Source organism: Momordica charantia (genome assembly GCF_013281855.1).
Source record: "Momordica charantia cultivar OHB3-1 chromosome 9 unlocalized genomic scaffold, Mcharantia_2.0 BLBB01000009.1, whole genome shotgun sequence".
NCBI lineage: Eukaryota > Viridiplantae > Streptophyta > Magnoliopsida > Cucurbitales > Cucurbitaceae > Momordica > Momordica charantia.
The window spans coordinates 7,231,438-7,302,132 of record NW_028275167.1 but is presented as its reverse complement, the minus strand read 5'-3'; the positions used below and the strand labels follow the sequence as shown (position 1 = coordinate 7,302,132).

The window sequence follows — 70,695 nt, the reverse complement described above, 5'->3', positions numbered from 1 at the left end:
CACTTGATTTTTTCATTCCACCAAAGTTTGTAATGGATCATGTTCATTCTCTCAGCAAAAAAGTTGTCTAGAGTGGTTACTACCTATAATGCGACTAATATTATTGGTGGAATAAGAGCTTACCACGTGGACAAACTGAAGACGAGACGTGACACGCAAAGTCATCTAACTGATCTAATAGAAGTCTTAGCTTGTTTGGCATCGTATCGATCTGAAAACATGCAATTTGCTGTTGACGTAAAATCTGCTAAACATCAAATACCTTGGAGTTTCTTGAAAATGCGTAATTTCTATGCCGCCTAACTAAGTTTAGTTGTACACTAGTTCGGATTAAGACTAACTTAAGCTTCGGAGTGTACGTGGTACCAAACCAGTACAAGATTCTATTTACAGGTCTACTTCGAATCAAAAGTCGACATGTCACCTCGTTCAAATAATCCTCCCTCAACAACTAACATTTTTAAATATATTAGTTATATTTGTTACACTTCTAAAATTGTCTATTGCCCATAAAAGGTGAAGATTCAATGCATGAATACATAAAGAGTAGTTTTCTTGTACGATGGGCCAACAGATTTCTTATTCTACTAAAGTACATAATGGGTCACGTTTGTAATCTCAATTAACATTAAAAAAATTTAAAAAAAAAATAAAAAGTTGTACAGAGTAATTACTACAAATGTGGCCAACACTTTTAGTTTTGCTAGTGATATGCTAGGTCAATAAAAAGGGCAAATTCAATGCATAAATACATGACAAATAGTTCTAGAAGTAGGATATTGACATACCAAAATATGTAATGGGTCGTGTTGGTCACTTCGATAACAAAAATTTCTAGGGACCGTTTGTTTTTCGGAAATGTAGATGCCCGACATCTATATTAATTTAACTATTATTATATATTTTCAATCTAAACATAGTTTAACTAGTCAAAGATATATATCTTTAAGCAAAAGTTGAGAAGTTTGAATTTGAATTCTCGTATTATCTTTTGAGAAAAATTATATATTTTTATTATGTAATTTTACCCTTCTTAAATAGCTTATAGTCAAGCACAAGAGAACTAATTATGTTTTTTTAGGCCATTCATCTAACCCATATCATGGAAGAAGATCAATCACCTGGCTTCTAGTCCTAATAATTATTTGTAAATTATGTATACTAAAATGGTCTAAATTTTATTTTAGTCCTTTAACTTTCATGTGTACTTACTTTATCTTTGTCCTAAATCTTCAAATATTCTAGTTTAGTCTCTCAAATTTGCATAAAAAATTGTTTTAGTTCTGGATTTTAGTTTTTCAAAATCATTTAACGATTTAAATCCACCTCAAATATTTGATTACCAAGGTCCCGTTTGATAACGATTCTTTTGTTTTTTGTTTTCTGTTTTTGAAAATTAAGCTTAAAACCTCACTACTTCCACTTCTGTATTCCTTTGTTTTGTTATTAACTTTTTAAAAACTATTTTAAAATGTAAGTCAAATTTTTAAAATAAAAAAATATATATAGTTCTCAAAAACTTGTTTTTGTTTTTAAAATTTGACAAAGAATTCAAATGTGTTAGGAAGAAATGTAAATAACATACTAAAGAAATGGTTAGAAAAACAAAGCATATACATCAATTCTCCAAATATGTCAAATCAAAAGAAATATACATGCTTACCAAAATCTAGCATTTAAGCTTTTAGGCTCACTGATAGTTTAACGTAAAAGATCTTACGTTCAAACTCTCCTATAATAATATAATGTCATCTCTGAGCTAAAGCTTTTAGGTTTAGTTGCGATAAGTACCGAAGCTCCTCGAGAATAAACATTTCAAAAGCTATATATGTATTATATCATATTTTACACAAATACACATCTTGTAGGGTGATGGAGAGATTTGGGAAAGAGTAGAGAGTCAACAATGGGATATAAAGCCAGTGGACCAAACTTTGTCTAAAGGATGAGTTGGAATTTGAGGGCAATGGCTTTGTTAAGCAATTATGATGGAAGATAGAGGGGTTTTGAGAGTGACATTTCTTGCATATCTCCAAAGTTTTCTTCTCTCTCTCAAATTCTTATCCTCTCTTTTCTCTTGAGGAGCTGTCTTTGTTTGGTGCATATCCTTTGCTCGTGGACTTGTTTCTTTCACATCCAAAATCACAAACCTAATCTCATATTTGTGTCCCACATCTCTTGGTATGATGTGTTGTGTCTTGTGTAGGGCGTTGTTAGCTCGATCGGTTTCAGTATTTCAAAAGTGCTTTTGATTTAACGGTGAAGTACGACTTTTGGAAATGACTGTTGATGTTTACTTGATTGACAAATAGTTTATAGTTGAAGAAGATAATTAGTAAAAGAAGGAGAGATTTAACGGTGAAGTAAGAAAATAATGTGTCTCGTAGGGTTGTGAATAGAGATTTATATTAATCTAATGAAGATTCGATATAGTGGGTATAAATAAAAGTATTTCTACGTGATATCTACTAATAAGCCAGAATTTATGTGATGGATATGTCACGTCAGTTTTTTCATTAACAATAGGGGTGTATGCGATTTAGGTTGGGTATACGGATATTAGTTTGAGAAAAACTATACATTCACATCGAATCCAAATTTTTCTTGAAAATTGACCACCAAAACAATCGACAACAGTTGAACTGACCTAACTGATTGGTTTTTCGATTTTATAATTCCAAAAATCGAATCAATCAACGAGTATGCTTCAAACTTAACTCAGTATGACAGGTTCCATCATCAATTTTTTTCGATTTGTTAAGATATTAATTAGGTAAAATACAACCACCATGTTGTATTATGTTATACACCTAATTAGAATACATAGGCCAAATCTATAATTAGGGTTTTTTTAGGGTTTGAAGTGTGTTTGGTTAATATTGCAAAGGAACATAAACAACATTATTGTAATTAATCATTGATCATCTGGAAGGCACAAAACTAAGGTAAGATATTGATGCAAAATCACAATCAAAGTTCTTAATAATTTCCATTTGATTTAAACATAGTACAACTCATATATTTTTCACTCCACAAGATTTGATGTGCAATGGAGTTTCATGTAATGCAGACAAAACAAGGAAGAGACTGCTTTTGGTGGCACTAAATTCTATGAGCCAACCATCAAAACTTTGGATTATATTGAGATGTGATACAATTACAAACCCTAAAATGTGATCATATTATTGTACATTAATGGAGGTGACTTCAAAAGTCACTATATGGTCTATATTAGTACAATCATTTGCAAAAATATATTTACTTACAATAATCTCATATCCACGATATAGAGCGATTATTTCATTTGTTAACGAATTCTACTCCATGAGTGCTACATAACGACTCTACTCTCTCTATGCGAGGGGAGTTCTATTTGCTCGCTTTAAATCTCGTCCTTTGTTTCCTTTATTTCATCTGTACTGAAAAAATGATTCTCACGATAGTTCTTTCTGAGATTCTTAACATGTCTTTTCAAAGATGGTGGCTCTTTTGAGTTCGCCAAGACCTGAGTCTCATTTTTGGATCGAATGCTCATTTGAGCTTATTGGACTCTAATATCATATCAATATTCATGGGGTTTCATGTCAAAACTAATTGGTGATGAGAATCGAATGCTCATTTGAGCTTATTGGACTCTATTCATGGGGTTTCATGTCAAAACTAATTGGTGATGAGAGGAGTAGCTCATGTTTATTATAAACTTTGGTCTCTTTTATCTTTTTTATATAAAATCCCTGGCCGTCTTTATGTGTCTTGCAATTCTATTCTCGTGCACCTTTAACCCGGTATTGTAACATATGTAGTACCCCCCATGTTGCATTACTCATATATGTCAATAATCTTTATTATATTTTGGCAAAGCTTCAAAGTGCCACTACACAAATAAATGTTTGTTCAATTCCGTCAATAATTCAAAGTATATTATATATCCTAAATCTAACCTATACGTTTAAATTAAAATTCATGACATATAAATGAAAGACTAAGGGGAATATAAGAAAACAAATATCAAGATTTGGATATTCTTGAAAAATAACGATTTCTCTGTTTTCCTATTTTTGAAACAGTTTTAAATTAAATTTTCACTCTCAAAATTGTCTAGATATAGTTTGAGCCCATAATATTAAAGCCCTAGCTTTTTAAGCCCAAGCTAATTTGATTGAGCAGCCTGGTATAAAACCCAATTTTTACCTTTCTTTGCTACAACTGATTCTTTTGCCACTTGATTTAATTAGTTGGTTTTTTGTTAGGGTCGGTGACATATGTCATAATCAATTAAGACATATATATTTATATTTGACTACTTTGATTTTGATTAAGTGGGTAATTAGTTAAGAATCATTGAAACTAAATTAAAATAATACCTTTTGTAATAATTAAGTCTTTCAATTTTATCTTATATATAATTAATTAATTAATCAATAAGTTTCATGGAAAAAATATTTTTATCATATTTTTTAAATTTTGAAACCTAAGCCTTATGTCAGTGGATTAAGATTTAATAACATGCTTGAAGTTTGAACCATCTCCCCCTTCAATAATATATATATATATATATGTATATATTTGTATTTCAATTTTTTTTTTAAAATAAGAAGAAGATGCTATTTACTTTAGAAGAAAAAAGGAAAAAAAAAAAACTTGAAAGCAAGTTGGCCATACTTAGGTCCTAACTAGTAAAGATCTATCTTGTGCTTACCACCCTTGAATGTTTGACAAGAGAGAAATACAAAAATATAGACATTTTTTTTGGTATAGAAATAAATCCTTACTACCTAAGTATTTTCCTTGATCTAATATCATAAGTGCCTAAAAAAATTGCAAGATCAAGCATAATAAGAGCATAGATCAAAGGGTAAGTTAAAATGATATTCTATTTTAGTCCGACTTTAAATCATTCAGTTAATATATCTGCCATATTATGGTGAGATTGTTTCTTTTTTTTCTTTTATGCTTTCTCTGAAAATCTATTTCAAAGAGCAGGAAATTAGATTTAATTGAGATGAAAAGTTTGGTATATCAAATATCATTTTGATGTGTATTACAATTGTATGGATCAGTAACCTCCCTATACAGTTTTGGATCTAAGGAAGGAAAAAAAAAACATTCAAGATCAAAAACAAATCTCTCTGTTCTTTACAATCTTATTTTCTGATCTCTCTTTCTCCTGTGTGTTAGCCATAAGCTGTCAGAAACTCAAGAAAGTTGCTTCAATGGAAGTTCATCAATGGCGGCTCTCTCTCTCTCTCTCTATATATATAGAGTTTCAAGGTTTTTATGAACAACCCAATCCTCTTGCTTCTGATCCCTTCATGATCCTCAGCCTCTTGCAAGAGGAGATGAACATTCTGCATATATTTTGAAATTCTTGGATCAGAAAAACGTTCTTTCGATTAATCTTAAGAGCGAGAAGGAAGAAAAGAGAGCGAAAAAAGAACTTACTCCCATGGAACATCGCCCACGAGCATCCAATCGCCATCTTTGTCTTCGTAAGTAGGAGCGTAATCCGATCCATTGAAACCTTCCTTCTCTGAGTAATCACCTGATGAATTTAATCGAGTACTTGTTAAATTACTATTCCACTGGCTATAAAAGCTTGAATCTAAGTTGATGAGCTATGATAAATTTAACTGGACTGAATTTTCTCTTACCGAGGTTGAATTTGAACATGTTTTCCAAGGCCTTCACGAGCTCTACGTAGCTTTTGTAAATGGTAAGATCCATCTTCCTTAGATAAGGAGCTCCATCCATGCTAACTTTCACATACGCTCTGGAGCAACTTTCTCCCTCGGTTTTCTTTCCGGCCAAAATATTTTTTCGATATGATCGAATCGGTGGCCATCCTACAACTTGTGCCCTGCAATGCTTAACAATATTAGTTCAAGGAAATTTTAGGTCTTAAATAATATCTTAGACCATCGTCTCACTTGCCTATTTATCTTAGATCTAACCAATATATCTCCTTTACTTACTTGGAGGGAGGAGGGTGGGAGTCATTTCTGGCATCGGAAATGCTGCTGTGACTTTCTTTATCAATCTCCGAAAAGGGTCTCTTGTTGGACTGCGACCCGTGGCGGTGGTCGGGCTCGTCGTCGGAGCCGGGGAGGCCGAGGCGGAGCTCGGTGGCTCTGAGGTTGAGATCTCGGTGGTCGGAAACTGCCAATCTCGCCATTGTCTTGCAGAGTAGAGATTGAAGATTTTGGGAGAGAAACTGGAAATTTTGAGACTTGAAGTAGTAAAAATTTGGGAAGATTTGGGGTTTGGCAGAAAGTTAGCAATGGAGGGAGAATATATAATGGGAGAAGAACATGCTATGGGTGTGCATGAACTCTGCCAGCAATTATGTGGCACGTGTCACCTGTTTGCATCAATTATTTTTATACATATACATGCTGTTAGATTTTTTATTTTCAATAGGAAAAGAAAAAAGAAAAAAGAGTCTGGTTGTAAATACGCCACGCAATATGTAAAATTAGAAATAAACATGAATTTAACTTAACAGAAACTAACAATTGTTTATTGGTCAGCACCTAAGTATTATTTTGACGTAAACGTCTATATCTGTATCCTCTCTTTTATGAATATGTGCCACGTCGTAGGAATTCTTGTTGTGATACGAGTAATACGATACATGGCTGAATAGGTATTTGACGTGTAATTTAGATTAATTTTTTAAATATTATATTTTAGCCACTAAAAATACACAAAAATTTTGTAACTATATTTTTTTTAATATCGCATGGTAAAGGTAGGGTAGAGTTTAATATTATGAAAAGTTTTATTTATTATTATTATTATTTTAAGAATGAAAAGTTTTATTTAATCCACCTTAAGTCGCTAGGTTTAGGGGACAAAACAAAAATAAAAAAATAGGTATAATAAATTAGAAAATATATTAAATATGAAATAGAAGAGGATGACACGTGGTATGGAGCATCCCGTGTGTGGCAAGCGACAGATATGAATGTTGGCAAAAGGGGGGACACGGTGGAGGCTGCGGTCCGACGTGGAAGGGACAACAACAGCAAATTGTATTGAAAAGACCTTGGACCAGGACTGACGGCCAAGATGGAGTTTAGGGAGAACCGGATGGTGGACCGTCCGATGAAGACAGGGCATGTGAGTAGTGGGGCCCACGCGGGATTGATTGTGGGACCCACAGGTTGATTTGATTGACATTTATTTAGGAATTGCATGTGGGGTTGTCAAAAAGTGGCCTTTGGAACTGTTCCGCTTTGAGTTTGATTGTCTCGAGAATTTTAGGAACTTGTTTCGAAATTGCCTATTTAAAAACATTAAAAAGAAAAATAAAAGATTTCTATTTAACCGACCGACTTCTAATGTGAATAAATTCAAATGAAATTCAATCCATAATCAGAATGGAAATGTTATTCCTGTGTAATACAAATTTTTTGAAATCTAATCAGAATCAGTTGATATTGTTTATTCAAACTCTCTTAAATCGAAATCGGAATCAAAATTAGATATATAGCAATTACTAGTATTTTTTCTCCTTGTTAATTAATTACAAATATATTATTTCGCTGATTTTTTTTTAATTACAAATCTCTCACAGTAATTCATTACAAATTTTAAAAATCTAACTTTTAAACTTGAAAAATCAATTACGAAATCTAACTTTTAAACTTGAAAAATCAATTACGAATAGAAAATAATCTAAGTCAAATAGTTAATTAAAATTTTAATATGAAAAAAATCGATTAAAAAAAAGTTGAGGAATATTAGATATTTAATTGTTTAATATGGAATATGGAAGATACATAATTACATAAGATTTGTCCGAATTTAATTACATCATCCCAAATTTTTTTTCTTTTTTGTCTTTCCCACTCTTGCCATATTTGTTGTCCATCAAATCTCAGTCCAATATTGATCCGAAATTTATGAAATCTTGATTTTTTTTTGGTAACGGACAAATCTTATGCTATTATTAGATCATGCAAATCTTTTTTCACCCTAATTTATTTATGGGAGGATTTTTTTTTTATTCAGTTGTTAATTCTCAATTGGTAAGTCATTCCTAAATTAAAATGTTAGATTTTTTTACATATTAGATTCAAATTAAAAAGGGAGTGTAAGGATTAAAGGGAGAGATTGGTGGATAATTTTACTTTAAAAAACAGAGATATTTTAGTAAATTTACAAAGATAAAAAGTGGAAAATTGTCACAAATTAGAATGAAGGGATCCCAAACTAATTTTTTTTCAGAATGGGTCATCCATCCAAAATAAATTATTGGAGGGATCATAAATCTCAATTTTCCAATGAGAAACAAAAAAAACTTAGAAATGATAAACACGAACGATTATTAAGGTACAGTAACCATCTCGTTTTTAAAAAATATGTCTGCGTTTTTCAATAATAACCTTAGTAAGATTAAGGGTTAGTACATTGATGTTATTTAAAGATCCTAATTACATAAAATGATGGAATGTATAGAATTTACACATTTGTCATGAAACAACCTTATTTAAGAGGGTACCCATCACATAAATTACTTAAAATCCTCTTGTATCTACAAATTCATTTTAAAATGCAAAATTGATTAATTGGAAGGTTATAATTTGGATCCCATAATTTTAGCTAAACGATACTTTCCAAAAATAATTAAAACCCCAAAACATTAAAAAAAAACCTCCCAAAATATCCCCAAATCCAAAAATAACAATTGTCCAGACCATGAGACGTTTAGAACTTCAATTTTGGAGGACCCTTTCTACAGAACTATTTGAGACCAGCCAAAGGTTAGTATCATATCTTATGTATATATAACTATAAGATATATACACATTTAAGATATATTAACATATACAATATATCCTCATATATACAAATATAAACGGGAAGACTAAGACTATGAGACGTTTCGAACTTCAATTTTCTATACTCTTTCTACAAAATTACTTGACAATGCGAGCCAAAGATTATTATCATATCTTATGTATATATAACTATAAGATATATACACATAAATAAAATATATCCCCATAAATATATCAATCTTAATGGGAAGACTATTAACTTATGATTGATATAAACAGAACGGGACAGGAGACAAGGAACGCACTGCTCGACGTTGGAAACGTGGAAAAGACGTCGATGGAAACTTTACTCGACGACGGAAACTGAAGGTCTGGAATGACGGCGAAGAAGGAATCAATACCTCGTTGACGGAAGCCCTGAAGGTCTGAAATGACGACGATAGGGAACAAACACGGTGGTTGGAGATGGCAGCCGACGACTGGAAACAAAGCACGGAGATGGTAGCAGACGAATTAAGCGGAAATAGAACATTAGGAAAAATTCAAAACTTGTTTTAACAAAATTGGAAGTTATTAAATGGCTTAAAGGAGAAAAAATCTTTTTTTGAAAGAGAGATTTGAGGAATTAGTGTTGAAAAATTGAATGGGCCACAATAATTAAATGAATATAATTACAAATTAAGGATTAAAATCTTTTAAATTTAAAAACTATAATAAAATAAAATACAATAAATAAGGGTAGAATCGGTATTAACAGAAAATCCTACCTACAAATATTTAAAAGTGTAAAATTTGAAAACTAAAACATTTATGAAATTAAGATTCATACATAGCTCTCGCAATATATTATCTCCAAGATTAATGGGGGTATTGTGCTTCTGCATTTTCCTTCTAATTATTTTCTCGTGTCCTCGTATTTTCGAAAAGACTTTATTTCTCTTCTTCAGTTTTTAAATTAAAAAATAGGATGGAAAGGGTGCCAAATAAAGGGAACTGGTGGGCTACTGTATAATATACCATTTTAATCAACCATGTCAACAAATTTAGTTCAAACCATATTAGAGCTCATTTTAATCTAAAGGACTTCTTCAGTTGACTGCAAATTCATATCGCAGCGTGTTCGATGATTTAATAAACTCTAACTAAAACTTGAGTAATGGCCAAATTTACTACACTCTAATGAAAAATATACCTAAGTTTTATATTTATAACTTATATTTGTCAACAAGGGTCGATACTTGTTTTTCAGAAATTATGCAAGGGTCAATTTTGGTATTTACTCCCTACCCACATCCGCCCATCGTTGTATGGAGACCGTCAAAATATCAATTGTCTATTTTACCCCTCCTACATTATACCACTCACATGTTTTGTTTCCAGCTCAAGACTAAATCACTAAAATCAAGAAGTTGAACTAATTTAGATTAAGTTTCAAACTAAAATTAAGGATTTTTTTCTTAATAATGTGAATTTTTAAAATATTTACCAAAATATGCCTCCTCTCAAACTAATTACAAGAATAATGTTTTGAAATTCATAGGTCGTCTCTTCAGAGACGACCTATGAGCCGGCATTAACGTGGCGCTTACTTAGCACCACGTTAATTTTTTCTTTTTAAATTAACCATGGCTGTCTCTTGAAGAGACGGCCATGTCTTTTTTTCCTTTTTTTTTAAAATAACATAACATAGAGACGACATGTTAGGTTTTTTTTTTCCTTTGGTCGTCTCTTCAAGAGACGACCATGGCTTCTTTTTTTTTTTTTTATAACCTAACATGTCGTCTCTTGAAGATCGGCGGTGGAAAAATCGGCGTCGGCGGAGACGGCGGCGGCGGCTGAATGTATTTTGGGAGATATGGGGATAGGGGTGAGGGGTTAGGGTTTTTAAAACGAATGGTGTTTTAAAAACCCACCCTAAAGAGACGACCAAGGCGCCAGCTGGCACCCATGCACAATTGGTCGTCTCTTAAAGAGACGACCAAGCGGGATTTGAAAAAATCCCGCCTAACATGTCGTCAAAAGAAAAAAAAAGACATGGTCGTCAAGAGACGACCATGGTTAATTAAAAAAAAAAATTAACGTGGCGCTGAGTAAGCGCCACATTTGTTGGTCGTCTCTTTCAAAAGACGACCAACTAATGCCAGCTCATAGGTCGTCTCTTGAAGCGACGACCTATTAATTTCGAAGTATTATTCTTGTAATTAGTTTGAGATGAGGCATATTTTGGTAAATATTTTAAAAATTCACATTATTAAAAAAAATCCTAAAATTAATCTCTCTCCATCTTACTAAATTACAAAATAAAACTAAAACACTTCCTATTCTTCCATTCTTTCTTCCTCACGTTTCTAACTTTCTAAGATTGTAATTTGGTACCAGTGAGGTTGGATTGTGCTTATCTCTAGAATATCGATATTCTTCCACATTTGGTACAAAACATTCTTGAACTTCGCTCTTCCCTTCTATTCCATCAAGAAATCACCAACTAAGGCCGTTGAGAAATATATTGTCGGATCAAGACAATTGTTGATAAACTTGTTGTCATCGCGATTTGCCTTGGAGATCTTCATGTTATGCTCGAGACTGAGGAAAAATCTATTGCGTCACTTACCAGAACTAATGATCTTCCTTCCTATTGCTATGATCGTGGCAATGTATATTTTAGAGGACATTTTGGCAATCAGACTAATGTGATGTGGGCCCTATCACTCTTTTCGAATGGCATGGCCGGCCAGCGACTTTGTAGATACAGACCCTGTAGATAGTTCCACATATAGAGGAAAAGGAATTTAAAGTGCGAATGTCACTCAAGTCATGCAGATGCATAATGACAAAGTCGACAAAGACTCTATAATAGGGAGCACGTACACATTCTAGACACACCAACAGTGCGTTCTTCAGAAAATGAAAGAAGGAAAAGATGATATAGAGAAAGACTCTGCTTTTTGGAATAAGAAAATACTTTGTAATTTGAGGGAAGAAAAATACCTAACATGGTACAATTATTTAGTTTCTCAATATACTTACTCCCTCCATATTTATAATAGGGAGCACGTACGCATTCTAGACGCACCAACAGATGCGTTCTTTAGAAAATGAAAGAATGAAAAGATCATATAGAGAAAGACTCTACTTTTTGGAAGAAGAAAATACCTTGTAATTTGAGGGAAGAAAAATACCTAACATGGTACGATTCTTTAGTTTCTCAATATACTTACTCCCTCCATATTTCAAAAATTCTAGAGTCCTATCTAAAACTGATGTGTATATAGTTGTGGATATAGACCCTGTATAGGTCCATATATAGAGGAAGCGAAAATGTGATTGTCACTCAAGACATGCAGACATACCATCACAAACTCGATAAAGACTCTGTAATGGGGAGCACATACCCATGCAGACTTTATGCTTTGGGGGAAGAAAAACCTGACATGGTACGATTATTTAGTCTAGCTCTCAATATACTTACTCCCTCTATATTTCAAAAACCATAAAATTTCATTTGATTTCCTATCCCATTTTTCTATATTAAATCTTAATATTTTAACACTAAACATCTATTTTTATTTATACACTAACAGCGTGAGAAGCAGTAGAAAAGACGAAGAAAGAAGAAGAAGAAGAAAAATCAGGAGAAGAAGAAGAAAGAAGAAGCAGCTGAAGAAGAAGAAGAAAGAGGAGGGAGAAGAAGAAGAAAGAGGAAAGAAATTTGGGCGTGGGATGGGATTTGACCGTGCCGGTTGGTGGCGGGTCGCAGGAGACAAAAGAAGAATATTGGAGAGGTTAGGGTTTTGATTTGATTTTGTTTCCCTTCTTTTTGTTTTTCTTTTATTTTATTTAACCAAAGAAACAAACCTAAAAATAAACAAAAAAAAAAATAGGCTAATGTTCTAAAAATGAAGAGGAATAGATTTTTCTTAATATTTACCTAAAATTAAAAACCCAATTAAAATCCGAAAAATAGTTGGAAAATGATTTAAGAGAATAACATAATTTATCTTAATCCAATGAAAAATAACTCGGAATTCTAATTTAAATCCTAGTATATCCAAAATTATAATCTTGAATTTAGAAAATCCAAAAATTTAAAATTATCAGCCTAGAAAAAATTCAAATATATAATTTAAATCTTAGTCAGAGAACGTGGGGCGTTATGATTATAATCAAATTGATGTTCATGAATACCTTATTTTTACAAGTCTTTGTAGTCTCACTTTTTTGAAACGATGGCGTAGTTTTTCAAAACTTTCCTTCACAATTCATTGTATAGTTTTTATTGTCCATTGTATTTGAATGTTAAGCTACTGTGTGTCAAACTTCAAATTTTTTTTATTTTGTAATTTCAAAATTTTTTTAAACATTAATTAAATCTTTTTGAATTGAATTATGAATAATTTTGGTATTGAAATATATAGATAAAATGAAAATGTAAAATGAAAAGATATATGTTTCCCATTTTCCACAAAAATCCTCACATGGTCTAAATGACACAATAAGGTTATATTTCCAACTTTTCGTGATATTTTTTAGACTTCAAGAAAAAAGACAGAAATCCGGTTTTTCCGCCAACTTCCTCACTATTCTTTCGTGACATTTATAAAACGTCACGAAAAAAGCTGTTTGTGACGTTTTAAACATCACAGAAAAGTCGAATATTCGAATAATATCGTCTTTACTCGCCAAAAACGCGCCTCTACATTTTGTGATGTTTAATAAACGTCACAAAAGAGGTACTTACTTTCGACTTTTTGGTGACGGTTAGTAAAAATTTCCCGAAAAGTCAAAAATCTGAAACATTCCGTCATTTCTCGCCAAAAACGCGCCTTACTCTTTTGTGATGTTTTTTAAACGTCAAGCACTTGTTTTGCCAAACTTTTTGTGACGTTTAAAAAACGTCACAAAAAAGTCAAAATTCTGGAAATCTCTGTTTTTTCCCTCCAAAGATGCGTGTTTTTCCTTTCGTAAAACAATAAAATTCTAGTAGTGCTAGAACTAATATTTTCCCTAAAATCAAGCTATTTTTGTTTCAAGGGTATATTTGCCGCAAAACAAAATTAAAAGAATTATAAGTTGGTTAGAGAATTTCTTAAAATCAAGATGTTTTTGTTTAAGGATATATTTGTTATAAATATGATAATATTTTTAGTCATTTAGTCTCAGGGGCATATTTGTCCTAAATAAAATTGAAAGTAAAATCATAATTGACTATTAGTCACTATCACAATATCAAATACTTTTTGCAATTTTTCAAAACACATTATTTTGTAGGGAAATCCTTAGAAATACCTAGTACAGTTTATCGTTAAGAAAAATGGTCAAAATTTTTCTAAATTGCACATCGACCAAATTTGATTTCCTAGAATTTAGGGAGGTGTATAATTCCATATTTATCCCTCCACACATTTCATGCCCATAATTGCCTTGCATCCTTTCTCTATTTTACCCATCCACGTTTTCAACCTCCCACATTCGACAAATCACATGTTCAAACGAAATCTCTAAAATCTCTCTACAAACTAGTAAGATGATATCGACTTAATATTGAAACCACCATAACTACCAATTCTACATAATCCCTAAAATCTTTCCACAAACCATGAAGATCTCGACTTAATTTAAAACCACCAAATCTACCTATATCATTCAAACTATTTTAAAATATTATTAATTTCTTTTTAACAAACCTAACTAATTGGTTAATAAATTCTACTGCATTCAACAATCTTAAATATGGTGTCTATTTAATATTCTTACACAAAATTTCATCAACCCCCACCCATTTTTGTTCATTGTTTGAGGAATTAAATCAATCAACGTGGGAACATGCAATCATTCCTAGCAACAGTTTTACATTATGGAAGCTGGAAGGAGCAGGAGAATTATCCAGGGTTCACTACCGGCACGTTTTAATTCCACCCTACAACAACTCAGTGAATGTATCTCTAGAGATCTTCATTTTCCAGAAGGAAAAAAAATTACACGACTTTCAATGTCAGTAGATAGGAACGTGACGTGGGCCATATCTCTTTTGGCGTATACCATGTGTAGTGATTGCTGCATAGTTGAGGATACTGACCATCTACAGGGGCAGTGGAAGTTGCAGATGCCGCTCAGAATATAGTTTACCTTACCGATCTCGTATATAACACTATCTACGGGGGCAGTGGAAGTGCAGACGTCGATTAGAATACAGCTTACCTTATGGGGAAGAAATTCATCAAAGGGGTCACCAGAACAATCATACACTCCCATCCCGTCTTTTGCAGGCATGATCGATAAAAATCCAGGAACCGTATGTGCCTCTACTTACTCTGTCTTTAGTTTGTCTATACGCATATTTACTCTATGTATTTATGCAGGGACGTACACAACCCACGAGGTTGATGGTGTGGGAGGTTTAAATTTTTCTTTAGGGAGGAGTTAGGGCAAAAGTGGGAAGAAGGAGTAAGGGCAAAAGTGGGAAGACGCTGTTAGGGCAAAAGTGAGAAGGAGTCTTTTCAGTTGTCTTCCTACCATAATGGATCCTAACATGGTATTAATTTTCATCTTCTGCAATGCAACTACTCCGTTCATATTTTAAAAAACAGTACTTTCCAATTTCAATCTTATTTCTTATTAATTTTCCACTTTTCTAAATTGATTTTACATTTTTTTAGTCCATTTTGCATTTTGATTCAATCTTAATATTTTTTTATTCCAAGATATGCATTCAACCGATTTTATCTTACAAATTTTGAAATTTCTAATCCTAGATGTTATTTAAAATTTTTGAACTTTGTAATTTTGATTCACAATCTTGTTTCCTAAAATTTAGGATTTGTTGAAGGGTATTTTCGTCACAGGGTAATGGTAGGTTAAATTTACCTATTTTGTTGGGACGGTAAATTTGTTCACATACAATCTTTGTAGTTCAAGATTAACTGCCCTTTAGTCATTTTTGTGATATCTAATTCTTTTGGACATTTTTCAAATCAAAGTATTTAATATAGTTATTCCTTTGGTTGCCCCTATTTTGTAGGGTCATTCGTCTTGTTGCCCCATTTTGAGAAGTCATCTTCATCATTTTGCTGGTCTAACCCGATCCAAAGAAATAAAGGCTCAAGCCCTACAAACCTCAAGTACTGTTGGGGTAAGACTTGGACCGAATAAAATCACTAAAACCTAGTCTCATAGCTCAATCCGTGAGTCTAATTCAATTGGCCAAAGTTAAAGCTAGCTTCAATTAACCCTTTGGATCGGGCTTCAATTGACCTATATTATAAATTGAGATAACGTCTTGGATGAGCTGTTTTGGAAACTTATTTTCACAAATGTCTAATATTTATAAATTTTACCCTTTTAAATTTCTGGATTTAAAACTTTTTCCAAATGCCAAATTCGCCCTTATTTATGACAGTTATATTTATTATAATTAGTTTTTTATTTAAATGCAAAAGATTATTTTTAAATTTATTATAATTATTTTTTATTTCGCAGTTATATTTACTAATCGCTAATAAATTATTTTAAAAAATATTTTTTCTTAAGTCAAGCTTTTGAGTTTTGGAATTTATGTTTTTACTTTTTTCTACAAATTTTGCTATTTTTAAAAAATACTATAAAAAAATTGTTATATAATATTTTTACAACAACTCACGTCATTTTATTTGGAAAAATAAATAGTGTTTTTTCTATTCTGAAAAAATATATATATTTATTCATTTATTACTATATTAATATAAAGAAAAAAATCAAATGTGAAAAAATAGCCCTAAATACTAATTAATTATATTAGTAATTAATATTAATATATATAATATAAATGCACAATATATTATTACATTAGATCATATTGAATCAGGCATTTTGGCCTATAAACAAGTCGATCCATCTCAAACTAATGGGTCATAGATTGTTAAGAGAGTTCATTAGGAGTTGTATTTTTGTATAATCTTTTTTGTTATAACTAAATTCAGTTAGTGTAATCTTTGTTTGTTAGTGTTGTTATTTAGTCCTACTATCGTGCCTTTTGTATTTAGTAGTACTACTATATAGATACTGTAATTTTATCAAAAGTTAGAGAAGAGATATTAATTAATTATTCATATATTTCTCTAATTTTTCACTTCTGGAGAGAAACTATTATGGTATCAGAGTCATCTTAGGTCAAACGACCACTATTTTTTTTTTCTTTCTCTCTTCTCAATATGACTACTCGTGAAGAAACTTCTTCAGATTTGATTTCTTCATCGACATCGTCCAAACTCTTTCATCCAGGGAATAAAATCACCACAGTAAAACTTGATGAGGAGAATTTTCTTCTCTGGAAACTTCAAATTCTTACCACTCTCAGAGGCTATGGCTTGGAGGATTATGTCAATTCGAATGCAATTGTTCCGTCACAACTCCTTCCTTCTTCGGGTGATACACTGGCAACTCCGATTCTCAATACTGAGTACTCTCACTGGATTCGTCAAGATAGTTTGATTACGGCGTGGCTCTTGGGTTCTATGTCCAATTCTCTCTTCTCAGAAATGTTAGACTGCAAGACTGCTAGGGAGGTATGGCAAGTTTTGAATGCTCGGTTTTCTTCACGAAATATGGCGCGATTAATGGATTTGAAATCCAAACTCGAAACAACGAAGAAAGGAGGTCTGAAACTTGAAGAGTATTTTCAAAAGATTAAAAATCTGGTTGATGCCTTGGCTGCAGCTGGACTCAAAATTTCGCATGAGGATCATGTATTACATATTTTGCAAGGCTTAGGTTCTGAGTATGATTCTGTAGTCTCTGTAATTACTGATAAAGATATCTCTCCCTCCTTACAGAAAGTTTATTCACTTTTGCTGGCTCCAGAAAATAGAATTGAACGTCACTCTACCATCAATCCCGATGGTTCTCTGCGTTCAGTAAACCTTACCACTCACAATCCAGTCAAACAGTCATCTACAGTGAACAATGATCCAAATCGAAGAGGGAAAATTCGGGACAGAAGTTCAATAATCGACGATTCTGGAACAACAATGGTAGGGCCCAATGTCAAAATATGTGGACGCTTTGGCCACACTGCTGCACATGCTACTTTAGATTTGAGCGAAATTTTCAAGGTCCGAATGTTCACTCACCTCATCAGAATACCAATCAATTTTCTCAAATATCAGGGCAAAGTTCTTCTCCACCTCCTTTCAATGCCTTTACTCTACAACATGAATTGAACAAGGAAAGTCAGTGGTTCCCAGATTCTGGTGCGTCGAACCATGTTACGAATGATTTTGGCAATTTAACAATTGGATCTGAGTATCTTGGAGATAACAAAGTTTTGGTCGGCAATGGTGCAGGTTTGGATGTTCTTAATGTTGGATCTTCCTTTCTTAAACCGTCAAATTCTTCCTCTTCCACTCATATTTTTCATTTACATAATTTGCTTCATGTCCCTACTATCACTAAAAATCTTATTAGTGTGAGTCAATTTGCTAACGATAATAACGTCTATTTTGAATTTCACTCTTCTCATTGTTTTGTGAAGGATCTCAATGGCCAAATTCTTCTCCAAGGCAAGCTTAAGGATGGTCTATATAGTTTCAATTTGGAAAAGGCTCATTCTCCGACTTCCAATGTGACTAACTACTCTTCCACAGCCATGCCCTCACAAATATTTCACACCAACTCAAATTTTGGAACTCATGCTTGTAATTCTTTTTCTCCTCTTTATTCTCCTTCTTATTCTGTTCTTGATTTATGGCATAATAGATTGGGCCATTCGGCCATTCCTACTGTGAAGCATGTTCTTTCTTCTTGTAATATTTCTTATTCCAATAATAAGTTTCACTCTGTATGCCATGCTTGTGCTGTTGGCAAAAGCCACAATTTGCCTTTTGTTGATTCTACTACTATTTATACTGCCCCTCTTCAATTGATTGTTGCCGATGTATGGGGTCCCTCATTCAAACTCTCTCGAAATGGTTTTCGATATTATATTAGTTTTGTTGATGTTTACTCTAGGTATACTTGGATTTACTTCCTTACTGCCAAATCTAAGGCTTTTCAAGCTTTTCTAATTTTTAAAACTCATGTTGAAAAGCTCTTTGGTCAATCTATACTTCGTCTACAAACCGATGGTGGGGGCGAATTTCGTTCTTTTGCTCCATATCTTAAAACTAATGGAATTGAACATCGATTGACATGCCCCTATACCTCTCAGCAAAATGGTATAGTGGAATGTAAACATCGACACATTGTAGATATAGGTCTTGCACTCCTATCGCATGCTTCATTGTCTTTGGAATTTTGGGATGATGCCTTTTCCACCGCCACATATATCATTAATAGACTTCCTAATTTCATACATCATCATATGTCTCCCTTGGAGAAGTTGTTTGGCCACACTCCTAACTTTTCCTTTCTAAAGATATTTGGTTGTCTTTGTTATCCATCATTGAGATCCTATAATCGTCACAAAATTGAGCCAAGGTCTACTCCCTGTCTATTCCTTGGTTATAGTTCTGTACATAAAGGGTACAAATGTCTATCTTCTACAAGACGCTTATACATTTCTCGTCATGTTCTTTTTGATGAAACCAAATTTCCCACATCCCAATTTTTGTCTTTCTCCTCCACTCTTATGCCTTTGTCCTCTTCCATTACAAATAACTTTCCTTTGGTCTCACAAATTCCATTAACCAAAAATTGTGATCCTTTGTCAGACCACCCATCACTTTCATCTCCGCCTTTAATAAATGAACCTTCACCATTGGGAGTTGCTCCTTTGTCCTCTTCTAATGTTTCTTTAGCTCCTTCTTCAAGTCATCAGACTTCACATGTTTCACGTGATATTGCCCAATCTTCACCTGAAATTTCACCTTGCTTGGGTCATATATTACAAACATCTCTTCCTGCATCTGTCTATTCTCCATCTGCACAAGATTCGTTGCCATCTCCCATTCTTTCTCCTCCACTAGCTGCTTCGACATCTGCTTCTCCAACAAATGGTGGTAACTAGCATCCCATGGTTACTCGGAGTAAGAATGGGATTTTCAAACCTAAAGACTTCTTAACTGAATACAGTGAAGTGGAGCCACCAAATGTCAAGAAAGCCTTGCGTTGTCCTCAGTGGGTTCAAGCTATGCAAGCGGAGTATAATGCCTTGCTTACAAATAACACATGGTCTTTAGTTTCTCCTCCTCTTGATAAAAAGATCATAGGTTGTAAGTGGGTGTTTAAGATTAAACGTCATTTTGATGGCACCGTTGCTCGTTATAAAGCTCAACTTGTTACTCAGGGATTTCATCAAGAAGCTGATCTTGATTACACTGAGACGTTTAGTCCAGTGGTTAAGCCGACTACAATTCGCGTGCTATTGACTCTTGCTTTATCTCATGGTTGGCCTCTACGACAAGTTGATATTAATAATGCATTTTTGCATGGTGTTTTGAATGAAGAAGTGTATATGGTTCAACCTCCCGGTATGGTACTTCTGTCTCAAGAATGACTGGTTTGTCGTTTAACAAAGGCGCTGTATGGCCTGAAGCAAGCACCTCGGGCTTGGTTTGACAGATTGAGTACGTTTCTTCACTCTCTTGGCTTTGTTCACTCTAAAGCTGACTCTTCTTTGCTTGTCTATCATCAGAATGGAACTCGATGTTATATTTTAGTCTATGTCGATGACATTGTTATAACCGGCAACTCATGTGCTGTTATTGAGAATCTCATTTGTTTGTTACATAGAAGCTTTTCTCTCAAGGATCTTGGAAGCCTGAGCTATTTTTTGGGGTTGAAGTATCCTATCCATCAAATGGTGGGATTTTTCTTTCTCAACAGAAATATATCTCTGACTTGCTCTACAAAACAAAAATGAGTCAAGCTAATGCTATTTCCTCACCTATGGTGAGTGGGAGTGTTTTGTCTGCTTTTCAAGGAGAGAAGTTTTCTGATGTTCGGCTGTTGTGGGTGCTTTACAATATGCTACTCTTACATGGCCTGAAATTTCTTATAGTGTGAACAAAGTACGTCAGTTTATGCATTCTCCTACAATTATACATTGGAAAGCTGTCAAGAGAATCCTTCGGTACTTAGGTGGTACTCTTGATCATGGATTGGTTTTTCGAAAGTCTAGAGATTTGTTGCTTCAGGGATTTGCAGATGCAGATTGGGCGTCTGATCCAGATGATAGAAAGTCTACATCAGGATTTTGTGTGTATTTCGGTGGCAATCTAATTCAATGGGCATCCAAGAAACAAAGTATTATTTCTCGCTCCAGTACTGAAGCAGAATACAGAAGTTTGGCTCATGTCTCTGCTGAGTTGATCTGGTTGAAGTCTCTTTTTACTGATTTACAGATTCACTTGCAACAGCCCCCGATAATTTGGTGTGACAATCTTAGTACGGTTCATCTAAGTGCTAATCCCATTCTTCATTCACGAACTAAACATTTGGAAATTGATATTTACTTTGTTCGAGATCTTGTTTTGCAGAAAAAGTTACAAGTATGTCATTTACCATCTCATGCACAGATTGCAGATGTATTTACCAAGCCACTTTCTGCATCTCGATTTCATCCTATTCGATCCAAGCTCAATGTTTGCTCTACATCATCCATCGGCTTGAGGGGGGTGTTAAGAAAGCTCATTAGGAGTTGTATTTTTGTATAATCTTTTCTATTATAACTAAATTTAGTTAGTGTAATCTTTGTTTGTTAGTGTTGTTATTTAGTCCTACTATCCTGCCTTTTGTATTTAGTAGTACTACTATATAGATACTGTAATTTTATCAAAAGTTAGAGAAGAGATATTAATTAATTATTCATATGTTTCTCTAATTTTTCACTTTTGGAGAGAAACTATTATAGATCGATTTAATTTTAAAAACAAAGATCTATATATAAATTAATTAATGGATGAACTAAGTCGACCAATAAAACATTAATTTTGGACTGAATTTGGATCGAGTTTGACCGAGACTTGAACCAGTCTTTTGACTTTTTAAGTCCGATGATGGGGCGGATTAAGAAGTAAGTTTTCTGCACTGACTAATGGGTATTAAGCTTCTGCACTTCGAACACTATTATATAATTGGTATGGGGCTTCGTTTGGACGCTACAATTCCCTCACTAATATTTCTTTATATATATTTGTGTGCTCACGTTTTGAAAAAGACTTAATTTTCCTTCTTCTATTTTAATTGAAAACCATTAAAAAAAAGAAAATTGATTAACCATGTCAAAAAATTTGCTTCAAACAATTAGGGTATTTCCCAGTTACGTCAGGATGGTTTAATAACTTTTGACCCAACTTTGAGAAGTCACTCTTCATACCCAATGTTGTACTCGTAAGCACACACTATCACAAGTAATACGTAAAAAAACATTACAAGTTCCTCTCTACATAGTTTAGTTTTTTTTTAAATAAATAATGACTTATTTAAATGAAGCAATTGAGTTTTATGGTGATAAAAAAAAATAGTGGTGTTTAGTTGGTTTGACTTTGAAAATAAAAGATTCAACCCATCTACTCTTGCCTAACTTAAAAATAACGAAATGCAACTTTGAGATGTGCAGTTGCACACCAAGTAACCAGATTCGACTTCTATTAAATCAAGTACATCATTGTTATACCAGATACCCATTATTTGGTCGGAGGTATTGTTACGTGAGAATAGGCATAAGAAAGCTAAACTCATATTTGGTATACATTTTTAAACACTTTACTCGGAAGTATTAATATTTTCATGCATCAAGTATTCCTCATTCTTGACGAGAATTTTCTTTATTCTTCCATTTTCATAAGTTTGTCAAATTTCCATCTATGAGCTTCATCTTTTAATCAACATACAAGAGGTTAAATTTAACCCCATCTAAAAAGTACCACGATAGTGTATACTTTTTTCAAAGTGGTATTTAAAATAAAAAAAATAAAAAAAATCTAAAACCCTTCGTCAAAACCCTGGCCCGAACAGTCTTGGCGCGCTCAAACACAGCGCAAGATAAGAGCGAGAGCGATGGTAATGGCGCTTGAACAAACCCTATCTCTTTCCTCATCGCTGTTACCAAAACACACCCTCCTCTCCATCCCAAGAAACAGATTCCGAATCGCTTCTCTCTCGCATTTAGATGCTGCGAAACGGCTCCGATTCGCCAGACGCTTCCCAAAATGCTCAGCTATGGAGAACTTCAGCAATTACTCTACATCCTACCGTAAACCTCCCGAAATTCCATGGAGTAAGGAGCTAAGCAACTCCGTAAGTCTCATCGGGACCGTTGGTACGCCTGTGGAGATCAAGCACCTAGCCTCGGGCAAGGATGTTGCTTGGACGCGGCTCGCCGTGTGGAAGTCATCTACTGAAACATCTTGGTACGAAATTCTATTGGTTTCTTTTTTGGATTGGGCTTTAGTATTGTTGCATTTTGGTAGAAGTTTGAATAAGAACGTTTACGAATATTGAAGAATAAACTCTTGAGTAGTTGGAGTTGAGATGTTAAGACTTTTTATTTGAGAATATGGGAAATTTAGGACCATGGTTAAAGACTTCGTTTACTCATCTGTTTAGGTGGGAGTGGCTCCCGAACATTTGTGTCTCAATTTCAGTATGATGTAGAAAGCATATGGATCTGTAATGGATAAACTTATTTCGTTAAAATGGCGGCTTTGCTTTACCTTCCATTCCATCTTAAAGAAATTCGGGGTTTTGACAAAAAAATGTATGAAAAATTTTAATTGCTTTTCTGTTTGAAGAATGTTGCGTCTTTTATTTGTATGAATCTATCCTACCATGAAGCCAACTTATCAATTGTAATTTGAAGGAAATACTATCTGCCAGAGCATCCTAGAACTATTTCATCCCAACAATCTCTAGACTCTGTGACCCATATCAGCCACCAAATTGCTAGCCCTTTAACCATATTTAACTGTTTAATCATCCAACATAGTTGCAATTTTGTTAATTCTGTTAGCAGTTCTAAAAATGTTGTAAGGTAATTGAGCAGAATTATAAGTCGCATGAAGTACTTGGTACTCATATAACATGGAATATACGTTTTTTTAATTAGTAACAACTTCCCCTTAAGAAAGAATAAAAAGGGAAGCAAGAAGTCATCCAAGGGCCGAAGGAGCTTGCAAATAATTACTCCAATTGACATTGATAAAGAAAGAATCATAATTGCAACAATATATGAGGTCACTAGGAGTAGGGGAAAAAAAAAAACAGAAGGCACCAAAATATGATAGAGCTCACTAGTGTCGTCCTTGAAATCCTATTCTTTTCCGGCCAAAATTTCCAAAGCAAACCAAAGCTGACATTGGTCAAAGAATCTTCCTTTTTCTCTTGAATGTGGAACTCTTACATACTTGATAGGAGCACTAGGTTAAACTAAATTGACTCTGTAAGGGGTCACCGGCCAATGAATTGACATTAGTCTATGGCATTATTTTTTTGATATCCGTGTACCTAGGCCAGCTTGGACATTAATTTATGGCATATTGATTGTCTCGCCTTTCGGACATATGTCAAACTAGCCTTTGAAAACGAGGAATTTATCCAATGCACCGAAGGAAGATAGATGAGGCCATTGTCATGTATAAATTTTCCATTGAGCTTTATAGATTTAGTCACTCCACCCAATTTAATTTTTATGAAGGAAATACAGTGATATTTAAATCACGTGCTAAGCACTAAGCTTGCTTGAATATTCTATTAATTTCCCAACTCTCTCCAAAAAAATAACTCCTTCAGTGTGTTTAGATGGCAAACCATAATACTTTTTTGAACAAGATATCAATTTTTCATTGAAAGTATGAAAAGGAACAAAAATTGTTCAAAAATACAAACTGCTGAAGGAGCGACAGAGAAAAACTAAAAGAGACAAACTTCCTAAAGAGAGCAATAAACGCGAACAAGAAATAAACGAGAGCAATAAACGCCACCCAAAGGCAGACCATAATACTTGAAAGCTACCAAATAAAATTATTGAAATTACAAAATTGAATAATTAAAGAGAATGATTTAAGAACCACTTCCTGGAACCAAATAGAACCAGAGTCCCACAAGAAAATAATACCATCTGAAGAGCCCCACAGTCCACACCTTTGATTCCTTTCACACATCCAAATACTTTTAACTAAACTAGCAGGGCAAGAAGTCTGTTTGGTTTCTTGAAGAATAATGACCTCAGGCCCCTTCCACAGTAAAACCTCGCCAAGCCTCGTTTAAAATTCCAAGGATGCTATTTGTCCACTCCCCCTTGATGACTTGGCGTGGAACCTTGGTGGACTAGACAAAGGCCTACCCATCTTGCCCAACAAAATTCTCAAGTTGGACCACTCCTCAAAAGGCAAATCTAACAGTCCCACCCCTCCTAGAACCTTGGGGAACTGGACAAAGGGCCATCCATCTTAGCCAACAAAATTCTCAGGTTAGACCACTTCTTGAAAGACAAATCTCCCACCTTGCTGATATACCTTACAGTTCCTTGGTATTAGCTAGTAAGTTCGTTAGAGGAGTGATTTTAAGTAAAGTAGCCTGGAGAGGTCAGAGATAGGCATTCTTTCAAAAAGGATTTGGGGAGAGACCAAGTCTTTCAAATTTTTAGTTACCCTTAGGCCTTATCCATTAGCAAGTCCAATCGTGTCTTTGTTGTTAATTTACTATAAGGAAAGAAAGAAAGAAAAAGGGTGGAATAAGGGATAGCATTATTGAAAGACTCTGATACTGATAGAACCTCTTGTATTATTTATGTTAAGAGAGAAACAGAGCAAGGGAGTACTTGAAGCTACCCCAAACCACAAAATAACCAAAATGAACAAGGTACCTGTTCTCTCTCTCTCACTATGGTATTTAACCATATGTACACATTCCCTCACAGCCCTACAAATTAACTGGGCCTCACCATTAAAACAGAATCACTCATCCTCACTCACATATCTTTCTTATTTTCTCTCCCCCTTCTTCCCACTATGTACTTCCAGTCTTCCACAATCGGGAGCCTATCAGACTCTTCTATTTCTTTGAAGCCAAATTTTCCTCAAAGTGCTACTTTCACTCCTTTGCATTGCAGAACTTTAACTTTGATTAGCATTTCATTCTTCATGCTTTCATATAAAACGACAATTAGAACTTAAAAGATCTTTTTGTTCTTCTAATCCATATCATCAATGAAATTGTTTCTTCTATACAAAAAACAATTAGGACTTCAGAGAGAAGAATCAGATCTAACCAGTTATTGACTAATTTTCCTCTCCTGATAATCTATGTATAAAACAATACGAATTGTTATCTTGCTGGGATTTCATTTTCCTATTCAATGTGGATAGTTGGCCCTTTCAGGATAAATTTAACATTCTGGGATGAGTTGGCACACATTGCTTTTCAACACGTCCAGAAAGGCAACCAGATACATGTATCTGGTCGGCTGGTAGCAGATCTAGTTGAAGCTGATGATGGGAAACAGCAAACATACTACAAGGTTATATAATCCTTGTTCATATCGTTCCATGGTTTTCTATTCGTTTCCTGAGGTAAATACTGATGCTTTCTACATCTTTCATAGGTAGTAGTTCAGCAGTTGAATTTTATAGAAAGAAGCATCTCAACAGCACCCCATCATGATCAGGACTCTAATTCCATAGTGGCAGGCATGGGATATTTTTGAATTTATGATTATTGATCTGACACTTTATTTTGCTTCAGAATCTTATTAGTTGATGTCCTATCATAATTTTTTAACAGGGAGAAAGCTTGGCAATGGTGCTGCTGATAATATGGGGTCCACACAAGAATTATGGCAAGCATTCTTTGCTAATCCTGTCGACTGGTGGGACAATAGGAAGAACAAGGTACTTGATTTATTCTCTTGAAATTCCTAAGATTCACGTATCTAGTTTTTGGATTCAAATGTTCTTAACATTGACGAAGTTTGTTATTTACTAGTGCTTCTATGTATATCATTGCCATTATTATATTTTGACGAGAAACAAGTAAAGCTTTTCATAGATGCGTTAAGAGAACCAAAGGAACTTACAACAAGCTGCCCAATTGGCAGAATTACAAAAAAGCTTTCATGTAAATTATGGAAAGAAGACTTCTTGTATACTGCCTATAATCTTTATCTTTAAAGATTTTTTATGCATATTTATTATTTCCTCAATGAAATTATCAGTGAAAGGAGAGAGGATTCTTATATTTGGACGAGTTTTGTAATTCAAACCTTCTTAGTTCCATTAATAGTCGAAAACACCATTAAAATTTACTTATGCTAGGATGAATAGGAGGGCCCAACAAAATGAACCCTCAGTGGGTTTCCCAAGAGATGTTAAGATTTCTTGAAGGGGGCCTGTGATGTAACTAATAACTATACCCCTAGTTCGTAATAGGATGGCGGGGAAAATTAAATAAGATATGTTAGCAGAGAGCCTTTGTGGTGGTAGGTGGGGGAATAATAGTTCTTTTAAAAAATATCTATGAGAACGGGCACGAAATAACCACTTTACCCTACAACATTTGTTGTCAAGAAAATTCGCAAGATATTAAATTTTAGGTAGGTGGCTACTTGGGGTTTTAACTCATTCTCTTTTAAGTTTCATTACTTTTTCTTTAGCACATTTGATCACTAGGCCAACTCGGGAGATATTAGGTATTTAGTTGGAAAAGCAAGAGCAGACCTCTTGAATGGCTGCATTTTCTTGGAAATCAACTATATCATGCTGCTTGCATTATCTTGGGCTCTAACAGATATTAACCGAGTGTATTACCTTTTCAAGTTTTGTTAGAACTCAAAGACACGGTACTACAACAACCTATAGTACATATCCTATTCAAGTAAGATCGTGAGCGTATTACCTTTTATGGTATGAAATCACAGAAGAGGAGGGTAGAGTCGAGTCCTGAGCCAATGAAGACAAAAAGCTCCTCCAATTAGCTGCAAGAGCATTTAAGTTATATTTGTTAAAAGAGGCATAAAAGTAATCGACCGAGTGGATTTAACCAAGAGCAACAAGGGAACAAAGGAAAGTAGTCAACTGATTTCAAAAAAAAAAAAAAAAAAAGATTTCCACATTTTGCAGGCCACTTCAGACATTCCAAAAGTTACCTTTTGTGTGTATTTATAGGTTCTTCCCTATGGTCCTGTCTCGTTTGATAACCATTTTATTTTTTGTTTTCTGTTTTTGAAAATTAAACTTACAATTACAAATACTACTTTCACATGTGTTCTTTTATTTTCTTTTATTTTGTTATCTACCCTCTAAAAACATTTTAAAAGTCTAAACCAAATTTTTTGAACTAAAGAGAATAGTTTTTAAAAACTTGTTTGTGTTTTTGAAATTTGGCTAAGAACTGAAAAAGAAACTTGGAGGAACTAGACATCATTTTTAAAAATAGAAAACAAGAAACGAAATTGTTATCAAATGATATCAAATGAGGCCTTATATGATGCAGTTGTTGAACACTCACCCATTTGATTTTGGTTGCAGAAGAACCCTAAATATCCAGATTTTAAACACAAGGACACTGGGGAAGCCTTGTGGGTTGAGGGCAGGTACAATCCACCTTGGGTGAAGTCCCAACTGGCAGTACTGGATATGAGAATGGGTTCTCTTGATGAACAGGAAGCCAAAATGGCTAACTTTGTTACCAATCTTGATTTCCCATCTTATTAAATCCCGACTCTGGATTCCATAAAATTGTTTCCAACCACCAAATATTTTGGTAAGATTCTCTCTGTGCTGTGGCTTGTATAGTTTGTAAATGTATCTGTTGTGGCCTGTATCTCATCATTGTTAATCATCTCTCAGTAATTTCAAATTGAAGAGAATGCCCCATAAAGAGACATTTGGAATTTTATGATATCTTGAATGCATTTAGTTTATAGTATATTGAACTTCTTGGTGGTGCACAAATCAGAGGAAATCTTTTTTGTAATTTTGTAGCTTCTTCATGATTATTGATGGTTGGAAGACTTTTTGTAATTTTATAGCTTCTTCATGATTATTGATGATTGGAAGACTTTGCTTCCTTTTTTCTGTCGTAATATTTTCTCATAAAAAAATTGAATCAATATATTTGACTGTATAATGGATATATGTATTCGAATGTGTTTTTCAAATCATATCTATCTACTAATATTTTTTTATAATATATTTTTTAAATTCTAGCTCAATTTTGAAAATTAGGAAATAAATAGTTTTTAATATTTTTTTTAAAAAGGTTTGATTACAATTTCAAAATATTTTTAAGCAAATCATAATGATTGTGGCTCTATTTTGCAAAACTCTTCTTATCATGATAGTGTTTTTCTCGAAATTTTTTATGGAAATACCTATGGTTTGAGATATAATAAATTGTATACGGATAGATGAATCGGTTCGATAATCAATATTTTTCTTTTTATCAGTTCTGTAAGAGTTAAATTTTTTTGAACTATCAGAATATCCTGAAAAGCTTAAATAAATGAAATAATTGTTGTTAAACAGAGTTTAAATATTTTAAAAATTACAACGAGGTCTAATATTTAGAGGTTGAAAATCTACCATCAACGTTCAGCGGAAGGAAGATTTGTTCGAGTGTTTCAATAACACTAATGTGGTGATCAAGTCAAGTTTGTGTCGAGTGGTTATGACTAGTTATTACTTATTAGCACTTGTTTATGTTTCTAGAATTGGTCGATCTTGAGTTGTCATGTTGAATGCTTGGGCGAAAATTGCTCAAATGATTTGCCTTTTTGCTCAAATGATTTGCCTTTTTCTCCTTATTCGATTTTGGAGATAGTCGAGTGATAGGTGTTTTAGGCGCTCTAAAAAAAACAATCAAGTTCCATTTTGGACACGACGTAGGTTTTAGATAGACGTGTCAATAATCACATAGATTATATGAACAACAACAGAAATCCATTTGTGTGCGAGAGATGTTTACATGTGAGGGTTCCGTTCCAATGAGGACTCAATCAGTCATTAGAAAAATGGGAAGCACGATCGAGATCTAGAGTTCCAATGAGGACTCAATCAGTCATTAGAAAAAGTGCGAGCACGATCGAAATCTACACCTTTTATCTTTATTTGGGTTTAGTTTCTAAACTTTCAAATCATTCGTTCCAATCCTTCAATTCTCAAACGCTCGCTTTATTTCATTCTCCATAAAAAAAAAAAAACAATTTTAAAGGAAAGTGTTTAAAAGTCTAAAGAGAATAAAAATTCACAACCAAAATAGAATTGAAACCAAAATCTTACTACCACGAACAAGAAATACAACACGTGAACTCAACAAGTCCAATCCAACAGTAACTTTGCTAATTGGCAAGTGATTGTTATAAATGAAATGCATCTAAATGTCTAAACTGAACAAACTTAAAAAAGGCACATCAGATCAGAAGTCAGAACCAAAAAAAAAATGCTCCAAATGCCAAGCAGAAGCAGAAGCAGAAGCAGAAGCAAGCAATTTGTGTGCCAACTTTAGATACCAAAACACTTAAAACCCTGTTTGCTTTAAGCCAATAATTTGGTTCTTCACACTGCTTAACACTACTTTTCTTATTCCTTATGTAAAAGTAAAACCAAACAAATTCTCAACAAAAAAAAAAAAGTTCTTGTCTTTGGAATCAAGGATCAAGCTTTTATGGGGCAACCCATCTTTCTAAAACATGCTCTCTCTCTCCTCAATGATTTATTTGGCCAATAATGATCAAGGAGAATACAAAAGTCTCATAACTTTGGGAAACCCACTATGGATTACTGCTGGATTTGGAACATAATGCTTCCCTTTTTTTTTCCATGTTTAATTATACATTTAATCCAACTTAATTGATTGTTGCCTTAGGATTCTATCATTTAGTCCTTGAATTTCAACCCAATCTCGATATAGCTAATTGATTAAGGCACCTATTTTTTATTAAAAGGTATTTAAAGTTCTACGCTCACATGTTATATTCAAAACAAAATAAAACACTTCGAAAAATAACGGTTGAATTTCATGATAAGTGAGCTTCATACCCACATATTTGTTTGTCTGTGGTAGAGATTACTTTATATAGTCTTTTTTTTTATTGATTTGATGTAATAAAAAAATTGCAAGAGAGTAAATAGATGAAATCAAGGTAATTACAAATTAACATGTAATTTGAGTGAAGTTTGTATATGGTCGCTATGATTTTCAAAGTTTTAATTTAGCTTTTATGGTTTGGGTTTAGTTTCAATTTGATCTCTAAGGTTTAGACTTAACTTCAATTTAATCTTTATAGTTTCAAAAGCTTTAATCTTTATAGTTTCAAAAGTTTCAATTTAGTATTTATGATCTAGCCAAACTTCACAAATCATCTTTTTTCACGTAGAAATTTTCTATTTGAATAACTGTGCCGATTGAGTGTACTGGCGTTTAGGATTGCATAAAAAAACGGGTAGATTTGAAGCTAGTAAAACAAAATTTAAAGATGACCAGTGAGATTTAACCAAACCATAAGAATAAAATTGAACCGAATCCCTATATCAACCAAATCGAAAGTTCTAAAATTATAAAAACCAAATTAAATATCAATCAAAACCATAAAGACTAAATTAAAATTTTTAAAATCATGAAGACCACATTAAAACTTTATCCAAATGGTACGAATAAAATTTATAATTTAATCATAAATTAAAATTAACCTATGCACACATACTCCTTTTTGAATAGTAAGCCTACTATGTCTCAATAAATTAACCTATGCACACATACTCCTTTTTGAATAGTAAGCCTACTATGTCTCAATAAACATGCTACGACATCATTAAATTAATGACTCTAATAACCGAGATTAAACAAAAAAAATTTGAGGATACAATTTAAAAAAAAAATCTTTTAAACTTTCAAGCCTGAATAGGACAACCACTAAATTTGTATAATTTAACCTTTTTCTCCCTTTTTGTTTTTCAAACTACCAATACTCTCAATTTCAAACTTCTTCATTTCCTTTCCTTCTAAAGGTGCATCATCCATTTAAAATTATACTAAACAAAAAAAGAGCTTTTATTCATATTTTTACAAGGTCCCCACATCCCACTACATAAGAAAAAAGGTGCTTTGGTCATTTCCCACCACTCACTCCCTCCCCTCCCTCCACCATTGATGCAAAAACAAGAAAAGAAGAGCATATCAATTAAAGCTTTGACAAAATTCTTCTTTGCTTTAGTTGAGACCTGAAAACCACCCCCCTTGCTTGCATTTTTTAGGGCATTGACATCCCCATCCCAAAAACAAAACCTAAAAGTAATCTTAAAAGGCAACAACTATGGCATCTGACTTTGATTGCATTACCAATACCCACCACAAACTGAAGGGGAACAACGACGAGTGTTGCGACGGGACCGGATGCAGGCCTAGTACCCAACAGCGATCGGTGAGGTTTCTTTTCCTTTTGGGGATTGTGGGAATGCACGTCCCTCCCTCCCTCCCTCCGCTCGGGGGTCATTCTATGGGGGTGGGTTGCTCTCTGGCTTCACCGAACTCGAGCTATCGGGCGGTTGTGTGTGATAAATCGCCGAAGCCAACGAGATGGGCATGATGCAGAGCGCCTTTGATTGGAGGAATTGCATTGCAGCTCCTACGTTTTCTTCCATAAGCTTGGCGACTTGTCTCTCCGTACCGTCGTTCGACCATTTCTCCCATGCGGGTTGATTCCTACCGCCTTCACTCCCTTCTTCCTACGATGTAATAAGGCATTTTTTAATAACCAAGAAAAAGTTGACAATATAAGACCCCCTTTGATAACAGTTTTGTTTCTGGTCATCAAAACGGCATAGAAAACCAAGAATTGGAACGTTATCAAATGGGCCAGAGTCGTAAAAGTCAAAGATTATGTTTATCATTTCACTACCTCAACTGATGATAGTGGGATATCCGTTACAAGTGGAGCCACAGCACCAGCTCCACCCAATCTACTCATGCTCAAAACCTGCAAAGTAGATGAATGTAGCAATGGATAAATACCTAAAAAAGTAGCATATGAAAGCTGACTGTTACATCCAAAAAAAACAGAGGAAAAAAAGACTAAAGTTGATCTATGAGCGCGAGCAGTCGTTTTAAACAACAGCCCGGCTTTGTTCATATAAAGAATGAAATACACTTAAATGAGGAATTGAAAAGCAACCGGTTCTAAAGTGTACAAATAAACATATATCAAGACCTAACTATAAGTTCAATTTGATTATGAGATCTCTAAAACGATTTTTGAAGTTCCGATCCAAAAACAATCTTCATATTCAATCTTCATATTCGTTTAATCATTAAGTTTCAACTTATCAGGTAATTGATGAAACTTTCATGGATAATAGTCGCTGTAATTGAGTTTTCCCAACCACTATACCTTTACTTGGAGACGTAGGAACTTTACGTAGTCCACTATTTCGTCAAGCATCGCAGCTCTATCCGTCTACCCAAAAAGAAAAACGAATCAGTACCAAACTAAGATTAAAAGTCTAGATAACAATACATTATCTCTTGGAGAGGATAATGCAAATGAAAAATCAGGTCAACAGGCTACTTGAGCATCCGAAAATCCGAGTGGAAGAGTGGACATTAACCACCCCCCCCCCCCCCCCCAAATGGGGTCCAAATAAACATTCAAAATAGAAACCATTCATTCTCAGATTTTAGAGGTAAAGTGCATTCACGATTGGTTTACATATATGAAGTTAGCTCTGATTTGACAGCTGCTTTCACATCGGCGAGGGGAAATACAGGAGCCGAATGAGAAAGCGCCATATTTTTGTATCAATCAAAAGTTAAAACTAGATCTAAAAGGTTTAGAGATATTGCCAATTAGCATCTACCCATGTATGGAAACATTACCATATGCTACGATCATTTAAATTACTTATCATATGTCAAACGATAATTTGAGGAAAGAGATCTACCCAGGTTTTCTAAGTTATGGAAACAAGAGTTTGAAAAACACCACCACCAAAAAAAAAAAACCATTTCTACATTAAGTTACAAAAGTTATACACTAAAATTGAGAACTCTCTCATGGAATTGCCTAAAAGTGAAATGAAACAATTATCTTGATAATCCCAAAGACTTAAAAGCGTAGACAGTCACCTTATTGACACTCGGAACAAGCTCCTGCAAAGCCCTAATTCTCTCTGCAATCCTTTCTCTTCGTAACTGTCACAAAACGTAAATGGCAATTCAAATTACTTCCAGAAAGTTAAATAAATAAATCTGACAGCTTCAAGATGCAACCAAGTGCTACAGTAAGACTTCGATACGAGAATAATCTACCAATGGTCAACTGTTTCTAATTTCTCCAATCTAGTGTCTATCTTACCCGCTCGGCAATGCTATGTGGATCAGTTGCCTGTCCTCGTCTTGCCCGAACCCTAGGGCGCATTGCTGGTGGATGCGGGGCTACACCCATAGAAGCGTGCATTTGTTGGCCTGGAAACACCTGCAGAGAGATCAAAAGAGGGTAACTTAATGCAAATCAACCATTCCCATCCCCAGAAAAGAAAAACCATGAGAAAAGATATTTAAAATTTAATACTTGCATTTAGAACAACAGGAGAACATAAAATCTCTGCCTCAAGAGCAAAAGAATGGCACTATATCAAACAGAAGCCTCTCAAATTTCTCATTTCTCTTGGGCAAAAACCAAACACCAGAAACATCACAGCTAAGTCATCATAGAGCACAAAATAAAAATTCAATAAGAAAAAGTATTAAGATACCTTTTTTTTTTCTTATCATAATTACTTTGGAAACAGTGCATGTTAGCTTTAAAAAAAGAATAACCTGTAAACACAAGAGAAAGCTAATCTCTAGTTCAGTAAGTACAAAAAAGAGTTCAAAAAAAGTCAAGAACCATAACCCTGTCAGCACATAGATAGGTGAAGAAAAGTAAAATATCATAAAATGTTCACTCCTGCTTGCACAGCAACTCCCATTCTTCAAACAATGTTTAATCTCAAATGAGTTGGTTTTACAACCTTCCCAGCGCCTTCTCTCATTCTACTTTCCATATAGATAAAAAAGAACTCACAAAATACAATAGATAAGCATGGTGTTTGTTTCCAAGGAAAACAAAATTTCTGGGTATACAATAAGTTACAAAATTACCGCCACGGGTGGTGGCGACCGAATAGGATACCCCGTTCGAGACCCGCAGAACGTGTAGCTGGGGCTTTCTCCATTCAAGGACAAGTCCCGCAACCTCGTTTACAGTGTTGGGTCGCCGTTGACACCCCGATTATAGGGATCCAACCGGTGAAGCCACGCAGCATGGATTCCGGATTATAAAAGAAAACAAATAATAAGTTACAAAATTACCATCTTACATTTTTCACAGATGAAGCTCGAATATCCACAACGCCCCCACAATACCGCTTCCCACTTCCAGAAGCTTCCTCTGCTTTCAGAAACCCTCCCTTCCCTTGGTCTAAGCTCAGCCCTAGGGGAAAAGGGGCGCCATGGAACCCGGTTCCACCAACACTTCCACTCCCAATTGTCGCCATATGTCCGGCGCCGTCGCCGGAGCTAAGCTGAAGCATCATCGGGGCCTGAGCCGCCGCAGCTCCGGCCAAGCCGCCGTCAGTTCCAGCTAACCCTTGCTCCGCCGACCCAAAAGGGGAAATCCCAAGAATCTGCTCGAGGAAATCATCGGCGGGAGTCTCGGAATGATTATTCGCCATGGAAATGAACTCGGGCGAGGAGTAAAGTAAACAAATCGATTGAGGACGGCGAAACGGCGGCTTGGAAAAGCATCTACATGAAAGAGGGGGAAAAGAGAGATTGATTCAGGTTTTTTGAGAAGTTCGATTGCGATTTCGCTTCGATCTCTCTCTCTCCAAGTTCTTGTTCTTGTTCCTCAGTTGGGTGCTCTCAGAGCAGAGACAGAGACGAAAAAGGAGGAAGCTTTGTCCTGGTTAAAAATGTTGGTACTTTGTCTAAAAGGGCCTACTTTTTCTTAAATTTACACTTTTGGCCCCTTAGGATTCTTAATTACGCATTTAACTTTTTCAGCAAACGACGTCGTCTAGATGTAATCGTTTGTAAACTTCGTCTGTTGCCTCGCGCCATATGGTCTGATTAAATAATTATGACTAAAAATATACACGCTGCCTAATTTCTTTTTTTTTTTTCTCTCAAATCAAAAATTCTAAATTAGGTTATTTGCGATAATTTGGCTGATAAAAAGTTAACAAATCATTAAATTACTATTATATATAATCTATTTGGATATATGAATGTACTGCTTGGATGCTATAAAATCAAACTAAGTGTTGGGACATTAAAATAACCTTGCAACATGGATGACAGAGGAAGGTTGGAAAGTCAGGTCTCACCTGACTGGTAATTTAGAATCGACCTTCGTTCTTTAACCACAAATGACACGAAATATCTTCCTGCAATGAAGGTAACCAAAGGCTCGACCTTAGGCACCCGACAATCCTACCTTAGGCTTGACCCGATTTTGACCTTAATCGATTTCTGTTACATAAAAGTCAGGCAGATTTCCCTTGTGTTAAGTGAGAATCTTGAAACAATATACCCTATCTTTTTAAAGCATTGTAACACAACATTTCTTACTAATTAAAGAATGTAAATCTCCACCCCTTTATATTCTGAATGGAAATCCACGACTCTTAACCATACACTAATATAAGTGAAAAGGGAATGGAGAAATGGTTGACTAATTAAGGGCCTATCTTGCAAATTGTTTTGCAAATAAGTTTTTGTTTTAAAGTTTTTGTTTTAAAGACGTGAGACAATTCATGGGTGTGAATCAAATTACCAAAAAATAAAAAATGAAAAATCAGCCAAATGAGTTATCAAAATCTATACGAGAAAAAATAATCAAACAAACTACAAAGGTAAAGTAAAAATTGGAAATTCGTACATGTCGTCTCTATCATGAGAAGTTTTGAAACTGGCTTGAATGATCTTCCAAATTTCCACGCGATGACTCTCCTTTTCTTGTATGGTTCGATAAGATGTTTGTCACGCTATTACGATCTCTTGAGGTTAGGTTGAAGTCGTTCACTAATTTCCTACATTTCCATAAATAGTGATTTCATCGATGATAGGTTGAACTTCATTCTCAAATTTGTCTCTTTCCATTATCAGGTTTCAGATCATTCTAAAATTGATTTTGGTTTGCAGTGGATGGATTCTAATAGTGTATCAAATTTACTCCCTCACTTAATGTACCAGATTAATTAGATTAATTACATACAGTGGATGCATGTAACACAATTAAACGATTAGAAACATTGTAAATAGAAAACTAAGAAGCAATGCTAGAATTTTCTCTACTAGAAAAAAAAAACTCAATTGGGCTAACGTATTAATCAAAGATTAAATATATGAAATGACGTCTAATCTTTTAAAATTCTCAATTTTATGTTTAATATTTAATAATAATTTAATGATACATTAACTTTTTTGTTAACAAATTTGAAAAATTTTTGAAGGAAAAGACCTAATTGATAATTTTCAATACATTCAAGATAAAATTAAGAAATTTAAAAGATTATAGACCAGATTGAAAATTGCCTACAAAAGAATTAAGAACTTTGGTGTATTTAGTCATAATAAAATGTTTTTTATTTTAATTTTTTGATATGCGTGAGTGTGCAGATAGTTTGCGTGTACCTCGATTTATCTCACAATTGTCTAACGTTGCTACATTTGGTTGTAAAAAATATATATAAGAAATTAATTTTTATGTAGGCAGTTATCATGAATCTTTAACTCGTTCCTCTATACTTATAATAAAATATGTTTTATAGTTTTTTTAGTTTTATATTTTTAAAACAACCATTTTTCCATTTCTAATATGCATTATTTTTTTAATAAAATATGCATTATATTTATTAATTATTAATAGGATAACAAAAAAAGGCGTATGTATGTTTACCATTGCTTAAATTTATTAATGAATTACGTCATACATCTACAAAGAAATTTAGAATGTTAGAAATATATTTAAAAAAGAAAACTAAAAACTAATATTTTTTTTCTTAGTAGAACATAACTAAAAATTAATATTCACCCTATAAAAGGCAGGCGGCCATAAATAATTCACATCTTTTTTCACATGAACAAGGTTGCATCGTATAGAAAATAATAAAACTTTTCGAGTTCCAAACCTCCCCCTTCTCTAATAGAGGAAAGTACAGACCCACGCCTAGGGATATACAAGCGTCATTCTTCAAATGGATCGCTGTTCGATAGTTATTGTAGCCAGGATAAGCAGGGCTCGTAGTACCTGCTAGCGCAGCTATGCAGTGGAAGGGAAGGAGCCTAAATCGACCCCGCAGAGCCTCACCTTGTAGTAGGAGGGTTTTCGTTGCTGGGCCGGATACATTCAGATAATTAGTTATACCACACATTCATTTTCTATACATAATAAAATCGTAGGTTAGTTTTGATAACTAAACCATATTTTGAACTTTATAAACACATACAACATACTTAATATTGAACTAGTTTAGTTAATTTGAACATAATTTAATAGAACAAGACATCTATGTCTAACCAGAATGTCGTGAGTTAGAATCTCCTTATCCGTAATGTACTCAATGTCGAACTAGTTTATGTAAAAAATAGGTTAAATACTATTTTGATTTTTTACTTTAGATTTAGTTTATTTTGCTCTTTGCACTTTTAAGATGTTTATTGAAGCATCGAGGGATGCCTCTGCCATGGTTGAGGGCAGCGAATCAACAATGGCAATATAAATATCAGTCGTTCGATCGATTGGGGTTAATTACCTCGCCGACCAACCAACTGATGTTAGTTCGATCGATAAGGTCGATTATCCATCCTCCAATGTACACCCTAGTATTTATGTATATAAATGTCATAGTTTATGAATAGAAATCAAAACCGTCACTTTTTTAGATGTAGATTAAAATAGACATTTTGAAAGTATATATAAGTTAAAATGAACAAAAACTAAAAATGCCCATCAAAATAATATTTAAACTAAAAATTTAACATCCATAATTTCAATCTAACCCAATACAAATCATTAATTTACAAAATATATTATCATTTTTTTTTCGAGTTTAGTAAGTAAAATGAGAATTTGAACTTCTAATATTTTGGTCGATGATCTATCTTTAACTAGTAATTTTTGACAACTTATTTTATATACATTTTAATTAAACAATATCTAGAGATTCAAGAATTTAATTGAGATATATATACTTCATAGCTTTGGACAAATTTTTTTTAAATGTGTATAGTTAAACTTTAATTGTAATCTTGTCAGTAATTTTGATAAATAAATCAAAATTTTGGCTAAACTGAACCTAGCTCAATTAGTTAATACAAGTTAAGACATGTATATTTGATCAAATTACAGTTGAGTTATGCTCGTTTCGACAAAAAGAAAAAATATCAATTTTCAAGAATATGAATTATGGTATTAAATATCTATCGATGCATCGACATTTCCACTGACATATTCGTGTATGAGGGATAAATCAACATTTCTATCGTATTAAAAAAACCGACAAAATATGAAAAATATCAACAAAATGTCACTAATATATACACAATATTAATATTAATTATTTTTAACTTGTTTTAAAATAAAAAAATATTTATTTATTTATTTAAATATATTTATTTATAATTTTATAATTTTTTCAACTTTTTACAACATGGACATTTTATTCTGTCGATATTTCCATCCCATTGAGAACTCGAAATTTACATTGTAATCTACATTTATGATATGAATCCAAAAAATTCAGACTTTCAATGTAAGACTTTAGACGGAAGCGCCCCTTGTAGATCTCATCTCCTCTTCCAAATATTATATTCACAAATTGCAATTCGCAGGTACCGTAATTTGAAGATCAAGCACAGCCCCGTTTACCAGTTTCTTCTTCTTCCATAGATGCAAAAACCAAGTTCATGCGTCTGCATTATTCCTTTCGTACGCCCCTTTTCATGGTTTTTCTAGATCCCATTTCTCCAAAAAACCCAAATGTTTTTTCTTCTCATCAATAATGCGTAATTGATTCGCCCCTTGGTTCTCCTACGCCTGCTTCTGCCTCTGACGGAGGGTTGTTCAGCAATGGGGATTTCACCGAGGGTTTTCATTTTTTCGATTCTCTGCACCATCCCTTGGGGGTCTCTCGCGATAGAGAATTTCCAGCAAGCGTAAGTTTGTTTCTATTCTTTTGAGATTGGTTGTCCTTCTGAATCTTGGATGCTAAGTTGGTTTGAATTACTTTTGGGAGCTCCCCTCAGATTAAAGCCAGGCCGCCCTTAATAGTTGATCTGTAATACTTGGCGTTTTGAGTTTGGTGGAAGTTTTTTTTTTGTTAATTTCGTTTAATTTATTATAATGTTGTTACGTAGTGCGCACAGTTGATCAGTGATATAAAGGTGTATTTTGTTGCTTCTGGAGACAAATCTTTATTTAATTTTGGTTCGGAAGGTATTAGAGGGAAATGAAAATTAACTAGAAGATTAATTTCTGAAAGATGCTGTATCTTGAATAAAGAATCCGAAGGAAGAACAACTCGTATTATTAGCATAAAATTTTAGCAATTAGAATGTTAATACGTAGATAAGCGAGAATGAAATTGGTGCAACAGCAACTTAGAGTTATGAACCGAGCCTCGCATATTCTATTTATATGCACTTATGGTACCAAAAAAATATAAAGGGGTTGCCTATCAGCTACAAATTTTTTTTTCTATATTTGTATATGACTAACCAAGAAGAAGCGTGGTGACAACTGACAACTAGAGGATTGGGACAATATTTGGTACTGTTGGAAGATGTTTTAACTTTTAAGTAGATGGCTAGTCCAAGGTTTAAGAGAGAGCTTGTTAGAATGCTTTACTCCGTGTCCAGGTTCATGTATTTTCATGGTTGGGTTTGAGCATGTTTTGGCTTGATTTTGAGTGTTTTGTTTGGTTAATCTTAGATTTATTGGTTGGTTCATGAATATTTTTCTAATTTAGTTTTGAGGAGATATTTATTTTACTTTAGAGTTTAGTTGGACAAAATTGAACGTGTAATATTAAAATTGACTCATTGAGCCAACTATGAGCTAAGTTTAGGGGTCAAAATAAATATGTCTTAAAAAAATTTTCATTGATCTTTTAAGCTATTTTTATTATTTTGATTTCTTTAGATAAAGTGTTATTTTAATTTTCAAAAAAGTTATATTTACTAATTTGAATTCATGTCACAGTATTTTAATTATTTTTCATTTTGAATACCACATTTAAAAATAAAATACATAGAATTAATCTTTCTTGTTGCTTTTATAAAATGATACTCTAATTTTATCATGCAAATTTTTATTTTAGTAAATAATTGGTAATTAGTCACTCCTCAAAATTGGTAATTAGTCAATGAGAGAGGACAGTTTTTTACTTTTAACAAGGTTCTGACTTATGAGATGAACGCACCTTTCATCTTAAACTTAGCTCACAATGTTTTATTCCGTAAATGTTTTGCTAATATTTTCTACACGTATTTGTATTTTGTTATGAACGGTCGAACATACCACATGGAAGACATATGCTCGTTCATTTGTTAGCCCATGATGTTCAAAGCTTTAGAATCTGTCTTTTGCCAGAGTTGTTTGTTTCCTCTGTAAGAAAAGGACTAAAGCTTGTTTTAATCACTTACAGATTTCCAATTGTGGAACCTGATCCTGGCCACACAAAACTTCGGCTTTCTAGAGAAGGTTTAGAGGCCATTGAGAGAATAACAAACCCAATTGCAGCTGTTGCGGTTAGACTGAGATGCTCTTCTGTGACATTTAGTACTTGTAGACTCATTTCTACATAACTTAAATGAATGGATATCTTTGAATTGAATCTTGAACAATAATTTTCCCTTGTATTTTTTTTTTTTTTTTTTAAATGAGAAAGATTTCCAGTCTTTTATTGAGGAATGGGTGGTTCATGATGCGGGAACCATTTAATGCATACTTTCTTTAGTTCATATGCATAGTAGTTTAAAAATTATGGCTTCAAGGACCTGGACCGGTTATCCTCAATTTACTTGTAAGATTTCCATTTTTTCTTTGGTTAAATTATAAGAATTGTCTATCTAATCTCTATAGTTTAAAAAGTTTCTAGTAGGTCCTGAAACTTTTAAGGTTGTGCCTATTTAGTCCTTATGGTTGAAAAGATTTTAATAGGCTCTTGAACTTTCACTTTTGTGTCTCGCTGTTAACTCCATTAGTTTAATGCTTACACCTTGCTCGGAACTAATTCACCACGTAATTCTTAAATAATATAGTTAACATGCTATATAAATATTAGATTAACACTCCCAAGGGCATCCCCATTGGCAAGGGGATAGGGTCTTGTGGTATCACCTAGCATGAGGTCTTGTGTTTGAATCTTTGAGTGAATTCAATACAAAAAAGTCTTGATGTCTCTTGGATTTGAGCCTTGGGCGGGCGCGGGTGCCCACGGATATAGGGTAAAAAGCTAAAGAGCTATTGATTCTGGGTTTTCAAAATAAATAAATAAATAAATGTTAGACTAACATAGTTAATGCTAGGGATACATAAAACTCGAAGTTCGCAGACCTATTATTATTATTATTTTTTATTTTTATCTTTTTAAGTATAAGGATCAAATGGATACAATGTTGAAAGTAGAGATCTATTAGAACTTATTGAAGTACGAGGACAAAGTTTGGGAACTAAACTTGTAATTTAACCTTTTTTATTTTTTGTAGTTTTATTGTAACCTGCTTATTTGTTATCTGGAATAATAAATATTATAGGTTGAAGCTTTTTTAGATACTATATATATATATATGGTCTGATTTATCTTGTGTTTTTCTTTCATACGATAAGGTCATTGGCCCATACCGATCTGGAAAATCTTTCTTGCTTAACCAACTTCTCTCTCTTTCTTGTTATGAAGGTGCGTTTACTTCTATTAGTTCGGACCTATTCTCTCTTGTTTCAACCAATATCCTGTATGTATATATATATAAATCATTTAATGTATAAATCAAATATTTTGAGTTTCAGGGTTTGGTGTAGGACACCTGCGTGACACCAAAACAAAAGGTAAATTTAGATGCAATGATGTTGGGTTGTGGATGTGTTATATTTACTTGTTAGTTATTTATTTAGTTTGTCAATTTGTTTTGCCTTGCACAGGGATCTGGGTATGGGGCATTCCTTTGGAGTTGATGATTGATGGAGTCAAAACTTCTGTTTTTTTCCTCGATACAGAAGGATTTGAAAGTGTTGGAAAGTCAAATGTATATGATGATCGGTAATCCGAGTTAGTGAGTTAGTTTGAGGTGGTAGTTCTTGTGTTCATTCCCTTTAACAATCTTCCCTTTTGATGTGTTGTGCAGGATCTTTGCTCTGGCAACTGTTCTGAGTTCTGTGCTTATCTACAACCTGCCAGAGACTGTGAGTCATCATGACTTGATATTTTCATCATATGACATATCAACGGTTGCTTTTGCTTGAAACCTTGTAATTTTCATTGGTAAAATGGAATCCATAGTTTTAATTTTAAACTTATATGACAAGAAGGGAACAATAGCTAGGATACAACAATTCATCACTGATCGGCTATTGTCATGCTACAAATTCCAAGTACCATTTGGTTTTTTCTCATTCACTTACGAAAAACAAGTTTTCCTCTGGTGACTTCAAATAAGAGAGACAGTTTTCTTTTTAGCTTTGGACAATCATTGTTCCTACTGTAATAAAATGTTGTCTTATTTAGAATTCTTCTATGTTGAACTCAAATATCGAAGCTCAAGCGTGATCAGTGACAGTAGTGGACGTGACACAAAGCTTGAATGTTATGAGTGTCTCTTAATCTATTGACTGGTGGGGTAGTTCCTCAGATATTTAAAATTTTAATCTTATGAAATATGGCCGCACATGATGTCATTAATTTTTTTTTCCAGTTCAAAAGTGGCTCTGACTACTGATTGTCCAGAGATTTAAGTAATTCTAAACATGTTATATTTGAAATAGTTCACTACTCTCCTTAATTCAATATACTTTAGACCACATTATTGCTCATAGTTATGAGTTGGCCTTCTTTTTGTTTTATTATTTATAGCAAGCCATGAATAACCTTAGGTTGACTTGGGTTGATATCAAGAATGGACTACTGATAATTTTCGAAAAATTTGATGATACTAGAGCATGACACTAGGCTATTATACACCATGTATCTGCTTGATGTTAATGATTGTAATTTGGGTTTTAGTTCGTATGATACTATTGAGCCAGTTTCCAGTTGTTTCTACTAATGTTTTTGGCTTCTTTTCTATAGATCCGTGAAGCTGATATTTCTAGATTGTCATTTGCTGTTGAGCTTGCTGAAGAATTCTATGGGAGGTTTGCATTTTCTAAATTTATTTGATTAAATATTTTTTGGTTAAATCTCAAATTTATTTTCTAAACTTTGATAGTTGTGTGGTGTCTCTTGATTTTGGTTCTAGTAGATCATTATTGTTTACATGACATAGTTTCTTAAATGTTGACATTACATGTTGATCATTGAGCTAATGAGTGATGAGACCGATAGTTTAGCATGATGTGACGGTCAGCTAGATTAAGTAAGGGCAAGTATACAAAACCATCCTGTTCAAATTGTATTCCGTTTGATTTTATTTGGTTGATCTCCTTCCGTGAGTCCATCTCGTGCCAAATCATCACTTGTTAGTCCAATTAGCATGTTATGTCAACATTGTAAATGTTAATGATGTTGATGATAGAGATTTATTAGAAGCAAAATAAAAAAAATTTCAGGAGCGTAATTAAAACTTTTTAGGGCGAGACTAAATCGACACCATCCTCAAAGTTTAGAGACTAAATTTGTAATTTAACCATGTTTCTTTTTGTTGTTTACATTTTTTATGTTGAAACCTGACTGTTACGTGTTTTATTCTGCATACTGCTCCCGGACGTAGAGTGAAGGTAGTAAATTCTTAACTCATTTATAGTTGCTTTAATTCTACCTACATCACATCCTTTAATGGAGATTTGTTATTGTATAATCTGTAGGGACAAGATGTTGCCTTTGAGCCTGCTAAGCTGCTGTGGCTTATCCAGCGTGATTTTCTACGTACGTTCAGAAAGTTCTTCCCTGCTTTCGTGGTTTTTTGCACATCGTTTTCGAGTTATCTGATGATTCTGCATTTTGTTTTTCCAACAGTAAAATTAAATCTTTTAATTGATCCAAATTGATGCACATCAGCATGTCATTTGCCATTTGGTTAGTGAGAAGGAAATATTCTTATTAGAATGACACCCTTTTTTTTGGATAAAGAAACCTTTCATTAGAATGAAAAGAAGCAAGACAGCCTAAGGGCAGAGGATGAGGAGACCCCCTCCCACAGCTAGAATGACACCTGTATCTCCATATTAGTTATATGAGAAGGCAAAGGTGCTCACGTATTGAAGTATGCTTAACCTTGACCATCCAATCTAGTGGGTGGCTCATTCCTGCCTAAGAAGGTGGCTTTTGAGATTCCAACACCATAGTCATCGTTATTTTCTTGTTTGTCCATTATAATTGTCCTTGTAAGGCAACTAGTAGTGGTAATTTATTCGTTTAATTCCATTTCTTTTTCTCCTTTTTAATAAGAAAAATTCACTTTCACTAAGAGCAATGAAAGATCAAACTAACTAGAGTAATAAAAAATATAGGCCCAAGCAACAAAGTGGAAGAAAAAAGGAAAAGAAAAGAACTTACAAGAGTGAGCTCCAACTGTTACAAAAAAAACGAAGCAATAATCTTAATTAAGATTATATTATAATATAAAAAATATAACATTTAATTCAAGAATATTATTGAAATTGATATTATTTATTTTTATAGACAAATCTTTTTAAGCTAACACAATCATGAAAATCCAAGTCCCATCCTCTCCCTCCCCCAGAATTCTCATGTCAAACAAACAGAGTAATCTTAAAATTCCCAGTTTTCAGTTATCTAGGCTTCACATATGTTATCCTGGATTCTGGCTATTAATTGGCCCGTTAAGTCTAAGATGATTATTATCCTGGATTCTGACTATTAATTGGCTCGTTATGTCTAAGATTTAACCTGATGTATTTTGTTTCTGACACTTCAGCAAAACTGTTGCATGCATTTTTTAGTCATCAAATGAGGACTAAAAAGTAGGTTTCTTGTTCATACTGCTCCATTTTTGTACTCTAGATTTATTTGGCTTCTCTATTGCTGTTCTATAGAAGGAAAAACTGTGCAAGAAATGGTGAATGAAGCTCTTAGGCATGTGCCTAATAGGGAAGGTCAGTTTTAGTGATTTTATGCAATTGACTAAATTGATTTCTTAAGTATCATAGAGTACGTGTATGGAATTTTTTTTAATGGATGGTGCTTTTATCGTAAATGCAGGAGACAAAAACATTGATCTGGTATTTCCCGCAGACTTTTGTTTCATTTTTCACATTACAAAAGAAACATTTAGTTTACTTTGGAAAAAGACGTGATCTCTGTAATTGCATCAGGTAAACCAAATTCGAGATTCTTTGGCTATTATGGGAGATAATAGTACAGCCTTCAGTTTACCACAAGTATGACCCTGCCTCACTTCTCAATGCCTCTACTTTTGATTTTATTATTAACATGGGTTATGCTTAATTGTGGTGTTAGGAAGATGGGATCCTTGCATGTAAATTTAATTTTATGTTAAATCATGTTATTTCTATAAACCTGACATGCTCGATAGTAGGATGGTTTAATGAAATAGCATGCTATGTTCTAGGTATGTATTGGACGTACCTATTTGTTAGGCATTTGGTTTAAATTTGTTTAAGGGTGGGGAGGTAATTTGGATGGTTAAATGAAATAGTTTACTAGAGTCGGTTGGAGCAAAGTATTGAAGGCGGCTATAAATATTGTTGGCTGGGGTGCTTTCAAATCTGTGAACCAAGGTGGAAAGGGGGTGGACACTGGACACAATAATGTATGTTTCTTCGGCTGAAGGATGGTGATGAGACAAATAAGTTTTTCCATTGATGGGTTTCTTCCAGGAAATGAACTTTTTCTAGGCCAACCTTAACTCTGAAGATGAGATTGAGGAAGAAATGGTTGGTATCAGGAAATTCTACTCTTAGGGCAGAGTTTTACTTTTCAAGGTCTGCAATGGGATTCCTCCTCTTCTATTGGAGTGCTTAGTTGGAACCTCCTTTTGAAGAGGAAAGATTCACAAAGCAATTAAGAACTCCTGGAATTTGGAAATTTGACGTAGTTGTTACGGCATGACTAGAAACTAGAAAGTTTTAAGACCTTGGAACACTTTGAAACCTAATTTAGTAAAGGTAGCCCGAGAGTTCTTTGAAAACAGTATTATAGACAATTGCACAAAAGAGACCTACATATCCTAATTTCGAAAAGGATGAAAGCTGCTAAGATTAATGGTTGTAGGTCAATCAGTTTGGCTGCTTCTCTCTACAGGATACCAAGGTTCTAGCCGAACAACTAAAAATTTCTTGTCCTTCAGCATAATGATTCTCAGTCGGCTTTTGTCTAAGGCCTCTATTCTCAGGGGAAAAGAAGTTCAAGAAAAGAAGTGGTTTGATTTTGGAAGTGGACCATGAGAAGTTCTAGAAGAAAGTTGATTGGTCATATCTTTATGCTATTTTGGAACTCAACGACTTTGGGGATAGATGGTGGAACTGGATTTTGGGTAGTATTTTAACGACATATTTTTATACCATTCTCAATGGAAGATTAGAGGCAAAATTCTTGCTAACAGAGGCCTTAGACAAGCCCCTCTACCTTTTTAAAGTTGTGGAGAAACTCTTTCAGCCGCTGATTCATTATTGTTGTGAAAATTGGTGGTCTATCTCGAATCTATTTATAAAAGCCTCTAGGCTTTCTTTGAATCTTCTAAAACTGCTATTATAGACTCGAGGCCACCTATTTGTAACCTGCATGTATGCTACTGGTTTTTGGAATAGAATGAGGCTAGCCTTCGATTGGTGCTTCCCTATCCAGATTAACCCAAAGATTTTTCTTCATGCGCTTCTGGTGGCCCATCCCTTTAAGAAGTGTTAGACCCCCGATTACAAAGAAGTACTCTAGGAGGGGTAAGATGGGAAATAACCAAGAGGGTAATATGGGAAATACCCAAGAGGAGGCCTAACGGCCAAGAGAGAGAATATCTGCCAATTTTGTGGGAGGGAAGGTAGGTACGGTAGATATAGGCAGTGTGCCCTTTCTGGGGGAGGCAAGTCTGTTTTTGTGTTTGTGCCTTAGTGAGTAAGGTAGGAAGGAGAGAAACCCACCCTCTCGAATTGGTGGGGTAACTTGTAATCGCCTATGGGCTCTTTTTGAATCGGAATAGAATTCCAAGAAGGTAATCGATACCTTACAAGAAGGAAGCTGTAATTGTTTGGAATCTGACTATTCGCGACTTTTTATGGAGACTATGGATTGAAAGGAACAATCAAGTTTTCAACGACATAACAACTTCTTTCAATATGTTTTTGAATATAGTTATGTTATTAGCTCTTAGCTGGGGTAAATGTTACTACTTGTTTTACGAGTTAAGACTGCAACCCCTGAAATTCTTACCAAAAGGAAAAAAAAAAGAGAACTGCTAATATAGACATTAATAAAAAGATGAGGAAGCTTAGAAGTGGGTACATCTTTTGGATGAAAAAAGGAAACTATACTTTTCATTTACCTCAAATTTTCTCTTTGGAGTCCGTAGAAGTTCCTCTATCTGGGATTTGTTTCTGACAAGCTGAAGGCTAAGCTGGCTAAATGGAGAAGCCTTCACATTTCTAAAGGTAGAACCCCAGTCCTCTCTTTATTTTTCTCTCTTCTCATTTCTCAAGATCATGGAAAAGATCATTGCGAATTTCATTTGGAGGAGTGTTTGTTCTGATCACAGTAGCCATCTTGTTAGTAGTTACAGAAAGGCAAACACCAAAGTAATTAAAGGTGCTTGGACCCTCTTCTCACAACAGCACACTCAAGCCTGAACCAACTAAACTATGGTCTACCTTCAGCCCTTCCACCCCCTCCATTATAACCAATTCCTTGGAAATTTACTGACACGCCCTTACTATCATAACTATTTCTTTTTTTTCTTTTAACAAGATACGAACTTTTCATTGAGAAATGAGAAGGAATAAAATTGCTCCGAAAGGAGTGAATAGAAATAAAAGAAAGCAACGAAGCTAAGGGGTAGTTATAAATGCCTCCCAATTGGAACATATCATACTAGGTGAATAGTTGACAAATAAATCTGAGAGAGAACACCAATGAGAAACCTTAAACTTTACTAGATTAAAACACTCCAACGAGGAATGACACTTCCCTTCGAATACCCGTTGATTCCTTTCAAACTAAATCTCGGACAGTATAGCCTTAATGGAGTTTACCCATAAAAGCCAAATTTGTGAGGAATATAAAGGACCTTCCAGCAGCTGCTCAATATTCTTGGGAACACTCCTGTCAAACACCCAACTTATAGAAAATTGTTGAAATAAGAGACCCCAACAAATCCTTGTGAAAGGACACCTAAAGAACAAATGCTCCTAATACTATTTCTGTGAGATTGGAGAAAATTGAGGAGACGGTCAGAATTTAAGGTTGTGGGGCAGTTGGGAGCAGTCCATATTCATCAAGAAGACAACTAAGTAGGAAATTCAAAGCATTAGAAGATTTAATGCAAGATTGAGGGACAATCAATGCAAGAAAAAGAAACAATGAGGTCAGAGGGATGTTGATAGGAATCATCAGGTTTGGAATGCGAAGAGGTTTTTGTTGACAAATCAGTCAAAAATTGCTATCTGAAACAATCTAGCTGTTTTACGTAAAGGCTGAACGTTTAAAGATCAAACCCTACTTCTTGAGGGAGGTGTAACAAAATAGAGAAGTAACTATGGTTTGGCTTACCACAAATCTGAGATCAATTGGAGGCTTGTTTATGAAACCACCTCCTATTAGCAAGTTTAGTATTTTATGTGCATTTGTGTTCCCTGTATCTTGTATTTTTGTTCTATTATCAGGTATTTTTGTTCCTTGTTTGGTTGTTTTTCTCAATTTTTTCGCTTCCTTTGAGAGCTTGTATCGTTGAACATTTTTCTTTTGTTTCTTGTTAAAAAAAATATTTGCTTCAGGATTGCATGCGATCTTTGTTTGTTCTTAGTCAATCACGTGTTGCTATTCTTTAGGAAATAGTTAGTTTATTTCAGCTTTTGTGGGATATGATTAAGGATTTCTGAGATTTCTGAGATTTTTTTTGTTCATTCCAACTATTATAAATACAAAAAGTATGATTCCTCATTTTCCATTCAGGTTATTATGCATCCAGTTCATTTTCCTAATTGGAATACTTTCTGTAAAAAAAATTTCTGAGTCCAACAAAATTGTGATTCTTTTACTTTTAACAGCCTCATCTCCAAAGGACAAAGCTTTGTGATATGAAAGATGGTGAGCTTGAGCCAACATATGTTGCAAGGAGGGAAGAGTTGAAAGAGCTTGTTACGAGCATTATCCGTCCAAAGATTGTGCAGGGAAAATCTTTGAATGGAAAGGAATTTGTATATTTTTTAGAACAGGTGGTGCATTTATGTGCAATTTTATCAACTCCAGTTCATGTAGATGACGAATCTTGAGTTGCTCATTAGACTTTTCACCAGTGGTTACAATAACAATTTGATTAACATTTGAAATGATGCTCTGTGTCACAGTTGGGATTGTAACACTCTGCATCCAATTTGTTTTCAATCTTTACAAATACAGAATTTAGTTGTAATTTCAATTTACCTTTTTTTTCTACTTGTAGATTCTTGAAGCATTGAACAAGGGGGAAATTCCATCTACCGGATCCCTTGTTGAGGTTTTCAACAAGGGCATTCTTGAGCGATGTCTGAAAGTATACAGTGACAGAATGGCAACATTGCATTTACCTATGACAGAGCAATCTCTGCATGGTGCCCATGAAACACATCGAGCAGCAGCAATGCAAGCTTTTGATGAACAACATTTCGGCCGTCACCATGCAAAGAAATCAGTCGTACAACTTGATGAAGAAATTGACAAGGTTTCAACTTCCCATCTATTTAGAGGAAAAAAAAAGTTTTCAAGTATAGCTGTAGCATCAATTTCTTGGGTTGTGATCTCAAGTATCTTCCTGAATTATGAAAGCCGAAAGGGTATACAAATTGGTGAATAATAGTTTCCTGAACATAGACGATACCTTCGCGTATCTTAGTCATTTTGCTACCACTTCCTTACTGTAAGGAATAACAAAAAATTGATTTATTTAACTGCTCATGGGGCATCGCATCAGAGTGCATCCTTAGTGTCTGGAGTACCAAATGTGGAATCCCAGTTTTGAGCGCATGAGCATTGAGGGGTTGCGAGATTTTAGTAAAATAATAGACAATAGTAGTAGCTATAATGATAATAATAAAATAGGACTTCTTCATGTTTGGTTCTTAACATCCATTGTATATGGGATTAGCCTCAACTACAACAGCCTAAAATCCTTTTTTTTCCCTTTTTGATTTATTTTATTGATTATTTGATTCCTGAACCCCTTGTTATATGTAAATTCTCATACCTCTAGAAATTCTTTATAGGTGCATAGTAATGTTATATTGGCAAATCAATATCAATCCTCAAAGCTCTGTGAAGAACTTTATACGAAGTGTGAAGATCAAATGGACCACCTTCAAGCTCTAAGGCTTCCATCAATGGCAAAATTCAATGCAGGTTTTCTGCAATGCAACCAAAGTTTTGAGCTAGAGTGTGTTGGCCCTTCAAAAGAAAACTATGAGCATCGCATGTCAAAGGTAAGGCAGTCGTTTGTTTTTTGTTTCTTCCCCTTTTCATCCATTTGTTGCCTTACACATTCACTTATCACATATTGGGTTATTGATATCTTGGTGTTTAATTTGATCTTATGTTAATGTCAAGGAACATAGATGGCATTGAAATGTTTAGTTTAGTTTTGCTCATTTAGGAAACTTATGTTTATTACCTGATTTATTCATAAAGTTCCCAATATCTTTCAAGTCTTTTGAGTGACCTTCCATGTGATGGCTAAATAGGTAGTTTAATCTTCTTTTGTTTTAAAAAGAATAAATTTGGTAGGTTTTCTACCCATGTGCATACTGATAGACTGTGAGGGTACAGCCGTTTGTCTGTAGATGTTTGCCATATATTTTTTCAAGCTAAGATGGACGTTTTGCTTGATTAAAAATGGAGGTGTACGTATATTACTGTTTCTTGTACAACCAATGCTTATATTCAGACCATGGAGTGTATATACTCTATGTTCCGGTCGATGCATAGGTTTTCTCCAAGAAATAAAATCATATATTATCCCAATCTTACCCAATTGAACGTACATTTTCGAAAGCTGAATTTTCTGATCGTGTATGAGTCATCATTTACAGATGTTGGGGAAGTCACGATCTCTCTTTATCAAGGAATACAATCACAGGCTTTTCAATTGGTTGGTGGCCTTTTCTCTTGTCATGGTGATCGTGGGAAGGTTTATTATAAAGTTCTTTTTAATTGAAATTGGGGCATGGATGCTATTTATCTTTTTGGAGACATACACAAGGATGTTTTGGTCGGCCGAGAATCTTTATTACAACCCCATTTGGCATTTTATTGTAGCCACCTGGGAAACAATCGTTTATAGCCCCATCCTGGATTTGGACAGGTTAGTGATCTTTCTTCCTGTCTAATATCATGCTTCTTCCTTTGCAAAAAAAAAAAAAAAAAAAAAAAAAAAAAAATATATATATATATATATATATATATATATATATCATGCTGCTTGTTCTGATTTGTATTTAGATTATTTCATTCCTACTTATTTTGATGCCTTAAAAGAGAAAAATGGGTAGTGCTATTTTATCAAACCACAAGTCTTGCATCATTTTGTCATGTAAACAGTTGATTTTATTAAGGTTAAATTATATAAATTTAGAGCCTGAAATTTCATAGTGTTGTTTAAATTTTAATAGGTCATTGAATATTAAGATGTGTCTCATAGGTACTTGTATTTTCTATTTTGTTTCTAATAGATCTCATAACTTTAAAAGTGTCGATAGGTTCCTAATCTATCCAACATTTTTAAATTTATGGACCTATTTGATACAAAATTGAAAGTACAGGAACTTAGAAGACACTTTCACAGTTTATGGAGCTATTAGGGACCTATTAGATAGCTTTTCAGTTCCTCTATCTACTATTTCTGTAAATGACCTTCAGGATTGATAACTTGTTAAAAGATAGAATGGCCTTTTGTTTTTCCACCAGGGGAAAGAGAAAAGCACTTGTATTCTCACCAGAACATGTCCAAATGTTATATTGCTTTGGTATAAGGTTATATATTGTCCTGAAACTAATATTGGTGTTGAATCAAACTTGTTTTGTCGGTTTATTTCCTGAGACAGATGGGCAATCCCATTGGGTGTGTTGGCTGGTGTTTTGGTTGTTTACTGGAGGTGTTGTGGAAGAAGAAAATATGGGTCCACCCATTGGCTCTTACCATTGTATAACAATCCCAAAAGTGGTTCACAAAGGCCAAGATCAGACTGACCAATCATAAATCTCTTGCTTTTCTTCGAGCAGTTCACTGCTACTTCTTTTTGATCTTTCTGGCTGGCGAGCTCTTCACCTTTTTGATACACGAAGCGCGCCAAAGCTTCAATTGTAGTTAGGAACGAATTTTAGACAGGTGATTTATATCTCAATCTGTAGTGATAGCATATCAGAAAAAAATGGAGAAGCAAATGTTGTTGTCCGTCGATATAATTTGTAATATGTTTAATATATTGTATTCAATTTTACTCACTGAAAGAAATTCTTTCTTTCTTTTACCTGAAAGGAGAGAGAGATTCTATATTGTATTCAATTATACTCATTGAAATGCCTCCTCTTTTGTACTTGAAAGAAAAAGAAATTCTTTGTATTCTCAAATCTTGAATCTGGCTTTATAATTAAGTTTTTCCAATGTTGCTGGATCTTAAATCATTTTTACTACGATGATGTGACAAATAGTGAATGGAAGAAATATTCATACTAGTACCAGAAATTTTCACCTAATATTTCACATGTTTCTAATTATGCTCCATGGTAACAAATCTTTATCTGCAACCTTGTTTTTGTGGTTTTGGGAGCAGTGGCACCATGACACAAACGAAAATCAAATGACCACTCTAGTACAATAAAGCTCAGTGTGGAACTACCAAACTGATTTTTTCAAAAAAAAAATATTAGCTAGTTAATAAACGAGATCCGAGTCTTAGTACAGAGAAGTGGAGCATGAAATGAATAAATATGTAAGTGTTATATCATTTCTTATTAATCCCTGTAATGCCCACAAGCCCAATGAAAATTCAAGAGCAAAAATTGCTGCAAAAACTAGGCATTTCAGTTCTTCAATTCTTCAATTCTTCTTGTGGTTTGAAGGTGCTGCTGCTGCTGCTGCTGCAGGTGAAGCTTCTGCATCCCAACCTGACATGGAGCCATGCATGGACTGCTTCTGCACATGATCAACATCAGATATATGGTGGGCAGAGGGCAAATCAGTCATTTTGCTTGCCACGTCATTCTGCGAGTTTCCAACAAGTGGAGGGGCTTCCAAATTGTGGTGATGTGGAGGGGTGGTGCTGGCAAATGCAGATACATTTTGGTGGAAGAATTGGGTGTTGGATTGCATAGGCATTTGGCTATTCACAAATGGCATATGGCTCTGAGACATGGCAACAAGCAGTGGATTCACTCCTGTCACTCTCTTCACTGTTTCTTCAGCCATTTTCACCTGAAAATTTTAACTCACAATATTCACAAATATCCTAATGATTTCCCACAAACAAAACGGCAGGCATCATAAATGTAATATTCTCTCTCTATGGAAAAATTTCCTAGTTCTGGAAAATTTGAAAGCAAGAGCAGAACAGATGTGAGAAGTAACCAAGTCAACATCACCGATGTGTTTTCATTTAATAAACTAATCGCTGACATGCTTTAACATCCTTATAAACACAGGCCGTGGAGCAAACATACACATGTAATTGGAATTGACAGTTCATGCAGTTGCAATTTTGACCTCCTATATGCAATTGGAAGTAGCAAGATACCATTGCAATAAGCAGGGGCTTTTTTTGTACGGAAAGGGTGAAAATACTAACAAAAAGAAAACAACTTACCATCTAATAGAAAGGAGATTACACATGTAGCCTCGTAAAAGAAGGAAGCACAAGATTTCTCCTCATTGATTCTTCAACTGAAGAACAATCGAGGAAAGCTTCCTTGATGATGACTGAGGAAAGACAATGAATAAATAAGCAGTCTTTCCTCGGTTGTTTCCTCAATAGTTCATTTATACTTGGCATTTGAATTTTGCCTTCAACTTTTTTGTTTCCTTGGTGGTTCTTTGTCTTTGATTTCGAGGTTTCCTCGATGGTTCTTTAGTGTTTTGAGTGTCTTTCAGTAATTAAAATTATCTCAATTTTAAAACTATACTAGACTTTGTACTTCTTCATACTTATATTTCGTTCTATAATTCTATTCCTAGATTATACACAGATAAAATATGCGAACAAAAAAAAAATTGAGATCAATACCTCTGGACCATGAAGTTTTACAAATAATTTTATTTGATTCCTACATTTCGAAATCTTACGATTTAAATCATGAGATTTCAGAACTGGCTCAAAATAGAGAAACCTTTTTGTTGGCTGTCGAAAGGACAATGGAGAATTTATTTTTTTTCTTATCGGTGCGAGCGTGAAGGATCGAGTGAAAGAGGAGAGAAGATGAGAAATCCTTCTTTCTTTTGCTCACAGAAGATGATAGATACAGGGGTCTTTTTTTTCTGTTGTTCTTGCCGGATAAGAAACAGAGAAGATTTTTTTTGGTTGGTTCGGCAGAGGTTGTGGGAAATTAGAGTGGAGCAGAGGATGATATAGAGAGGGTGAACAGAGAGAGAAAAAATGATCACATAAGCAAATATAAAAATGGCAAACCATTTTTCATTATTGTAGCTAATATAAAACTAATGTTATTTCAGAAACCTCAAGCTTTAAATCGTAAGATATTAAAAATTAGAGGGAAAAAAATTGTGAAACCTGCATAACTAAAAATGCATTTATTAAAAAAACCATTCTGAAATACAACGAGTGGCCAATTCAATCCACTTCACCAAGAACCTTAGCGTATTCCCGAATATTCTACATAGTCCTCATTTATAACTCATGCTCCATTGTCAGTCCAACTCTGCTAGCTCCATGGCATCATCTTCATCTACTGTCAGAAGTCTCAACTTCTCCAACTTCAAGGACTTCTTAACAAATTTGTGGCAAATTCTCCTAATTGGGGCTTTATCTATCTCAACTATAGATAGTTTCTTGAAGGGCTAGTAATGCCCACCTACTGGCATCACCAATGGTGATGCATTGATCCCCATTGAAAAAATGAAGACAGACTTATAGATAGTTTCTTGAAGTTTCCCGCGACGTACCTCGATTGTCAAGGTGTGTCAATATGCATCAAAGAAGCCATCTGACAGGTAAGGTGGTTTCTTTTTTCTATGTACCTTCGCTCATTGAGGTACAATATAATTGTATAATAGTGTAGTTCTGTGGTTGTGCATTTTTTAATAGTTTTCGTTCATCTTTCATGAAATAAAAAAAAAAACAGCAGAAACGTGCATCTGAACCAGACATAGATGCTGTTTTTCAATTGTTCTCTAGAAACCAACAAAAAATGAACCTATGATACACAAAGCAGTTTCCTTTTTAACCTCAAAGACGTAGAGATGGTACTCTTGAACGGAAAAAAAAAAAAAACATGAACCAAAAAAAGCATTGGAGGGAAGTTTTTTTTTTTTTTTTTTTTTGGATAGCGAAGAATTGGAGGGAAGTTAAAGAAAAGAAAGGAGGTTTTTGGGAAAAAAGTGTCCAACAGACTTGAGGAACGGAAGGTGAAGAGGCATACATCGGAAATTGAATTTATTCTGCATGGGAGATGGGTAGATGCCTGGTTTCTCCTTTGATTAGATGGTCAAAGTCATTTCTTTCCTTGTTTTAGGTTTTTTATGTCATGTTTCTTTTTTTGTAAGCTTTCCCATTCCTTCCGTACATAAAGAACCCCAATAATGACTAACCTTTGCTCTTAAAGTCTCAATATCAGCTTTCAAAATTCTATTGTCAACAGCTGCCACATCGTACTTCTGATTTACGTCTGTGAGACGCTTTAACAAAGTAGAGTGTTCAACCCTTAGTTGACCGACCTTTACAAAAGGAACCACATTTAGAAAAAATATTTAATAAGAATAAGAAAAAGGGAGAAATAACCCAAAACATATGAGAGCTAAACATTTCGCTGTACCTGTGTCTCAAGTTCATTCAAGTGAGCTTGTTTCCGTCGTCTGGAGCGTCTTGCTGATTCTCTATTCGACAACATCCTAGGCCACCATCAATGTCAAGTGAGTAAAGCTAGGACTGGGCTACAAATTGGGTAGAAGGATTGATTTTTAGCATAGGGCCTTCATTTTCTCTTCCTTCCTTTCTATAATTTGTTTATTTACTGATTAGAAATGAAAATTCTTCAATTAAGATAAGAATATTTACTAAAAAGAGTAAAAAGAAAGGATGGAAGATGAGATATCCTTCTGACCCAAAAGCCAATAGCGATGAAAAAACACACTTCGATAATAGCAACAATAAAAGAAAAGTTGTTTTACGTTAAAAAATGAACTGAAATGTGCATATCAAATCTCAACTCGAAATAAATTACAGAAATTTTCTATTTGGTGCTATTTTCCAGAATACTTGATCTGAACATGAGACTCGAACTATCTTTTTTTTTAACAAAGATACAAGCAGATTGTGGAGAGGATTTGATATAAGACTCTAATTTCCAGGTCAACAAGTTTTGCTCATGAAAAATGAACTCACATCATCAAAAAAGGTATGGTGGCAACAATACCTACTCTAAAAACTATACGGGGTGAAAAAAAAAAATAGAAGAGCATAAGAGAAAAACATCAATCCGAGTATGACCATTGCTTGAGTCATATTCTTAAGCTGGACAGTTCACAGGATTAACAAATTGACATAGCTCATAAGCAAGAACAAAAAGTTGCACAGAACAAACTAGAATTACCTCCTAGCGCGTCTTGCATCGGTAGGATCCATATTCTCAATGTTTTCAATGTCTCCTTCAAGCTCATCATCATCAGACTCATCTCTTGATGATCCACTGGTTGTTTGGGCGGCTTGTAGCCCTAGTTTCTTAGGCACTGCTGGTAAGGATGGGATCCCAAGTGGGCTACCATTAGCCTCACTTTCTTTTGTTGAAAAGCCCCGATCAGAACCTACAGCCACCATAGAGCAAAAGTGATATGACAGATATAGCACACAATTCCAATGATAAGATGGGACAAGATACATAAAGTATAGCGCTCTAACTTATAATATAAGATCACCTAAAAATATATTTAATGTTATCTTGGGCACATTTAACTAGAAGCTCTGTTTCTCAGAATGGAGCGAGACACGAATGGATGAACATACCAGGAGATGAACACCATCAAATATCAAACAAATGACAATCATGGAGCTATTGAAAAGAGTCCAGATATTCAATAGTACCAAAGTGGAGTGAATAAAGTCAGTTGCATATCATTTTGCCATGACATCTGACAACTTTCCAGACCATAATTCATAATTATGGAAACTCAATTTCAGAAGACAAAATCAACACTTGGGAGCAAGGGTGTTCAAAGGAATGTATCGACATTAAGGGTGTATTTGGGAGTGATTTTGGCACGACAAAATCAATTTTACCATTGCCAAAATCAATTCCATTTCCATTGATCATATTTAACAAATTAAAAAATTGATTTTAGGAAAACGTAAAATCACTTAAAATTAATTTTTAAATGTCACTTGGGTTGTGATTTTGGAAAATTAATTATTCATAAATCTCTTTTTTCAAAATCACTCCTTCAGTCATCATTCTCAAATACACCCTAAGAAATCTCCGTGCTTATTCACAAATTTGACAGGACGTACTTGATATTCTCTCAAGTACAAGAGGTTGCTCAATACTTTTTCCCACACCAACTAGAAAACCCCAAACGAAAGCCATAGATACTACAACTAGATTAACTACTCAATGAGCATTAACAATGATAAATCAGGGATATATAAAAATCCGTAGACTGCCTGACCGGAAACTACCTTGGCCCTGAGCGTGCGAACCAAATTGGAATCCATTCGATGTTTGCCCACGATGATCGGCTGCGTGGACTGGACCTTTGGGCTCCGAAGACGCGGCCTGCAATCCCAAAACGAAAACTTATCTTTCAAAAGAAACTGACGAAGTTCCTCAACTTTGTTCCAAAACACAATTAGACCTCAACATTTCAAAACACAAATTCATCAAACTACAATTCACTCAGTACACCTATCAGTTTCTAAAGAGAGGAGAAACAGAAATAGTCACCCGCGATAGCGCCACAGCCGCGCAAGCCATATCGAGCTGATTCTTCAAAAACGTACGGTACTGATCAGAATTTTTCCGAGCCATTTTCGACGGATCCAACGACGGAATTGGGTGAGGACGATCATGATCACAATCCGCCTTCTTGATCTCCACAATCTCATCATCGGCTTCGTCGCGCTTCGAAGTGGAAGACTGAGACGCAGGAGAGGCGACGTCGACCGGAGAAACCGCGACGCGATCCGAGGTAGTGGAAGGGCAACTATTCACCGGCAACGAAGAAACTTCCTCGAGAAATCTCTCGAACGCCCACTCGGACGGGCTTCGGTTCATCGTCAACGAAGGATCCGCCGATCGGAAAGGAGAATGCGACGGCGGAGAAGACGGAGGCGGCGGCGGAATCTGCCAGAAGGAATTGTCGGGGAGGTCTTCCGATGAGAAGAAAGTATGCATCTTTTTTTCTTTTTTCCTCCTTCGCTCTCAAAGTCCGATTTGTTTTCTTCGTTCGTACGCGCGTTTTCAATGTGGAAACGTCGCAGCGCGTGGGGAAAAATCAGGTGATTCAAGGCTACCATACTGTACCAATAGGAAACGCCCACGTGTAATATAATTGAATAATGATTACCTACGTGTCATATGACTTTTGTGTATCGTAATATGGCCCACTCGTTTGTATGAAAGTCATATACCTTCAATTAAATTTTAAATATTTTCCAAGTAATTATTATTTGGGCAAAATGCATTTTTGGTCTTTGGTTTGAGGTAGGTGTCTACTTGGTCCCTGAAGTTTCAGAATGTACAATTTTAGTCATTGAAGTTTAAATTAGGTGTCAACTTAGTTCCTGAAATTTTAAACTGAACCCTTTTGGTCCCTGAAGTTTGAGGGGAAATTGGGATTTTTGACCCCTTTCAATAACTACTCTGGATTTTTGACCCCCTTTTGTTTTTTACTTATTCATGACTCCTTCACCTCAGATTTCTAACCCCTCCCCTTATTTTATCATGTAAATTGACGAAATTGCCCTCATTTCATAATAAATGCATTTATGATATAATAAATTTCCAACCAACCCACCAACCACCAACTTAACAATTCTCATTTTGTTTTTTCAACTCCAAATCACCACACACACGCAAGTCACGTTTTTTTTTCCAATATTCAAGATTTTCTCCACGTGATTGTTGGCCCACATTATCCAATCGATCGATCCCCACATAATCCGTTATCTCGAATCCATTGTTTTCACAATATAGGTATGTTCATTTCATCATTTTAGAATATTGTACTTCTTCAAACTTGTAATGATACGAAATTTTATCATTTTTCTAGGAAAAAAACGTTATTTTACGGAAAACAGAAATGAAGTCTAGAATTTATCTTGGACCGGGATTGGTACCGGGATGAACTTTAGAACCGGGTTTGAGACCGAGATAGAAGGTAAACTCAAGCCCGGTCCTTCATGTCCAGATACGACCGGGACCGGGACCGAGATGGGGATAAACTGGGGTAGACCGGGATAGGGATTGGGACCGGGATAGGGATTGTCTCGCTCTCGTTGTCTCGATCTCGCTGTATCGCTCTCCTTGACTCGTTCTCACTGACTCGATCTCGCTGTCTCGCTCTCGATGCTTCGCTCTCGATGTCTCGCTCTCGTTGTCTCGCTCTCGATATCTCGCTCTCGATGTCTCGCTCTCAATGTTATGCTCTCGATCTCATTCGCTATCCTTCTTTTTTTCGTTCTTCTCCATGTATGTATATGTTATGCCTCGTCCCGGTCCATTTCGAACCGGGATGAGTCCCAAGATGGATTCCAGAAGGATGGTCTTTCTGGATACCATCTCGGTCTTCATCCCGATTTATTTCGAACCGGGATGAGGCCCGAGATGGAATCCAGAAAGTCCATCCTTCTGGAATGGACTTTCAGGGTTTCATCCCGGTCCTAAATCCACCGGGCTTAAAGCCGAGATGGAACCCTGAAAGTCAAAAATTAAAACAAAACAATGGAAGCAACAATAAATCAAACTTCATAATAACCTTGGCTACTTCAGATAGAGCCGAATGTTGAAATCATTCACACCCACGCAAAGAACGAAGAAAAAAAGGTAGAAAATCATTCACAATAAGATCGCGAGTTCGAAAGAAAAATTACCTCAATTAGGGAAGGGGGAAGCTCTGATAGAGACGAAGTGAGGGAGACGAAGAAGAAACGATGGAGATGAATTTTCTGGTTGTGAGGGAGAGACCGGGATGAAAACTGAGATGGACAACGAGATAGTGAATGAGGGAGGGGAAGGACCGAGACAGGGAGGGAAAGGAGGGGAGGGTTGTGTTTGATTTCTTTTTTTAAATTGAGGGTAACTTGGTAATTTTACAAAGCAAAATAAGGGGAGGGGTCAGAAATCTGAGGTGAAGGGGTCATAAATAGGTAAAAATCAAAAGGGGGTCAAAAGTCCAAAGTGGTTATTGAAAGGGGTCAAAAATCTCAATTTCCCAAGTTTGAGAAATAGTTCTAAATGATTCTTAACTTTTTTTTTACTATTATTAACTAATATTAAAATGACGTGGTAAATTGCATTGGTGTTCAGTTTAAAATATCGTGACAAATTGCAACTTGCCATGTCATTTTAATATTAGTTAATAACAGTAAAAAAAAATTAGGGATCATTTAAAACTATTTCTCAAACTTCAGGGACCAAAAGTGTTCAGTTTAAAACTTTAGGGACTAAGTTGACACCTAATTTAAACTTCAAGGACCAAAAGTGTACATTTTGAAACTTCAAGGACCAAGTAGACATATACCTCAAAGGGACCAAAAGTGACCAAGTAGACACCTACCTCAACCAAAAATATATTTTGCCCTTATTCTTTTGTTCACGTTACAATTTTACCTTGGATCCACATCATTAAATGATGTTGATGTGGCTCGAAATTTTTTTTGTCATTTTCTACTTTCTATTGAACACCTTGTACTTATTAAGGCAAGGTTATACTTCAAATATTAATACAGGAGACTATCACAACATAGTTTTTCGGACTAAAATTGTGATCGAAAGAAATGAGATAAAAATGAAAATTATTTTACTATAATTTTATTTTACTATTCCACCATTGTTACCTATTTCCGAAATTTCTTCAACAAAAACTTGCTTGTTAGATAGATTTTCAATTCAAATAATCTAATCTTACTTCCATATTCTTCGAAATAGCTTAATGGTGGCACGTATAGAAAAGCTCCAGCTGGAGGAAATAAATATAGTTTTAGAAAGGGACAATATAAAATTACAACAAAAATATAATTTTACCCTTTCTATACATAAAATGACAAAAGTTTCAAATTTTGCTGAAAATGCTTGGAAAGGAACCAGTACACTTGTAAATTTTAATCCGTAACAATTTAATGCAAGCAATAATTTAACCACTAAATTATATTATATAATAATTTAGTTGCATTAATTTAAAATTTGTAACAATCTAATCTTTATCTTAAAAAATCTCACCTTAAGGTTAAAAAACATCATTTGACACATTATAGAGCAACAGTACTTTTTGCAGAAAGGACAGTGATTCATGAGATTGCTAAATCTACTTGAATACACCACATCTATAGGACAAACCATTTCAAAATGAGCACTAAATATTTAAAGGAAAAATATATATTATATATTTAATTTTCTTCCAAGTCTTTTCTCCCTAATAATTATTAATTTATGCACCAACCACAACCAGAAAGAAGTACATTGCTAGACCTATATGAACAAATCAAAATTAAGGTCAAAATATGAAGACTACCCCAGAGAAGTCAGTCAAGGTTATGAAGTGTTGGGCTAAAAAAATAACATAAGCAAAATTAAATATAAAAAAATCAAGAGACAGTTCACTACACTACAGAAATTACAAACATCATGTCTAAGGAAGGACAAGCGTTTTAGCATTCCTATAATTTTAACTTGCAGATTAATTAGTACAAGATTATCCCCTTATCAGGATTCAGGACTACCATTTCCATATGAAACTAACCCTTTTTGTCCAGACAAGGAGCTGGATCTGGATCTAGACCGTTTGGGAGATGCAGAATTAGCTGCGTCACGACGTTTGTCTGGAGATCTCGAACGCGACAAGCTGCGGTTCCCCGATCGCGACCTTTCTTTCTCTGGGGAAAAAGTTTTCTTCGGTCCAAGACGTGATTTTAGTCTCTCACTTATCTGAGTTCGCTTTTCTGAAGGGCTAGGGCTTCGTACTGGACTCCTACTCTTGCTACGATCTTTGTAACGACCACGGTGACTCTCTGGACTGCGTGAAACACTTCGGCTCCTCCTCCGGTATCTAGATGCACAGAAATTCCAACTCAAATAAATTACATATATAAAGAGAAAAACGTATAAAAGGCTAGGTACTAAATATAAAGGAGAATTTAAGGGGAAAAACAATTATTTTATCGTAGACCTCTTTTCCAACCTAAACTAATTTTCTTTTATGACAATTATCAATTCACAGTAGTATAACTGAATTCGTTTAAATGCCCAGAATAACAGTAGGAATTAAGCGATAGGATTCAATAGCAAATGGAAGAACTGGATGAGAAGTTTCATTTGTAAAGAGAATTCTCAAATTTTCATCTGAGGAAATGGGAGTTGAGTGGGAAACAATGGGCATCCCTGCCTGTGACCTAGAGGCAGAGCTGTGAAGGCAAGGTGACTTGACCAGTTATCACTATCTCTCATTGCAATTGCGATTTAGATTGTGGCAGATGTTTTTAGTAGGAGGCTGGACAGAAACATGGTTTTTGGTCTTCAATAGGGTTTCAGGTTGGAAAAGAGAATTTACCATAAACCCGTTTTCAATTTATAGATGATAATACTCTATTATTTTTTAAGGTCAACAGAGTTGGAAACTTCTGAGGCAGGTGAGGGAGACCTTTTTAAAAGTTTCTGGTGTGGAGAAAAACTGGAGTGAATCTCTACTAGAAAGCATCGTTAAAGTTAATCTTGAGGAAGTTAGAAGGATCGCAGCAAGCTTGTGCTGATCTAGCTAGCACAAATTTTGCATTGGTGTATCTAGATGATCCCTGGGCAGGGAGTGTCTCGTATTCAGCTTTCTGGAGTCTAGTACTTGGGAGGATTTCCACGGAACTATCAAGGTGGAAAGATGTTAGTACAAAAGATGGAAGGTTATTCCATCTTATTTTTATCTTAAGAATACCTTGTAAGGTTGCTAAGCAGTTGGAAAAGAAGATTGAGACTTTTTGTAGGTGCCAAAATCAGGAAGGTAGAGGCGAATCAAGTCAAGTGGGATTGTTCAAAACCACTGGAAGGAGGAGGCTTTGGCCTGGGAAATTTTAGGTTGAGGAACCAAGCTGTTGTTAGCAAAATAGTTGTGGAGGTTTCCACTAGGAGCTAATCCTCTTTGGTTTGGTGAGTATACATGGGGTCATACATCATGGTTGGTCTACACAACAGCATTAAAGATGTTTCTAATAGAAGCCCTTGAAAGAATAAAAATGAAAAAATTTGGTGGATAACCCCACTTGCCCTTAAAAGTAGGTAAAGATAGTTCTGTTCTTTTTGGGGAGGATGGGTAGGGGGTGGAACTTCATTTCTTGGAGGTTTTTCTGAGATCGAGCAAGGGGCTCCTTCCAATAGATTTCCTGGTCAAAGATTACTGGGCTAGAATAGGCGAGTTGGAACCGTTGAAAGGCAGGGGGAACTTGAAGATGCAGAAAGACTGGTGGCAATGTTAGTCTAATGTAAGGTTACAGATCCATTAAATCGTTGTATTGTATAGTTTTTTTATGGAAACGAGAAGACTTGCCATTTGAGGTGGTGAAAGCAGTCTGGTAAAAGAAAAGGGCTTAGAAAACCAAGTTTTTCCTTTTATACGGACTCTTCTTCTCAAGGCATTAAAACGGGAATTCTACAAAGGTGACCATGACCTAACATGATGCTTAGACCAAATTCGTATTTACTGTACTGTGGTACCGAAATGAAGAATGCCAAAATCATTATTTCTTTCTTTGCCTGTAAAGTACCTTCTGCTGGAATGCTATCTTCCAACGTTTCTAGTCAGCCACAACAAGGCAAAAGAAAACATCACTCAATTACTTTGTGAATAGTCATAAAGAGCAGCCGAAAATTCTTTGGATGAATGGATGGTGTGAGGGCACTGCTTTGGGGGTTGTAGATAGAATAAAACAATAGGATTTTTTCAAAGGGAAGGAGATGGAAGATTTGTGGAACTTGAACAAATTCGTAGCTTCTAATTGGTCTTCTTCACCTAAACATTTTTATATTTATATCATTCGACATAAATTTAATAAAAATAGTTGTTAAATCATGTGCAAATGTATGACTCAAGTTTTTAATGGTTTATACATTAGAGACTAATTATGTTGCATGTGAAAATAATAAACTTTCTTGGGTGTAATCATTGGTTGTTTTTAAGCTTTAGGGTAACATATATTTATTGTATCAATATTTGGGGGAAAAAGTGAAGGCTCCCCCATGCAACTTCCAAATAAAATTTGTCATTTAGTTGTAAGTTACGCCCCGCAGGTAATTGACCTCGAGAACAAAAGATAGGCTTTGTACAAGGGTCATATTGGCTTTTCTGGGTTTGTGTGAACGTGTGTGACCGTGAATGAGAGACATAAAGAGAGAGAAACCTTGGAGGGCTCCTGCCTCTAGGTGGGCTCCGATATCGTCTATCAGGTGACCAATCGCGGTTGCTTCTGTAGCTTGAATACCTTCATAGTTCATACAAAATGAAATAATTAAATTCCAAATTCTTGCTTAATATAGTTAATATCTTAAAGTAAATATTTACCCATTACGACTTCTTCCATAAATATTTCTACCACCATAATTGCGAGGACGTTCAGGTGATGGAGTTCGGTAACGACGCACAAATGAGTACTGCTCAGTAAAACCACGCCCCTTCCTAACACGTTTTGGAGTGCCATTTGGAGAGAGGCTTCTTGATGAAGTTTGACCATGATTAGAAGCAGAAGGATCAGGAGCTTTTCTAACAGGACTACGAACTGGGCTCCGTGAACGCATTGTCCTATTCCGCTCGCCATACTTCATACCAGGACTTCCAAATGTTTTATCAGCATTTCTACTAAGATTGCCCCTGGGGCTGTTTCTTGGCCTTTCAGGGGTAGGGCTCCTGTTAGTCACATATGTATGAGTTCATGAAGCAACTGCTGGTATATGAACTCAGAACAATTCATATGAAAAGGGAAAACAATGTAAGAAGGAAACAAAGAGCAGGAAACGAGAATTAAGTAGAAACCTGGAATAGTTAGAGCCATCTGAAACAGGGCGTTGATTAGCAGATCTCTCAAGTTGCACAGGTTCAGTTTTATGACCATTGTTCAGAATATCTTCATGCTTTGGGGACAGTTCACCTTCTTCCTGTAATAAATTGACGTCCTGATTTTTCTGTTTTTCCACAGCAGTCTCAGTAACAGGATTCAAGGATTCCTTCTCATCTGCAATATCCAAACCATCTGAGTGTATACTGCAGTATCATCATCGTGGAAATGTAAAATGTGGACTTGTAATAAATCCCAACAAAAGTCATATATGAATGGGATGAGATACTATACCAATAATTCCTTTTGATTTAGTCTCAGAATGCATCGAATCTTTGATTTTACGGATAGCAGCACGGCGATCAACTCTGTCACTATCGGAACTACTACTGCTACCGCTTGTACTCTCACTCCCTGTGTCAGTTGAACTCCCAGAGCTCCTGAAGGCAAATTATTATCAATGTCCAGAGACGTACTGAAAGAATATTACAGAGATAAGAAGAAAGCTATAGCCCAAATAAACATATAACTCCAACCATTTAGCCTTGCGCTTTGAACGTTTTCCTAATCGACCTCTCTTCTCTCTTTGTCGACCTTTTCTTTTCCTTCCATGCTGGGGTTTTGCTGTTTTCTTGGATCTCCTCTTCCTGTACCTTCCATCACTCAAAGAACTAAAGTCAGAAAGTGATGAACCTCTGAAGAATAAGAATCTGATTCAGTGATCCTGTACCTTCCATCACTCGAGGAACTAGAATCAGAAAGTGACGAATCTGAATCTGACGAATACGAATCTGATTCAGTATCAGAGCTGTATGAATCAGATGACGAGTATCTTCTTCTCTTCTTTTTTCGGTCCTTGGACTTCTTCTGTCTGCCTCTCACTTGGTCATCAGAGCTAGATTCTGAAGATGTAATCTTGTTCAACTTTTTCTTTTTCTCTGAAAAAGGTCAAACGACCATGCATAGGCATTAAAAAGAAACTCCTTATTTCTTGCTTTGGTGGACCCAATATAACATACATTAGCACTACCTTTTTCCTTTCTCACCACAATTTGACCCTTACTCTCTAATGGCTCACCACAGTCTACAATTTTCACAGGCTGCCCAGGTTTCCCATCAGCTGTTCCTATCTGCTCGATTTTCTTCACAACATCCATTCCCTTCACAACTTTACCAAAGACAACATGTTTCCTGTCCAAAAATTCAGGAACAAGCCAAATGAATCTACATATTCACAAACCACAAAATTGTATCATTTTGATTCGATTCTTGGTATTGTGAAAAGAGGACAGAAGGATGATTGGAAAATTATTCTTCAGAAACTAAGGAGAATACAAGAAAATACACATTACCCATCAAGGTGAGGTTGGGGCTTAAACGTTATAAAGAATTGTGATCCATTTGTGTTTGGACCGCTGTTTGCCATGGAAAGAATGCCAGGCCCATCATGTTTTAGTCTGAAGTTCTCATCTGCAGTTTTGCAAACTTGTATGATCACGACATGGACATATATTTTGACAAGAGCTCAATGTACTCTGGTAAATACCTGAAAATTTTCCTCCATAGACACTTTCACCACCAGTCCCTATAAGGTAGTTAAATGTTGTCCATTAGATGGCCAAGCATTAAATAATTGGATTTAGAAGAAAAGAACTTCCCTTCAAATGATTCATGGACAAGAAATAAGGTCATACCATTTCCCCTTGAAAAATCACCACCCTGTAGAAGCAAAGAAAAATAAGAAAATTTGGTATTGAGAGAATATTAAGGAGAAATACGATATTTGGCCCTAGATTTAGCAAAAAGCAGTATGTCAAACTTCTGAAGTACCTAACATTCCAAGATAAAAAAACCCGGTAGTGATAACAGAAATGTCCAAAGGCATGATTATGGGAAATCAAATGATTAATTTACATTGAAAAAGATTGTGATCTTTTCTGAAGGAAAAAAAAAATACATGCCTAGAAGTTCCATTGACCAACCATTTAAAATTTTCCGTTATCAGATTTATCAGAAACAACAAAAAACCGATGTATTAATTTTCTTTTTCACTCATATTAAAGACAAGCTTACATTTATCACATCAAAAGAGAAGCCTTCACTGCAAGTCTTTACAAATATTTAAGTCATTCGTGCATCAAAAGCATTTATTCTTTTATTTAGTTCTTTATTATAAGAGAATCAAAAGCCTACATTTGTTTGCTTATTTGTACCAGGATCAGTGTTTAATGACGATGACCAAAGCAAAAAACAAACGCAAATCGCAATACATACTTGGGCCATGAACCCTTTAATTATTCGATGGAAAAATGTTCCTTTGAAGTGAAGAGGCTTCTCTGTAGTCTTCCCAATCCCTTTCTCACCTATAATGAAAGACAAGAAATGACAATAAGTTCTTACAAGATGCTGAGGTAGGCAATGTCATTAGAGAAGGGCCAAAAAGCTGTATTCGCCATTATTACACCGTCTTACCCTTACCAGAGAATTAATTATATTAATAGTTAGTTGTGGACTTGTTACTATTGCATACAACTACAACCATCGGACATGTCTAGATTACCCACACACAAAAAAAAAGGATTTCTAAGAATATTTTCTTTATATCAGGCATCTATTGATGGTTTTGAAAACTGATATAAAAAAGATTAAGAATTAAATAAATGAAGATTAGAAAAAGTACCAAGCTTAGATCATTCTTGATATTTCTTGCTTAATCAGTAACAAGATTTTAAATTTACAAGTCCTAAAACTTACCTGTACAGAGTGCCCTGAAATTGTCTGCAGTTTTAGGAACAACATCAGCAAAGAGCTGCATTGTTTAAAAACGAACAAGTTATCAGCGATGAAGCATGGAAAATATGTATGCTTCCTTCCAACAGGGAAAGCGACCCAAGACATTAACAAGATTATCCTTTGGGTCTATTTACTCACCTCAATAGTAATTCTTTGCACTGGTTCCCCATCGATTGAAACGTCCAAGAATACAAGTGGATTCTTCTTCTTGCTCATTACTTGTAGCTTCAGAGAAAGAAGAATTTAGTACATCCAAATCATCTACCTAGTCTAAGCATGCAATCTTATCCTGTACCGTATGCCGCAGAAAAATGGTGATAAATACACAAAGAACGAACTGAACTCTGAATGAACAGAAAAGGATCATAAAACCAAAGAAAATCATAAAATTGAACTCGTTATCGTTTCATAACACCACATCACCGCAAAATGGAAGATGCACAACAGAAATATAAAAACGCGGCTTCCTTTATGATCTTAAGCAAAATAAAATAATAAACTAACATATCAGATCCCACAAAAGCATCAGCCCTAATTTCCCACTGCCGCCGTCTATCAAAGTCGAGTAATTACATTGCACCCAATAAAAGAAAACATAACGCCAACTCAAGTAGCGCGGCAGAATCACAATCACAAAAACCCTAAACCCTAAACGAAGACCCATTTCACTAAAAGAGACTAAATTCGCATAAAAACTAACTTTCAAACTCTAGGAACTCCCCGAATACAGATTCTCGAGGAAAAAAAACAGAAAAACGTGGTCGAAACAGAAATTCTACAAGAAACTTATGGATATAGAAAAATAGCCAACAGTAACTCATGATTCAAACGAGATTCATTACCTTAGATTGAACGTATCTGGAAACGAATGGCTTTGAGGAGAGCTCGGAAATTAGCTTTGCCGCACAGAATTTCTTACTCCACCAAGAAGAACGGCTGTGTTGCCTGAGGTTTCGTCGAAGTGTGTTGGGTTTTGGTATTTGAATCTCAGTGTCTATGGGTTTTTTTTTCTTTTTCTTTTTACCAAATAATTTTTTTTTTCACTCAAAGTCATTTTCGTAAATTATAAGTTAAATTATATATAAATTTAGTGTTAAAATACTATTTTGACTTGGTTTTTTTTCCTGTATTTTTAAAATATTCATTTTAATAATTCTAGTTTCAACATGTTCAATTTAGTCTATGTAATTTGTAGTGAATCTTTAAACTTTTAAGATTATGTCCTCTCGTTGGTGTCTGTATTTTTATTTCTTTTAATATATATCTTTAAATTTTCTATTCTGTGTCGTTACTTTTATCAATTTAGCAACTACGCGTGTGGGGATTCGAACTTATGACTTTTTGATCAGAAACAAGTGTGTTAACCACTTGAGCTATGCTCGGTTTGAC

General features: G+C 34.8%; 6 protein-coding genes across 10 annotated transcripts; 2 read left to right on the top strand and 4 right to left on the bottom strand.

Moving 5' to 3' along the window:
- Window positions 1-4,987: 4,987 nt before the first annotated feature.
- Window positions 4,988-6,277, bottom strand: LOC111022852 (auxin-induced protein 22D). The gene is made up of 4 exons (XM_022300130.2): window positions 5,973-6,277; window positions 5,652-5,857; window positions 5,443-5,542; window positions 4,988-5,348 (listed from the first exon to the last, which is right to left on the bottom strand). The coding sequence occupies exons 1-4, from the start codon at window positions 6,170-6,172 to the stop codon at window positions 5,276-5,278; spliced, it is 579 nt and encodes a 192-aa protein (XP_022155822.1). The 5' UTR covers window positions 6,173-6,277; the 3' UTR covers window positions 4,988-5,275.
- A 16,401-nt stretch (window positions 6,278-22,678) lies between these two features.
- LOC111022838 (protein OSB1, mitochondrial) lies at window positions 22,679-28,619 on the top strand. 2 transcript variants are annotated; one of them, XM_022300111.2, is made up of 5 exons: window positions 22,679-23,107; window positions 26,076-26,214; window positions 26,299-26,383; window positions 26,478-26,584; window positions 28,223-28,619. In XM_022300111.2, the coding sequence occupies exons 1-5, from the start codon at window positions 22,755-22,757 to the stop codon at window positions 28,403-28,405; spliced, it is 867 nt and encodes a 288-aa protein (XP_022155803.1). In that variant the 5' UTR covers window positions 22,679-22,754; the 3' UTR covers window positions 28,406-28,619. The 2 variants fall into 2 exon arrangements, with proteins under 2 accessions (XP_022155803.1, XP_022155802.1); XM_022300110.2 differs by having other exon boundaries at window positions 22,680-23,107; window positions 28,220-28,619.
- A 3,105-nt stretch (window positions 28,620-31,724) lies between these two features.
- On the bottom strand, window positions 31,725-35,622 carry UNE12 (basic helix-loop-helix (bHLH) DNA-binding superfamily protein). Its single transcript, XM_022300109.2, has 6 exons — window positions 35,048-35,622; window positions 34,042-34,161; window positions 33,813-33,878; window positions 33,079-33,144; window positions 32,590-32,667; window positions 31,725-32,416 (listed from the first exon to the last, which is right to left on the bottom strand). Exons 1-6 carry the CDS (start codon window positions 35,399-35,401, stop codon window positions 32,186-32,188), a joined length of 915 nt encoding a protein of 304 aa, XP_022155801.1. The 5' UTR covers window positions 35,402-35,622; the 3' UTR covers window positions 31,725-32,185.
- Window positions 35,623-39,450: 3,828 nt separating this feature from the next.
- On the top strand, window positions 39,451-53,663 carry LOC111022842 (Guanylate-binding family protein). The gene is given in 17 exon segments (XM_088117035.1): window positions 39,451-39,660; window positions 39,800-39,887; window positions 41,378-41,480; window positions 42,562-42,631; window positions 42,742-42,780; window positions 42,874-42,991; window positions 43,077-43,134; window positions 44,018-44,158; window positions 44,752-44,812; window positions 45,943-46,002; window positions 46,109-46,128; window positions 46,222-46,287; window positions 50,122-50,289; window positions 50,517-50,774; window positions 51,316-51,528; window positions 52,135-52,406; window positions 53,146-53,663. Coding segments are annotated over 17 exon segments (1,902 nt in total). The 5' UTR covers window positions 39,451-39,638; the 3' UTR covers window positions 53,291-53,663.
- A 251-nt stretch (window positions 53,664-53,914) lies between these two features.
- Window positions 53,915-59,714, bottom strand: BZIP25 (basic leucine zipper 25). Of its 3 annotated transcripts, XR_015787085.1 has the most exons (7): window positions 59,207-59,714; window positions 58,942-59,038; window positions 57,863-58,073; window positions 57,086-57,161; window positions 56,862-56,987; window positions 54,904-55,016; window positions 54,378-54,515 (listed from the first exon to the last, which is right to left on the bottom strand). XR_015787085.1 is itself a non-coding variant. In XM_022300120.2 (6 exons), exons 1-6 carry the CDS (start codon window positions 59,654-59,656, stop codon window positions 54,141-54,143), a joined length of 1,335 nt encoding a protein of 444 aa, XP_022155812.1. In that variant the 5' UTR covers window positions 59,657-59,709; the 3' UTR covers window positions 53,915-54,140. The 3 variants fall into 3 exon arrangements, 2 of the variants coding, with proteins under 2 accessions (XP_022155812.1, XP_087973160.1); XM_022300120.2 differs by lacking the exon at window positions 54,904-55,016 and having other exon boundaries at window positions 53,915-54,515; window positions 59,207-59,709; XM_088117034.1 differs by lacking the exons at window positions 54,904-55,016; window positions 56,862-56,987 and having other exon boundaries at window positions 53,915-54,515; window positions 59,207-59,712.
- Window positions 59,715-63,037: 3,323 nt separating this feature from the next.
- Window positions 63,038-70,308, bottom strand: LOC111022841 (Cyclophilin-like peptidyl-prolyl cis-trans isomerase family protein). 2 transcript variants are annotated; one of them, XM_022300116.2, is made up of 15 exons: window positions 70,149-70,308; window positions 69,445-69,531; window positions 69,268-69,322; window positions 68,788-68,876; window positions 68,208-68,232; window positions 68,060-68,098; window positions 67,866-67,983; window positions 67,544-67,704; window positions 67,244-67,451; window positions 67,050-67,166; window positions 66,808-66,953; window positions 66,492-66,690; window positions 66,024-66,365; window positions 65,863-65,943; window positions 63,038-63,527 (listed from the first exon to the last, which is right to left on the bottom strand). In XM_022300116.2, the coding sequence occupies exons 2-15, from the start codon at window positions 69,520-69,522 to the stop codon at window positions 63,185-63,187; spliced, it is 2,001 nt and encodes a 666-aa protein (XP_022155808.1). In that variant the 5' UTR covers window positions 69,523-69,531; window positions 70,149-70,308; the 3' UTR covers window positions 63,038-63,184. The 2 variants fall into 2 exon arrangements, with proteins under 2 accessions (XP_022155808.1, XP_022155809.1); XM_022300117.2 differs by having other exon boundaries at window positions 67,050-67,160.
- Between the last annotated feature and the right edge of the window lie 387 nt (window positions 70,309-70,695).

Coding starts and splice junctions, on each gene's coding strand:
- LOC111022852 (XM_022300130.2), bottom strand. CDS start 6,172: ATGGCGAGATTGGCAGTTTCCGACCACCGAGATCTCAACCTCAGAGCC. Junction 5,858..5,972: donor TCCCACCCTCCTCCCTCCAA/GTAAGTAAAGGA, acceptor TAAGCATTGCAG/GGCACAAGTTGTAGGATGGC. Junction 5,543..5,651: donor CATGTTCAAATTCAACCTCG/GTAAGAGAAAAT, acceptor TAAATTCATCAG/GTGATTACTCAGAGAAGGAA.
- LOC111022838 (XM_022300110.2), top strand. CDS start 22,755: ATGGTAATGGCGCTTGAACAAACCCTATCTCTTTCCTCATCGCTGTTA. Junction 23,108..26,075: donor TCATCTACTGAAACATCTTG/GTACGAAATTCT, acceptor TGGCCCTTTCAG/GATAAATTTAACATTCTGGG. Junction 26,585..28,219: donor GGGACAATAGGAAGAACAAG/GTACTTGATTTA, acceptor TTTTGGTTGCAG/AAGAACCCTAAATATCCAGA.
- UNE12 (XM_022300109.2), bottom strand. CDS start 35,401: ATGGCGAATAATCATTCCGAGACTCCCGCCGATGATTTCCTCGAGCAG. Junction 34,162..35,047: donor GAGCTTCATCTGTGAAAAAT/GTAAGATGGTAA, acceptor ATCTCTCTGCAG/GTGTTTCCAGGCCAACAAAT. Junction 32,417..32,589: donor TCCCACTATCATCAGTTGAG/GTAGTGAAATGA, acceptor ATTACATCGTAG/GAAGAAGGGAGTGAAGGCGG.
- BZIP25 (XM_022300120.2), bottom strand. CDS start 59,656: ATGCATACTTTCTTCTCATCGGAAGACCTCCCCGACAATTCCTTCTGG. Junction 57,162..57,862: donor GATGCAAGACGCGCTAGGAG/GTAATTCTAGTT, acceptor ATGGTGGCCTAG/GATGTTGTCGAATAGAGAAT. Junction 56,988..57,085: donor TGAATGAACTTGAGACACAG/GTACAGCGAAAT, acceptor CCTTTTGTAAAG/GTCGGTCAACTAAGGGTTGA.
- LOC111022841 (XM_022300116.2), bottom strand. CDS start 69,522: ATGAGCAAGAAGAAGAATCCACTTGTATTCTTGGACGTTTCAATCGAT. Junction 68,877..69,267: donor TTTCAGGGCACTCTGTACAG/GTAAGTTTTAGG, acceptor CTTTCATTATAG/GTGAGAAAGGGATTGGGAAG. Junction 67,167..67,243: donor AGTTCCTCGAGTGATGGAAG/GTACAGGATCAC, acceptor GAGTGATGGAAG/GTACAGGAAGAGGAGATCCA.